At 43.7% G+C, this 72,089-nt stretch overlaps 1 protein-coding gene across 3 annotated transcripts; it reads right to left on the bottom strand.

Annotated features, from left to right (window-relative positions):
• Nucleotides 1-24,020: 24,020 nt before the first annotated feature.
• Nucleotides 24,021-66,868, bottom strand: LOC123746180 (uncharacterized). Of its 3 annotated transcripts, none has more exons than XR_011225128.1 (3): nucleotides 66,543-66,864; nucleotides 63,784-63,827; nucleotides 24,021-24,589 (listed from the first exon to the last, which is right to left on the bottom strand). XR_011225128.1 is itself a non-coding variant. In XM_069314755.1 (3 exons), exon 3 carries the CDS (start codon nucleotides 49,115-49,117, stop codon nucleotides 47,186-47,188), a length of 1,932 nt encoding a protein of 643 aa, XP_069170856.1. In that variant the 5' UTR covers nucleotides 49,118-51,403; nucleotides 63,784-63,827; nucleotides 66,543-66,868; the 3' UTR covers nucleotides 45,306-47,185. The 3 variants fall into 3 exon arrangements, 1 of the variants encoding a protein (XP_069170856.1); XR_011225127.1 differs by lacking the exon at nucleotides 24,021-24,589 and adding an exon at nucleotides 33,084-34,126 and having other exon boundaries at nucleotides 66,543-66,848; XM_069314755.1 differs by lacking the exon at nucleotides 24,021-24,589 and adding an exon at nucleotides 45,306-51,403 and having other exon boundaries at nucleotides 66,543-66,868.
• Between the last annotated feature and the right edge of the window lie 5,221 nt (nucleotides 66,869-72,089).

Below are 72,089 nucleotides of genomic sequence, written 5' to 3'. Positions count from 1 at the left end.
TGTGTGTGTGTGTGTGTGTGTGTGTGTGTGTGTGTGTGTGTGTGTGTGTGTGTGTGTGTGTGTGTGTGTGTGTGTGTGTGTGTGTGTGTGTGTGTGTGTGTGTGTGTGTGTGTGTGTGGTGTGATAAGCTAGGCTAAGATGTGCATAAAATGATGTGTGGGTAGTGTACAAGTAAACATATATGGGTGTAATATAATGTTAAGCTTTGGACGAATTGGGGGTAAGACGAGGTTGAGGGTTATTAGTCAATGTAAGGGTGTGATGATTAAACTACGCTTTACCAAGATTAATAGAGATTGGAAGCAGAATAAACAGGGTGGAATAATGATACAAATAGGCAAGGATATGATAAGACAGATAAAACACTTGGATATGAGATTTACGAAATGATGTGAAATAGTATTCGTGTAAGAGTAACTTAAAGTGACTAAGTGAATTGCGAGAGTCGTGCTAAGTAACGAGGAAGAGTGCATATGATAGTACATAAGTGAATTTACGTGTTTGAGTGAGTTTGTGAATTTTGTGCAAATTTGAGAAAGTGAGTAAGTTAAAGAAAATGAGTGAATGTATGAGTCTGTGTTTGTTTAAGAGAGTGAACTAAATTTTGTGAACGTAATTATACGTGTGTAATTTCTACAAGTATCTACATGCTTCGTATATAAGAAGGAGGAGGAGATTGCACGTGCAAATTTGTTATATAAATGTATGTGCATGTGTATTTACAAGTATGTGTTGGCTAAATTACACAGACACAGGTTATTTACTAGGATATGGATGGTACTAGGCAGTCCGGTTATGTTGGATGATGAATTGTTTGTCATAGATCTGTTTAAGATACCGTGCAAGAGGGAATGCATTTTATCAGAATAATTAATAAACAGAAACCCGAGTTTGCTATGAAGAAGCGAACTAGTTACTTAAAGAAACGTGTTTGTGAAAGAGTTAATTGGACCAAAGGTGGGCAACATAGTAAAACATCGAAAGCATTCCGATCTTAGCATCTTTGTATTGAGTTGATAGAATGAATTTACTCATTTATACACGATGCATGAGTTTATTACTACATAAAGTTGCACTTGTTCAGCTTCTATAATACTTAAAGTTGATTGTAACTAGATAACGACATGCCTTAGTAAGTTTTGTTACTACAAAAAAGCGTTGTATGGTTTAAAAGGAAAAAGATGCCATGGAGAATATTTATTGAACGATGAACTACGTTTGTTATAGTGAGAGTGTCAAACGAGTGTCAAACGAGTGTAAGTAATTATCAAAAGAAGGCACCAAACCGGGAAGGCTATGTAGCACCATCAAATGTGCGGAATAATCAGAGGGCGCTAAAAATCACCAAGAATGTCAATACTAGAACAAAAACGCATGAGGCGAACGATATCAAAAGTATCCGAGTCACCAAGAATTCTATTGAGGGACAGGCGACCGCGAGGGGCGGTCGGAAAGCAAGACACACGCTCGTCCTGGAAGTCAGGACATTGAAGAAGGACATGCATGACTGTAAGAGGGACAATGCAATTAAGACAATAAGGAGCAGGGCGGCGCTCCATCAAGTGACCATGAGTTAAGTGAGTATGGCCAATACACAACCTCGCCAGAGCTGTTTCCCATCGCCGGTTACGGTGGTAGGATGACGGCCACGAGGAAACACAACTTTTAAGAGTATGTAGTTTGTTACCAGTAACAGACGACCAAGAATCCTGCCAATGGGTAAGGATGGAGGAATGGATAACCGGGTAAAAGTCAGATAGGGCAAGAGCGGACAGCTTCCTTGGCGGCAGCATCTGCACGCTCATTTAAAGACACACCAATATGGCTGGGAACCCAACAAAACTCAACCGACTTAAATTTACTGTGAACAAGAAAATGCCAATGCTGGATCTCGACAACTACTGGATGAACCAGATTAAAGTACCCGAGAGCCATGAGGGCACTACGAGAGTCAACAACAACTACAAAGGAAGACCGACAACGAGAAAGCAGGAGACGAAGAGCATAGAGAATAGCATAAAGCTCCGCTGTAAAGATGCTAGTTTCCGGAGGTAAGTGACACATATAAGTGCGATCAGGAAAAACAACAGAGTAGCCAACAGCCAACACCGTCCGCAAACTTAGACCCATCGGTGAAGACAGAAATGGAGCGGGAGTGAGAAGAAAAGTGCTCAAGGAAAAGGCGTTTTAGAACCGTAGGAGGGGTAAAAGCTTTAGTGATGCGGGTCAAGGATGTACAGAACCGCGGAAGGGAGACTCTACACAGGGACAAAGAAGGAACAACACGAGGAGAAACATTAGAAACACGAACGGAAAGAGAATCTTGTAAGCGAGATAACCGGACAGAAAGAGGGAGGTGGTGAAGAGGAATAGGAACCGCAGGAGGGGTAAAAGTTAAATCACGACAGAGGCGAGAGGAAGGAAGTTGTAAGGACCGCGCAAGATAGCGAAGACAGTAGCGATCACGGCGGTCCTGGAGAGACAGGAAGCCAGTGTCAACATACAAGCTAAGGACGGGAGTCGAACGAAAGGCACCAGAACTGAGGCCCATCCCAGAAAGGTGCAAAGCATCAAGACGGCGAAGAGTAGAAGGAGAAGCAGACGAGTAAGCAGGGCAACCATTATCGAGTTTAGACAGGACGAGAGAGGAATGTAAAGCAAGGAGAGTGCGCCTATCCGCTCCCCAAGAAGTATGGGACAATACCCGAAGGAGGGTAAGGGCCTTAGAGCACTCAACATTGAGGTAAGAGATATGGGGAGACCAAGACAAACGAGTGTCAAGGAATAACCCAAAAAACTTCGCGGAATCTTTGTACTCAAGGGAATGACCATAAAGTGACAAAGAGGGACGAAGAACGACCCATTTACGAGTAAAAGTCATGGCACAAGTCTTAGAAGTAGAGACCTTGAAGCCATGATCGGTGGCCCAAGACGACACGGCATCAATCGCAAGTTGAAGCCGGCGCTAATGGAGAGGCGAATCATCACCCTGACAGCAAAGGGTAAGATCATCGACATAGAGAGCAGAGAAGACACCTGAAGGAAGAGAGGAAAGAAGACCATTGAGGGCAACCAGAAAAAGAGTAGTGCTCAGAACACTACCCTGGGGCACACCTTCGTACTGCTGAAAAGAGGCAGAGAGAGCGGTGCCAAGGTACACCCGAAAGGAATAACGAGAGAGGAAGCTGCAGAGAAAGAGAGGGAGATGACCACGAATGTCAAAAGAATGAAGCTGGGATAGAATATGATATTGCCAGGTGGTGTCGTAAGCCTTTTCCAGGTCAAAACGGACGGCAGCAAAAGCAGTATGAATATAGACCTCCAAGTTCACCAGGACATTGGTCGGCATCGAGCAAGTCCTCAGGGACTGACGACGACTCCCAGATCCGATTATACACATTCAGTAAATACTGAGACGTGCACGGAGGGAGATGGCGAAGCATCTCATAATTAATACCATCGGAGCCCGCCGCCGTAGAACTGCAGAGGGCCAGGGCAGAACGAAGTTCAGAGAGAGAGAAGGGATCGTTATAGGGAAGTCGAAGACGAGTGCAGAAATCTAAAGGACGAGACTCAAGGACAGGTTACGAAGAAGGAAAGATTGGGGAAGATGAAGACCAGAGCTAACAGAAGAAAATTGGGAACCCAGTTCGGTAGCGACCTGCAACGGGTCCGCCACAAGAATACCATGGAGGTGAAGGACCGGTGAAACATCGGGATTGAACTTACCCGCTATCTTGCGGATACGCTTCCAGACCTGTGGCAGGGAAGTTTCGGACGTAATGGTGGAGACATAAGATGCCCAACATTCACGTTTAGCCGTACGGATGGCCCTACAGGCCACCGCACTAGCTTTCCGAAAAAAAAAGAATCGGCCGTCTGCAGACGGCGGTGCCTCTTCCAAGCTTCGCGCTTACAGCGGACAGCCCGAGCATAGTCTGCATTCCACCAGGGAACGCACTTCCGTGGACCCCGAGAGGAAGAGCGAGGAATAGAGTGGAGGGCAGCGTCGAAGACAATGTCATGAAAAAGGAGGAGAGCGTGAGGGAGAGGCAGAAGGGAGAAGTCAGAGAGAGCAGCACTGAGAGTAAATAGGTTCCAGTCCGTTTTAGCAAACTGCCACCTAGCGAAGGAGAGGGAACGGCGAAAAGAGAAAAAGGAAATAAGGATGAGGAAATGGTCACTGCCATGGAGGTCATCAAGAACCTGCCACGTGAAATCTAAGTAAAGAGAATAAGAGCAAAGAGAAAGATCAAGACAGGAAAGGGTGCGAGTCCGAGAGTTCAAATGAGTGGACTCACCAGAATTCTGAAGAGACAGGAAAGAAGAGAGGATAAACGGCTCAAGAAGGCGACCTCGGGTACTCGTCAGAACATCACCCCAAAGAGAATGACGACAATTGAAATAACCCAGCAGGAGCACAGGCTCCAGCAAGGAGTCCAGTAGGTGTTTCAGATCAGGAAGAGAAAGCGGGACACTCGGGGGGAGATAAATGGAACAAACTGTGAACCATTTCCCCACAAAGATACGAGCAGAAGAACACTGGAGAGGCGAAGGAAAAAGTAAGGGGACAAAGGGAACATCAGAGCGAATCAAGAGAGCAGAAGAATTAGGAGCCCCAGCAACAGGGGGGGGAGGAAGAGAAAGGAATAGCCACGAAAGCGACCAGGACGAGCACCAAGCATCGGCTCCTGGAAACAGACACAAAGGGGCGAAAACCGCGAAATCAGAAGTTGGAGTTCGAGGAAATTGGCGTAATAACCTCGAACGTTCCATTGAAGAATAGACATCGATAAGAAGAGAAAGGACAACAACAGAGAACAAGGAAGAAACAAAGGCAAAAGAGCAACATAGCACGTTAAAGAATATCAGGGTCTGGATCAGGGTCAACAAAGTCAGGGTTAGGGGGCATGGGTAAACTGAGCAAAGACGGAGGGAAGGAAGCGGGAGAACAGACCAGAGGTGGGCGGGCGGGGTCCGGAGGAGGAGGAAGAGGAGGAGACAATGGAGAGGAGCAGTCAAGGACAGCAGCAGGAAGAGGGGGAGTAGAAAGAGGGGAGCGCACCTCAGCAAGGGCAGCAACCGAGAGGGAAGCGGGGTCCAAAGAAACCTCCATATCAGGAACAGGGGGCGCAACCACGGAAACGGAAGGGGAAGGAGCAATAGAGCCAGTAGTAGGGGCCGAGGAAGAAAGTGAAGCCTTCTTATTCGCGGGGAGGAGGAAGGAGAGGAGCCAGTCTTACGCTTCTGACTTAAAGAGACCGGTGTCCCAGCAACTACGTACTGGGCAACGGATTCCAGCGTTTCAACAGAAGCTGAACGAGAGCACACATGACGGCCGTTAGGAGAGCGATGGAAATCAGCCTGCACCGACAGGCGGCGGGGAGAGTCAATAGATGGAGAAGGATGGGAAGGAGGATCAAAGGGAGACGAGGAAGAAGACACAGGAGACATGACAGACCGGGTAGAAAGAAGGGGAACCCCAGACAGAGGACCAGGAGGGGGACCCTTCGGGACAGAACTCAAAGGAACAGAGGAGGGGGCAGTAGGCGTATCAGGGTCCAAGGCCCGGAAACGCTTGTAAGTCTGAGGAAGGTGGGAAGGACGAGGAGAGGAAGAGCGCAACATGCGAGCATAAGAGACGTTAGCATAAGGAGGGAGCCGGTGAACCTGGCGCCTCGCCTCAGGAAAAGATAAACGCTTCCGGTGCTTCAAGTTGAGGACGGCTGCCTCAAGCTTGTAATGGATATACGCACGAGAGAAGGTAGGGTGGGCCTCACCGCAGTTGAGGCAGCGAACCTGGGGAGAAGTGCACTCCGACTTAGAGTGACCTTCGCCCCCACACAAAGGACAGAGAGAGACAGTCCCAGAGCAGCGGAGGGCACCATGCCCAAACCTCCAGCACTTGTTACAAAGCCGAGGAGAAGGAATATACTCCTGGACAGAGCACCTAGCACCAGCAAGAATGACAGAGGATGGAAGGGTCCTACCATCAAAGGTGATTTTCACAGCCTGAATGGGTAAACGGCGACGACCACGAGGGGGACGAGTAAACGAGTCTACCTGGTGGACAGAATGGCCTTGGGCATCAAGGATATGCCAAATGTCATCATGGCATTTCTGCAGATTCCAAACACCGGTCGCAACATGGGGCGGGAGGAGAATAGTGCCAACACTGGCATTCAACTGAGCATTCTTTGAGACCCGAATAGGGATCTCGCCAAGGCAGGATAAGGCAGCCAAGCGGGAAGCTACATCCTGAGGAGCAGCAACGACACGTGTACCGAGACGAGTGTGGTTGAAGGTAACAAACGCATCCACGGAATCAACAAGATGCCAATGGAGGGAGAAATCGTCAGGAGGCGCAGAATCAAGAGGGAGGAGATCAAAGTATTTGGCCCATGAAGCGGGACCAAACAAGGCCTGATACGCATCAGTATGGGAAGGAATCGAGCGAGTGCGGCCGTGGTGCGGGTGGCGTTGAGAACCCCCAGAGATAGAGGGGTCAAAAGGCATAGTAGTCACAACGAGAGACTTAGCCGCACCAGGGGACAAAGTGGTCACCACTGGGGGCTTGAGGCTCGACCCAACCACAGAGGAGGGAGGGGAGCTAGGGAAAGAAGTCAGGAGAGTCAAAGGAGGAGCAAGGTCGGGGCTCAACCCAGCGGAGGCTACAGAGCCTGGTCTTCCAACACAGGCCGACTCGGGGGCTTGGTCACCCACCCCACGAGCCCGAGAGGGTATAACAAAAACATTCAATGACATACAGACGAAGAGTGATAAATTCATCCACGAATGTGCCCCCATACCCACCATGGAGCCACAATTAGAGGCAGGACACCCAACAGGAAGCTATCGCCGATCATGCCGGGGCCCCCCTAGGGGTGCATCGTGAGTATACGCCCCACAAACGCCACCTTAAGAACCGTCAGTCCGTCGAGATCGGGTTCAGCGACGAAAGAGGGATTGACAATAAAAGGTTCCCCTCGCTTGAGACGTTGGGTACTACAGTTCTACGGGTGCAAGAGTATGCCTCCTCAAGCACCCAGGCATCAAAATAGAAGAAGTCCAAAGGAATAACCAAAGCAAGCAAAAGGTCAGCAGGAAACGACAGGCAGATAGGAGAAGAGGGGGGGAGAAAAACGAAACATAAGGAAAAGGAAAAGTGATCCAGCACAATTAGAGAAGACAGCAGCAGGAGTGCAAGGCCACACAAGGACAGAGGACTGTCCCATGGAGCATCACACTCCGGTCGCCGTCCACTAAGCCCCCCTCACGGCGCCAACGGGCCGGATGGGGAGGGGGTACTGAGAGTTTATTTAAAGCACAAAGAACATCTAAGGAGTCAATATTTTATCGAAACTCGCGTTAAAGAACGCAAAATGATCTTGGAATGTATTTTTGCTGACTTGGAGAGAATCTTACAATGTATGAAGATGTAGAGAATAACATTCATATGTAAGCAATGCATTGAGAGACTTAGAATGCTGGAAGAGTATTCTTGGTCTTTAAAAATTATCTTTGATGTCTTTAAAAATAAAATTTGGTGTTGTGAATAGTAATTTGAAGTCTTTGTGGGTATTCTCAATAACTCTGAGATATAACTTGATGAGATGATTAGTATTTTGATGCCATTGTGTGTATTCTTTATGTCACTGAGAATACCTTTGATGGCATTAATTGAATTTTGATGCCTTTGTTTGTATTCTTTATGTCACTGAGAATACCTTTGATGGCACGAATGGTATTTTGACGCCTTTAAGAGTATTCTTTATGACAATGATAATACCTTTGATTGCATGAAACAGATTTTGATGCCTTTGTGCACATTCTTTATGTCCCTGAGAATTCCTTTTGATGGCATGAATCGTGTTTTGATGTCTTTGTGTGTATTCATTAGGACACTAATAATACCTTTGATAGTGTACTGACCTGGGAAATTTATATTTATTTAATTTATGTTAATGTATATAGTAATTTATATATCACGTTAATTTATATATTTCGATATCAAATTGTATGATGGTTAAAAGCAAACTGTATATATTAAAATTCCCACATATCTATTTGTTTTCATATTAAGGGGATTTATGGTTAATAAGTAGCTAATAAAAAGTGATATATATATATATATATATATATATATATATATATATATATATATATATATATATATATATATATATATATATATATATATATATATATATATATATATATATATATATATATATTGATTCCTACCCATGAATACATGAACAAAATTAGCAACATCCTAAGTGACGACTCCAAATTTCAACGAATCACGAGGAACCCCGTAGAAGACCTTAAGCGGAAAGTAAACAAAACAATTACAGCAATCAACGCAAAGAAAGGTAGTGTGCACTTCAATAAACTTCAAGGCGACTATGGCTTAGGATATGCCTACGGCAATGTTAAGACGCATAAACCAGGTAACCCACTACGCCCTATAATCAGCCAAATACCAACCCCAACTTATCACCTGGCAAAGAAACTCAATGAACTCCTAACTCCATACACTCCAAGTAAGTTTAGTCTACAATCATCAGCAGATTTCCTAGAATTGATCACATCTACCCAGCCCGATGGAATCATCGCTTCCCTGGACGTTGAATCCCTTTTTACCAACGTCCCAGTCGACACAACCATAGGAATGATACTGGACAGAGTATACAGAGACGAGAGCACCCCCAAATTAGACATACCTGAGCCACACTTGAAAAGTCTTCTCGAAGCATGTACAAAGGAAGCCCCTTTCATCAGTCCACAAGGAGACATGTATTTACAGATAGACGGAGTAGCAATGGGCTCCCCCTTAGGAGTTTTATTTGCTAATTTTTATATGGGAACCATCGAAGATAGGATTTTCAGTAGCAGACAAAAACCAACTGTATACTGCCGTTATGTAGATGACATATTCGTAATAGTAAAAGACTCAGATGAACTAATTGACCTAAAAAGACACCTAGAGAGAGAGTCAGTACTCCGATTTACATATGAAAATAGTGAAAATAACAGTCTGCCATTCTTGGATGTACTAATAACAAAAACAGGAACCTCATTAAGCACCAACGTATATACCAAGCCCACCAACATAGGATTATGCCTGAACGGTAGAAGTGAGTGCCCCCAAAGATACAAAGCCAGTGTTCTCAATGCTTATATTCGTCGAGCGCTTACCCACTGCTCTGAATGGAGCAACGTGAGTAGAGAGTTTGAAAGAGTAACTCAGATATTGGTGAACAACGGATATAGCAACGCGGAAATAAACGCTGCTATAAGAAGACACTTGGACCGTTGGTATAATTCAGAACCTAGAACAGAAACCACAACACCCCCAATAAAATTATATTACAAATCAACCATGCACAGTGAACATATAAAAGAGGAAAGAATAATGAAAGAAATAATCCGTAAAGGAGTAAAAAGCACTACTCCTAACCAAAACATAAACCTGATAATATTCTACAAAACCAAGAAGACTTCCGAACTCCTTATCAAAAACAGCCCGAAACCGACGGAGAACCCTCTACAGCAGTCAAGCGTTGTATACATGTACACTTGCCCCCACGAAGGATGTAACCTTCAATGTAAGTACATAGGTATGACGTCGACCAAGCTGACGAGGCGTTTGACATGCCATCTTCAATCTGGTGCCCCTAGGAATCACATGAGACAAGCCCATGACATTACTCTAACAAGAGAAATGTTGAACAAGAATACTTGCATAATAGACAAAACCCAAGATTCAAGAAGATTACAAATTCTTGAGGCAATTCACATAAGAATAGAGCGACCTACCATGAACACCCAAATCACGGAACTATTTACTCTACCCACCATGAGAGTAAGGACAAGACAAGAACATATCGATGCCAACACAGAAGACAATGTCCAACATAACAGGCCAATTACACTGGATTAATCTTTGTGTTTAGATAGGAGATGCCTCGTATGGGCCAATAAGCCTTCTGCAGCCCTATGTTTATCCCTTATGTATCCCCCCATGTTTTTCACCTTCATTGTATTATCACCTGACCTAATGCGGGTATAAAATCAACTAGTATTGTAAGATTGTTCACTTGAGAATGAACCATGGAGGTTCGAAACGTCGTGCAAATTATACAAATAAGTGTAATACACTCTATAGTAAATCACTTCTTTTCTTCACCTTAAAAGTACGAAAATGAGTTTTGGAGAACTCCTATTCCAATTAAGCCCTGATGCTAAGAAAATAGTTAGAGGGATAGAAGCCCTAAACCAGAAAATAATAAATACAGAATATGCGGTCATATTCAATGAAACATGTTTGAAAGAAAACCTGCTGCCAGTATACACCAATATATATATATATATATATATATATATATATATATATATATATATATATATATATATATATATATATATATATATATATATATATATGTCGTACCTAGTAGCCAGAACGCACTTCTCAGCCTACTATGCAGGGCCCGATTTGCCTAATATGCCAAGTTTTCATGAGTTAATGTTTTTTCGACTACCTAACCTACCTAACCTAACTTTTTCGGCTGCCTAACCTAACCTAACCTATAAAGATAGGTTAGGTTAGGTTAGGTAGGGTTGGTTAGGTCCGGTCATATATCTACGTTAATTTTAACTCCAATAAAAAGCAATTGACCTCATACATAATGAAATGGGTAGCTTTATCATTTCATAAGAAAAAAAATAGAGAAAATTTATTTATTCTGGAAAATTTGGCTTATTAGGCAAATCGGGCCTTGCATAATAGGCTGAAAAGTGCGTTCTGGCTACTAGGTACGACATATATATATATATATATATATATATATATATATATATATATATATATATATATATATATATATATATATATGTCGTACCTAGTAGCAAGAACGCACTTCTCAGCCTACTATGCAAGGCCCGATTTGCCTAATAAGCCAAGTTTTCATGAATTAATTATTTTTCGACTACCTAACCTACCTAACGTAACCTAACCTAACTTTTTCGGCTACTTAACCTAACCTAACCTATAAAGATAGGTTAGGTTAGGTTAGGTAGGGTTGGTTAACTTAGGTAGGGTTGGTAAGGTTCGGTCATATATCTACGTTAATTTTAACTCCAATAAAAAAAGTTGACCTCATACATAATGAATATATATATATATATATATATATATATATATATATATATATATATATATATATATATATATATATATATATATATATATATATATATATATATATATATATATATATATTTATATATATATATATATATATATATATATATATATATATATATATATATATATATATATACATATAAGCCAAGTTTTCCTGAAATAATATATTTTCTCTAATTTTTTCTTATGAAATGATAAAGCTACCCATTTCATAATGTATGAGGTCAATTTTTTTTTATTGGAGTTAAAATTAACGTAGATATATGACCGAACCTAACCAACCCTACCTAACCTAACCTAACCTATCTTTATAGGTTAGGTTAGGTTAGGTAGCCGAAAAAGTTAGGTTAGGTTAGGTAGGTTAGGTCATCGAAAAACAAATAATTCTTGAAAACGTGGCTTATTAGGCAAATCGGGCCTTGCATAGTAGGCTGAGAAGTGCGTTCTGGCTACTAGGTACTATATATATATATATATATATATATATATATATATATATATATATATATATATATATATATATATATATATATATATATATATATATATATATATATATATATATGTCGTACCTAGTAGCCAGAATGCACTTCTCAGCCTACTATGCAAGGCCCAATTTGCCTAATAAACCAAGTTTTCCTGAATTAATATACTTTCTCTAATTTTTTTCCTATGAAATGATAAAGCTACTCATTTCATTATGTATGAGGTCAATTTTTTTTTATTGGAGTTAAAATTATCGTAGATATATGACCGAACCTAACCAACCCTACCTAACCTAACCTAACCTATCTTTATTGGTTAGGTAAGGTTAGGTAGCCGAAAAAGTTAGATTAGGTTAGGTTAGGTAGTCGAAAACACATTAATTCATGGAAACTTGGCTTATTGGGCAAATCGGGCCTTGAATATTAGGCTGAGAAGTGCGTTCTGGCTACTAGGTACGACATATATATATATATATATATATATATATATATATATATATATATATATATATATATATATATATATATATTATATATATATATATATATATATATATATATATATATATATATATATATATATATATATATATATATATATATATATATATATATATATATATATATATAAGGCACAACTCTCCTAAACACGAGAGTGAAGTATACAACTTTAGAACACTTTCCCACCAGGAGACTCGAACCCTAGCCAGCACAGAAGCCTTCCAGCAACTGGCATAACAGGTACGCCTTAACCCGCTCCACCACCTGCTCAGACCCCTAAAAGAGATGGTAATTTCGGAGTATTAAGTTAGATTAGGTTAGGTTAGGTAGTCGAAAACACATTAATTCATGGAAACTTGGCTTATTGGGCAAATCGGGCCTTGAATATTAGGCTGAGAAGTGCGTTCTGGCTACTAGGTACGACATATATATATATATATATATATATATATATATATATATATATATATATATATATATATATATATATATATATATATATATATATATATATATATATATATATATATATATATATATATATATATATAAGGCACAACTCTCCTAAACACGAGAGTGAAGTATACAACTTTAGAACACTTTCCCACCAGGAGACTCGAACCCTAGCCAGCACAGAAGCCTTCCAGCAACTGGCATAACAGGTACGCCTTAACCCGCTCCACCACCTGCTCAGACCCCTAAAAGAGATGGTAATTTCGGAGTATTTAAATACACCAAAGATCACCACCTCCCAAGAGCACTAGAGCAAGTGAGGGGTCATTTAGACGTTAATTTCATCAAGTCCCTGTTAATATGGGAAGACACAGTGTCTATGCTTAAGGCACAACTCTCCTAAACACGAGAGAGAAGTATACAACTTTAGAACACTTTCCCACCAGGAGACTCGAACCCTAGCCAGCACAGAAGCCTTCCAGCAACTGGTATAACAGGTACGCCTTAACCCGCTCCACCACCTGCTCAGACCCCTAAAAGAGATGGTAATTTCGGAGTATTTAAATACACCAAAGATCACCACCTCCCAAGAGCACTAGAGCAAGTGAGGGGTCATTTAGACGTTAATTTCATCAAGTCCCTGTTAATATGGGAAGACACAGTGTCTATGCTTAAGGCACAACTCTCCTAAACACGAGAGTGAAGTATACAACTTTAGAACACTTTCCCACCAGGAGACTCGAACCCTAGCCAGCACAGAAGCCTTCCAGCAACTGGCATAACAGGTACGCCTTAACCCGCTCCACCACCTGCTCAGACCCCTAAAAGAGATGGTAATTTCGGAGTATTTAAATACACCAAAGATCACCACCTCCCAAGAGCACTAGAGCAAGTGAGGGGTCATTTAGACGTTAATTTCATCAAGTCCCTGTTAATATGGGAAGACACAGTGTCTATGCTTAAGGCACAACTCTCCTAAACACGAGAGTGAAGTATACAACTTTAGAACACTTTCCCACCAGGAGACTCTAAATGACCCCTCACTTGCTCTAGTGCTCTTGGGAGGTGGTGATCTTTGGTGTATTTAAATACTCTGAAATTACCATCTCTTTTAGGGGTCTGAGCAGGTGGTGGAGCGGGTTAAGGCGTACCTGTTATGCCAGTTGCTGGAAGGCTTCTGTGCTGGCTAGGGTTCGAGTCTCCTGGTGGGAAAGTGTTCTAAAGTTGTATACTTCACTCTCGTGTTTAGGAGAGTTGTGCCTTAAGCATAGACACTGTGTCTTCCCATATTAACAGGGACTTGATGAAATTAACGTCTAAATGACCCCTCACTTGCTCTAGTGCTCTTGGGAGGTGGTGATCTTTGGTGTATTTAAATACTCCGAAATTACCATCTCTTTTAGGGGTCTGAGCAGGTGGTGGAGCGGGTTAGGGTGTACTTGTTATGCCAGTTGCTGGAAGGCTTCTGTGCTGGCTAGGGTTCGAGTCTCCTGGTGGGAAAGTGTTCTAAAGTTGTATACTTCACTCTCGTGTTTAGGAGAGTTGTGCCTCAAGCATAGACACTGTGTCTTCCCATATTAACAGGGACTTGATGAAATTAAAGTCTAAATGACCCCTCACTTTCTCTAGTGCTCTTGGGAGGTGGTGATCTTTGGTGTATTTAAATACTCCGAAATTACCATCTCTTTTAGGGGTCTGAGCAGGTGGTGGAGCGGGTTAAGGCGTACCTCTTATGCCAGTTGCTGGAAGGCTTCTGTGCTGGCTAGGGTTCGAGTCTCCTGGTGGGAAAGTGTTCTAAAGTTGTATACTTCACTCTCGTGTTTAGGAGAGTTGTGCCTTAAGCATAGACACTGTGTCCTCCCATATTAACAGGGACTTGATGAAATTAACGTCTAAATGACCCCTCACTTGCTCTAGTGCTCTTGGGAGGTGGTGATCTTTGGTGTATTTAAATACTCCGAAATTACCATCTCTTTTAGGGGTCTGAGCAGGTGGTGGAGCGGGTTAAGGCGTACCTGTTATGCCAGTTGCTGGAAGGCTTCTGTGCTGGCTAGGGTTCGAGTCTCCTGGTGGGAAAGTGTTCTAAAGTTGTATACTTCACTCTCGTGTTTAGGAGAGTTGTGCCTTAAGCATAGACCCTGTGTCTTCCCATATTAACAGGGACTTGATGAAATTAACGTCTAAATGACCCCTCACTTGCTCTAGTGCTCTTGGGAGGTGGTGATCTTTGGTGTATTTAAATACTCCGAAATTACCATCTCTTTTAGGGGTCTGAGCAGGTGGTGGAGCGGGTTAAGGCGTACCTGTTATGCCAGTTGCTGGAAGGCTTCTGTGCTGGCTAGGGTTCGAGTCTCCTGGTGGGAAAGTGTTCTAAAGTTGTATACTTCTCTCTCGTGTTTAGGAGAGTTGTGCCTTAAGCATAGACACTGTGTCTTCCCATATTAACAGGGACTTGATGAAATTAATGTCTAAATGACCCCTCACTTGCTCTAGTGCTCTTGGGAGGTGGTGATCTTTGGTGTATTTAAATACTCCGAAATTACCATCTCTTTTAGGGGTCTGAGCAGGTGGTGGAGCGGGTTAAGGCGTACCTGTTATACCAGTTGCTGGAAGGCTTCTGTGCTGGCTAGGGTTCGAGTCTCCTGGTGGGAAAGTGTTCTAAAGTTGTATACTTCACTCTCGTGTTTAGGAGAGTTGTGCCTTAAGCATAGACACTGTGTCTTCCCATATTAACAGGGACTTGATGAAATAACGTCTAAATGACCCCTCACTTGCTCTAGTGCTCTTGGGAGGTGGTGATCTTTGGTGTATTTAAATACTCCGAAATTACCATCTCTTTTAGGGGTCTGAGCAGGTGGTGGAGCGGGTTAAGGCGCACCTGTTATGCCAGTTGCTGGAAGGCTTCTGTGCTGGCTAGGGTTCGAGTCTCCTGGTGGGAAAGTGTTCTAAAGTTGTATACTTCACTCTCGTGTTTAGGAGAGTTGTGCCTTAAGCATAGACACTGTATCTTCCCATATTAAAAGGGACTTGATGAAATTAACGTCTAAATGACCCCTCACTTGCTCTAGTGCTCTTGGGAGGTGGTGATCTTTGGTGTATTTAAATACTCCGAAATTACCATCTCTTTTAGGGGTCTGAGCAGGTGGTGGAGCGGGTTAAGGCGTACCTGTTATGCCAGTTGCTGGAAGGCTTCTGTGCTGGCTAGGGTTCGAGTCTCCTGGTGGGAAAGTGTTCTAAAGTTATATATATATATATATATATATATGACAATGTCAGACCACGGAGGAAAAATGAAACAGGAAATTTCCTTAAGTACTTTCGTATATTAAATACATCTTCAGAAGGTGAAGATTATATATTAAATACACCTTCTGAAGATGTATTTAATATACGAAAGTACTTAAGGAAATTTCCTGTTTCATTTTTCCTCCGTGGTCTGACATTGTCACATTCTTAATCACGTGTTTATTTTCGTGATATACACACACACATATATATATATATATATATATATATATAGATATATATATATATATATATATATATATATATATATATATATATATATATATATATATATATATATATATATATATATATATATATATATATATGTCGTACCTAGTAGCCAGAATGCACTTCTTAGCCTACTATGCAAGGCCCGATTTGCCTAATAAGCCAACTTTTCCTGAATTAATATATTTTCTCTATTTTTTTCTTATGAAATGATAAAGCTACCCATTTCATTATGTATGAGGTCAATTTTTTTTTTATTGGAGTTAAAATTAACGTAGATATATGATCGAACCTAACTAACCCTACCTAACCTAACCTATCTTCATAGGTTAGGTTAGGTTAGGTAGCCGAAAAAGTTAGGTTAGGTTAGGTTAGGTAGGTTAGGTAGTCGAAAAACAATTAATTCATGAAAATTTGGCTTATTAGGCAAATCGGGCCTTGCATAGTAGGCTGAGAAGTACGTTCTGGCTACTAGGTACGACATATATATATATATATATATATATATATATATATATATATATATATATATATATATATATATATATATATATATATATATATATATATATATATATATATATATATATATATATATATATATATATATATATATATATGACAATGTCAGACCACGGAGGAAAAATGAAACAGGAAATTTCCTTAAGTACTTTCGTATATTAAATACATCTTCAGAAGGTCATTTTACAGATCGAGTGATGGGTATAAATAGGCAGGAAGGAGTGGTGAAGTAAGGTGAGGTACAATACTTGGACAACGCAGACGGCCCATTGGCCCATCAGATGCACCCAATTGGCACATCCGATGTAGCCCAATGGCCCATCTGATACAGCAGACATACAAGCATAATATATAGGTAATTATAACATAAAGAAGTAAATATATACAATAAATTAGTGAGACAAATGTTTTTCAATGATTCTACTTAAATCGCCCTTTAGCTGATCTATTAGAAATGGATCTAAGTTATATAGACCACTGCTAATATTCAAATTACTTTCTTTGGTGATCTGTATCAAAGCAGATTCAATTATGTTTCTGTTATAGGTGCTTTTACAATTTGTTATTGAAGAAGCACTCTCCCAATCAATTTGGTGAGCTTTTTCTGACAAATGCACAAACAAAGCATTAGACAATTGGCCATGTCTTACAGAGTATTTATGTTGCGATATTATACATTTTAAATCTTTAGATGTTTGCCCGACATAGAACTTATTACATTCCTTACAAGGTATTTTATAAATGACGCAATTATCACTACGAGGGCTGTTCCTTACTAATAGCTTACCAACAGTGTTTTCGTAGCTAAACATTACATCTATATTAAAAAGTTTCAAGGCCTTGACAATATTCTCAAACCCAGAGAAATATGGTAAACATAACACATTCTTTGGGCGAATCCTTTCACTGCATACATTATTATAATATGTACGACGAGCTTTGTTACGACAAACTTCCAAAAAATTCAGTGGGTAACAAAGCTTAAGACCAATCGAATCAATATTCTTAAATTCTTCATCTAAGAATTCTGGACTCACAACTCGAAGAGCTCTTAGATACATTGAAGAAAAAATTGACTTTTTTACATTGTATCATTGTGTACATTGCAAAAAAGTCAATTTTTTCTTCAATGTATCTAAGAGCTCTTCGAGTTGTGAGTCCAGAATTCTTAGATGAAGAATTTAAGAATATTGATTCGATTGGTCTTAAGCTTTGTTACCCACTGAATTTTTGGAAGTTTGTCGTAACAAAGCTTGTCGTACATATTATAATAATGTATGCAGTGAAAGGATTCGCCCAAAGAATGTGTTATGTTTACCATATTTCTCTGGGTTTGAGAATATTGTCAAGGCCTTGAAACTTTTTAATATTTCATAGCATTTTTACCAAAATGGTAAAATGCTATGCCCAAGATTACTATCCGAGTGCCGGCGGTGGGGTGGTTCAAATAGCCTCGGCTATCACCTCATTTTGTCCGGTCGTGATGGTCAAGTGGATTAAGGCGTCTTGTACATACCAGTTGCGTTGCTTCTGGGAGTATGGGTTCGAGTCACTTCTGGGGTGTGAGTTTTCAGTTGCATATTGTCCTGGGGACCATTCAGGCTTGTTCGCATTTGTGTTCCTCACGTGTGCCCCAAAGAATGAGGTGATTTGGTAAAATGCTATGCCCAAGATTACTATCCGAGTGCCGGCGGTGGGGTGGTTCAAATAGCCTCGGCTATCACCTCATTTTGTCCGGTCGTGATGGTCAAGTGGATTAAGGCGTCTTGTACATACCAGTTGCGTTGCTTCTGGGAGTATGGGTTCGAGTCACTTCTGGGGTGTGAGTTTTCAGTTATATATATATATATATATATATATATATATATATATATATATATATATATATATATATATATATATATATATATATATATATATATAATGTGTATATATATGTATATATGTATATATATGTATATATATATATATATATATATTAGTATATTTTGGTAGCAGTCTTTCCTGTAGACATATATTATTAAATATGACCGAAAAAGTAAGATTAATGTTTCTAACACGAATTTTCTCAATCTTTCGTACATTTCTTTTCACTGTTGGAGGTAATTCAAAAATCAATTCTCCAAAATTCATTTTTATTTCTAGTCTGATGCGACACTTGAGCGCGTTTCGTAAAACTTATTACATTTTCAAAGACTTTACACATACACAACTGAATAGAACTTACATATCTCCGATTTGTTTATATCTATTTTTGAGTGAGCTGGATGGGGTGAGGTGGTATTTAATAGGGTATTAATTTTATCAACACAAGACAGAACACGAAACAATGGGTATTGAAATGGAAGTGATTTGTAGAAAGCCTATTGGTCCATATTTCTTGATGCTTCTATATTGGAGCGGAGTCTTGAGGTGGGTAGAATATAGTTGTGCATTAATTGACTGTTGATTGCTGGTGTTGACTTCATAATGTGCAGTGCCTCGCAAACGTCAAGCCGTCTGCTATCGCTGTATCTATCGATGATTTCTGTGTTGTTTACTAGGATTTCTCTGGTGATGGTTTGGTTGTGGGAAGAGATTATATGTTCCTTAATGGAGCCCTGTTGCTTATGCATCGTTAAACGCCTAGAAAGAGATGTTGTTGTCTTGCCTATATACTGTTTTTTTTTGGAGCTTACAGTCCCCAAGTGGGCATTTGAAGGCATAGACGACGTTGGTCTCTTTTAAAGCTTTCTGCTTTGTGTCTGGAGAGTTTCTCATGAGTAGGCTGGCTGTTTTTCTGGTTTTATAGTAAATCGTCAGTTGTATCCTCTGATTTTTGTCTGTAGGGATAACGTTTCTATTAACAATATCTTTCAGGACCCTTTCCTCCGCGTTATGAGCTGTGGAAAAGAAGTTCCTGTGATATAGTCTAATAGGGGGTATAGGTGTTGTGTTAGTTGTCTCTTCCGAGGTTGCATGGCGTTTCACTTTCCTTCTTATGATGTCTTCGACGAAACCATTGGAGAAGCCGTTGTTGACTAGGACCTGCCTTACCCTACAGAGTTCTTCGTCGACTTGCTTCCATTCTGAGCTGTGGCTGAGAGCACGGTCGACATATGCGTTAACAACACTCCTCTTGTACCTGTCTGGGCAGTCGCTGTTGGCATTTAGGCACATTCCTATGTTCGTTTCCTTAGTGTAGACTGCAGTTTGGAAACCTCCGCTCTTTCCATGACTGTTACATCTAGAAAGGGCAGCTTCCCATCCTTTTCCATCTCGTAAGTGAAACGCAGCACGGAACTCTGCTCAAATGCCTCCTTCAGCTCCTGCAGATGTCTGACATCAGGTACCTGTGTAAAAATGTCGTCAACATACCTGCAGTATATGGCCGGTTTCAAGTTCATGTCGACTAAGACTTTTTGCTCGATGGTACCCATGTAGAAGTTTGCAAACAGGACACCTAGGGGAGAACCCATGGCGACCCCATCTACTTGCTTATACATGTGCCCATCCGGGCTCAAGAAGGGTGCCTCTTTAGTACAAGCTTGGAGTAGTTTCCTCAGAATATTTTCTGGTATGTCTGCTACCAAAATATACTAATAATAAAGCGCACGACCCAGCAGCAAGGAATCAAGCTTTCACGATAAAATATCGCCAGGATCTGATTCGTGATCAGATATACAAGGCAGAAAATGAAATCAAAGACAACAAAACGCAACTACTTCATGCTACAAACGAGTGGAGAAATAGCAACATCGACGAAAGTATCCGTACCCGCATTGAACAACACCTCGACATCCTCACAGACCGACATCACCTCAGCACTTGTTATCTTGGGCATAGCATTTTACCAAATCACCTCATTCTTTGGGGCACACGTGAGGAACACAAATGCGAACAAGCCTGAATGGTCCCCAGGACATATGCAACTGAAAACTCACACCCCAGAAGTGACTCGAACCCATACTCCCAGAAGCAACGCAACTGGTATGTACAAGACGCCTTAATCCACTTGACCATCACGACCGGACAAAATGAGGTGATAGCCGAGGCTATATGAACCACCCCACCGCCGGCACTCGGATAGTTATCTTGGGCATTTATTTGTTTATTTGTCCGGTCGTGATGGTCAAGTGGATTAAGGCGTCTTGTACATACCAGTTGCGTTGCTTCTGGGAGTATGGGTTCGAGTCACTTCTGGGGTGTGAGTTTTCAGTTGCATATGTCCTGGGGACCATTCAGGCTTGTTCGCATTTGTGTTCCTCACGTGTGCCCCAAAGAATGAGGTGATTTGGTAAAATGCTATGCCCAAGATAACTATCCGAGTGCCGGCGGTGGGGTGGTTCATATAGCCTCGGCTATCACCTCATTTTGTCCGGTCGTGATGGTCAAGTGGATTAAGGCGTCTTGTACATACCAGTTGCGTTGCTTCTGGGAGTATGGGTTCGAGTCACTTCTGGGGTGTGAGTTTTCAGTTGCATATGTCCTGGGGACCATTCAGGCTTGTTCGCATTTGTGTTCCTCACGTGTGCCCCAAAGAATGAGGTGATTTGGTAAAATGCTATGCCCAAGATAACTATCCGAGTGCCGGCGGTGGGGTGGTTCATATAGCCTCGGCTATCACCTCATTTTGTCCGGTCGTGATGGTCAAGTGGATTAAGGCGTCTTGTACATACCAGTTGCGTTGCTTCTGGGAGTATGGGTTCGAGTCACTTCTGGGGTGTGAGTTTTCAGTTGCATATGTCCTGGGGACCATTCAGGCTTGTTCGCATTTGTGTTCCTCACGTGTGCCCCAAAGAATGAGGTGATTTGGTAAAATGCTATGCCCAAGATAACTATCCGAGTGCCGGCGGTGGGGTGGTTCATATAGCCTCGGCTATCACCTCATTTTGTCCGGTCGTGATGGTCAAGTGGATTAAGGCGTCTTGTACATACCAGTTGCGTTGCTTCTGGGAGTATGGGTTCGAGTCACTTCTGGGGTGGTAGTTTTCAGTTATATATATATATATATATATATATATATATATATATATATATATATATATATATATATATATATATATACATATGACAGTGTCAGACCACGGACGGAGGAAGAATTGAAACAGGAATTTCCTTAAGTCTACTTTCGTATATTAATACATCTTCAGAAGGAATCATTCCTTCTGTAGATGTTTTAATATTCAAAAGTATTTAAGGAAATACCTGTTTCAATTCTTCCTCCTTGGTCTAACACTGTCAAATTTTTCATCAAGTGTTAAATTTCGTGATTTACACACACACACACACATATAAATCTATATATATATTTCTCCGGAGGCAAGGAACACACCACGTCCCCCCACTCAACATACACTTACCTCTTCTGTGGGGAAGATGTCTTTGTGGAGTCCAGTGGTTTTCACAGAGCTTCATGCGGGAGGGCTAAGAAATTATTCGGTGCGGTTCCTGTTTTTCAAGTGTGGCACCACTTCATCGAAGATACACTCCTCCTTCGATTTATGAATGTTGTGGGACTTCTCTGTGTGAGGGCTCGTCTTTACAACACCACCAAGCATGTCCTCGAGGTAAGTGAAATAAATCCCCTTTATTTTTATTTATTTTTCCTAACGTGTAGGTGGTGAGGTTATAGCGGGGGCTTTAGTGCTAATACAATATATTTTTTGCAAAGGACACTTTCCATCAATCACAAACACCCCTTAATCAACAGCTAAACACAACACAATAGTGTGGGGTAATATATGATAATGCACAGCCAGGACCCAGTGGTGTTAGACCCCTCGATAAAAATCAATGTTGGGCAATTGATGTCTGATGAGGTTAATGACAGCCCCCAACCAGGTCCCAGTGGAGTTAAAGACCACGGTAAATCTCAAGGTGGGGAAGTGATGAGTGATGAAAATTTAACGGATGAGGATGAGTCCTTCGATCACCCCAACTTAATTAATAGGGACGGGGCCCTGGGGAACCTCTTTACTAGATTGGAATATTGAATCCCTAGGTGCTATGCTTTGGACCCTATAGGTCTGCTAAATAATTTTAGGTCATACTACACTAAACAAATAGAGAATTACATGAATTCTCTCGTAGTACATGGTAATTTTACTTGGTCCGCCAAAATCTTGCTGCAATTAAAACTAACCCTTTTAGAGCAGGGGCTCACAGAGGATGACTTTAGGGAACATTTCATAATGACACCTGCTAGGTTGGTAGCACTTGAGGAGGTAGGGGGGCTTATAGATAGTTGGGTTGATTGCCTCCTTGTAAGATTAGAGGAGCTCCTTTCAGACACTGAAGGTAGTGGATTTATCTTATATAATGTCGATATCCTCAAAATCGTCATCAGTATCGGTAGCGTGTGATCTATATTAGGCGATTATGTACCATATCCCCCCTTTTCAGGGGGAGAAAGGAAGCCTTCAACCCAAATCCCACCAACAACAAAACTTTCATAATTCAGTTTCTAGCTGCCTTCATGGCTTCACAACAAGGGTGGAGGTGGCGGCGGATAGGAAGACTTGTAGAGTTTCATAATAGGATGAAAAAAATGATCCGACATCACCATTTATCCCTCCCACTCTCATGGTAGGATATTACCAAATTAGAGAATGGGAATCGAGTGTCAATATATTTGTAATCAATAAACAACATACAGATGGTGTGCATCACGACTCACTTTGTCGGCGTGGAAGCAAGCAGTACTCAGTCATTTTGCCATTATTGCTGTTGGGGGAGACGCATGTGGCACCAATAAAGAATTTTAATAAATTCTTGCATAACTTTACACGTAGCTATTACCGAAAGACCATTTTCTGTAGAGACTGCCTTTAGGAATATCGTGATTCTGGTGACCTCTCAAATCACTCATCTTCCTGCAACCTCACCCAGAAAATGATTTACCCCCACCCAGGGCAGTCATTAAGTTTTAAGAACACAGGGAAGGGTTATGCCCCTTCACATCTGGCATTCTTTGATTTTGAATGTCTCCTGAGTACCGATGATTGTGTTGGTTCTGTCACAGCCATACATAGACCCATAGCATACAGCTATATAATTGTCAATAGGAACCACACTGTCATTGATAAATTTATATATTTTGGGGGTGACAGTGTCACTCATTTCATGGAGCAAGTACCTGTCAAATGGGAAATTATTAGATCCACTCTCCCCAATTATGAGATAGACATGTCTTTGGAGGATGTGGTTGTTACGGCCCTATTGGGTCGCAACTGGGTTCTTTCTCTGATGTTAATAGAGTTTGGGTATCCGGCCCCAAGTTAGTAGTGGCTTTCAAGGGGTGTGTTCCGTAACGCAAGTAAATTAAAGGGGAAGGGAGACAAAGGCAAAAACTTAAATATATAATTGTCACCATCACCATAAATAATATATAAATTATCACACGGGGGAGGTATAAACACTATTATGTACAATATGGTCTTCCTCTGAAGACGCGGAGTGTTCCACGGTGCTCAACGATGCTTAGCCCTTGGTCCTCTTGTGGCCTCACGATGAATCCTCCGATTCTCTCGAGTCTACCCTGGCCACAGGCCAGCCAAATCACAGCTCCACTGGGGGCACCGTCGTGGAGGCCGTCAACCACAAATCCAGCCTGTAGCTGGCAGGTTCCAATCAGTTCCGCTGGTTAGGCCACTCCACGACCGATACTAGGGTTGCGAGCCCTAGGCAGGAGACTCGTGTGATCCCACAGATCACTCTCCTCACCACAACACCCCAGTGGTTATTCTTCTCCACGAGTCAGCCCCGGGTACGACAATTCCTCAACTGCCACATCACAGGCAGGCTAACACAACAGTGTTCATCCGGGGGGTGACTCAACTTCTGCAGCTAATACTTGGAGACTCTACGGCTGCCTTGGGTAGACTGATCCAACTTCCATTACAGCAGTCCCAGGTCGACTCTGTAATCAGACACGTCATTAGTACTAGTTACACTCTAGGGCACCTCACTTACAGGCTTAGACACAAACGCCCACCTATCCACTTCATAGGTGGCTTTGCTGTCTAAGCGTCACCTCACCAGAGGTCAGCAGCGGCTGTGTTATGAGCTGATCAGGACAGGAAACCAGCCCCCGTGGCTGGTATATCCTGTCCCCACTAGATGGCGTCGTCCATTTGGAGGGGGTTTCGGGAGCTGACCCACAGATGGCGCGGTCGTCACTGCTCCGTGCTCGGACGCTGGGCTCGGGTCCGTAACAGTGGTACACTTTAGGATACAAGTACGCTGTCAGTTTTGTGAGGGGATATTTACCCCAACCAATCACAGAGTTCAACACCACGATCATTTAAAGGGAAAACTAAATTACCTTGGAGCTCTATGTAACTATTGTAATTTGAGACATGGAAACATGTTAGAGTGTTTAGTACTAATTGCTCACAATATGTCATATAACATGGGATTAATTAAAAAAAATTGAGATGGGACCATATGTTGAAAGCAACATCTTAATGAAGCTGAGGACCAAATTTTTTAAAAGGTAGAAATAGGAAAGCTTAAATTTCTTGATTCACTGGCTTTTACCACGGGGAGTCTTTCGTCCCTAGTAAAGGCACAATTTGATTCTGGCAGTCCCTTAACATTCACTCGTAAAATGATAGATAATTTAACCATAGAGAGTCACCATCTGCTCTTGGGAGGGAAATTTTTTTTCCCATATGAATATGCCACCAAACTCAGCTGCTTCAATGAAACATCACTTCCACCTACTGAAAAGTTTTACAATTCACTGAAAAAATCAGGTATCACTTCGAGTGAATATAGACATTCTTAATTAGTATGGGAGTCAACAGTATGTGCAACATTAAAAGATCATCTCCTTGTTTATCTTAGGTGTGACTTTGGTTTACTCGCTGATATTTTTAGTTATCATTGGGGGATACTAGGAGATATCTATTCATTGGAATTAACACATTATTGTAGTCTACCAGGTTACTCTTACTACTGCTTCTTGAAAAGCAGCAAAAATCACTAGAGTTGTGTGCGGATGTCACTTTACATAATCAACTCTCATCTAATATACGAGGGGGCTTTACAACCGTTGTTTGGAGCTATGTTAGGGCCAACTATCGCGAAGTCAACTCATTAATAAACCCTCAGGAGAATAGATCTTCCTATTTACTCTATCTTCATTTCAACTCCCTTTATGGGCGTTGTATGTCTAAGAAATTGCCTTATTGGGGCTTAAGAGACTATCGTCTGATGAGATGAACTCTTTTATTATTGAGGGGGAAGTTAATGCAGGAAGAACCTTTCTCCTCTAACAAAGGTTACTGGCTCTTGATTAACACCAAACACATAAGACCTGACATAGCTAGACTAACTGACGACCTGCCCCCTATGTCTGTATCATAGGGAAATAAGTATGGCGGATATCTCACCTTATAGTGGAGAACTATTAGAACAAAATAACATCATAAAACTCCCTCAAAAAATTGTTAAACTGATTTTGAGATCAGGAGCCGTATGTGTATGAGAGAGCCGGTCAACCGAGCAGACAGCACGCTGGACTTGTGATCCTGTGGTCCTGGGTTCGATCCCAGGCACTGGCGAGAAACAATGGGCAGAGTTTCTTTCACCCTATGCCCCTGTTACCTAGCAGTAAATAGGTACCTGGGTGTTAGTCAGCTGTTACGGGCTGCTTCCTGGGGGTGGAGGCCTGGTCGAGGACCGGGACGCGGGGACTCTAAAAGCCCCGAAATCATCTCAAGATAACCTCAAGATCATCTCCCCCCAAAAAACAATATTTTATTTCTCTAGTTCTGTTACAGCTATTTATTAATTTAGGTCTTGAAGTTGAGACTGTACAATCAATTTATGAGTTTCGTCAGGGGGATTAAATAGCTAACTTCGTCGAGACCAATGTTAAAAATAGAAACGCTTCCACGACAAGGGATAGGAAGTCACTCTTCAAGCTACTTACCAACAGTGTTTTTGGAAAAACACTATTAAATCCAGCTCGTTATGCCATTGACACCAAACTAGTGACTTCTTCCAGGGGCTTTTTACGTGAGTTGAAGAATCCATGCTTTAAATCTATGATTCACCTATCAGACAATAAATTATTGTCGATCAGTTTCAGACCATTCATCAAAATAACCCACCCCAACTATATAGGATTCCAGATCCTTGAACTTGCAAAATACTCCCTGTGTCATTTTTGGTACAAAGTGCTTAAAATGCATTACAAAAATAATGTTAAACTGGTCTACAGCGATACAGATAGTTTTATTTTTAAAATGGAAGGGGTGGATGACATCTTCCGAGAAATGGGAAAAGAGCCCCTAAAGTCATGGATGGATACCAGCAACTTCCCTACAACTCACCCTTTGTATGACCCTAATAGTACGGGTGTTTTAGGACTTTCAAAGTCTGAAGTTTCAGACCGACACATCTTCGAAGTCATTACTTTAAAACCTAAGATGTACAGGGGGTTATTGCATGACAACTACAATTCCATTACTGCCATTAAGGGTATTGCTCGTGCTGTGCAAAGGTTAATAACACATAGACATTTTAAAGAGATCCAAGATAGTAATGGGGAGGTGGACTCTTTTCAATATTCACAAATTAGAAATGTGAGTGGGCAGATGATTACCACTTTGAATACTAAATGTAGTTTAAGTGCCTTCGATGATAACTGCTTTTACTTAAATAAATACTCTAGCTTAGCTTATGGTCACCCAGATATACTGGTAGAATCACACTCCTGTACAACACCCCAAGAAATGCACAGCAGTGATGGACTTGAGGAGGATCTCGATCCAACCATCATCGCCACACCAGAAGATGACCCATCAAGTCAGGGAGTGGATGAGGAGGAGGAGATGGGGGGAGAAGAAGAAGAAGAAGAAGAACCCACTACAGATTTATGGTCAAGGAGACGGGCACTTGTCAGTCACTACTATGAGGACGGTTACAGAATTATAGTAAATTTACATGTCCTATATTTAAGGCTCTATGTACATTGTTAATATATTTATAAAACATATTATTATTTCTTTTACCATCCTTTATTTGATTTAAGTGAAATTTGACTAAGGTCACTAGAATATCTGATAATTATGGAAACAGTGGTTACCAGGTCAATGACCTCAAACACCTGCTCACCCATCCATCAACAACATTTGGCACACTTGACAATCCCTACTGTGAGTATGGAGATGAGGTGCTGTGTTTCTCTACAGCGACACCTGCAGCCGAACACACCTCAATCTCCCGGTTCTTTTACCTCCTTTATCCTATTTAAGTGGAGTTTGACTAAGGTCACTTGAGTACCTGATAATTATGAAAACAGTAGTTAAAACACCCCAAAACCATGAAACCACTATGTTATTGAGTATCTGGTAATTATGAAAAACAGTGGGTTAAAAACACCCAAAATCATTGAACAACAATGATTAATGACCTCAAACACCTGTGCACCAATAGAATAACCACATATAGCTTCCCCCCTTACAATACTCTCTAGTGGTACCTCTATGCGACCTGCCTCAATCTCTTGGTCTCTACCGGCAACCACGCCTCCGATTCCAAGTCAATGACCTCAAACACACCATTGACCCCACTTTCTCCCCTAATTAACAATTCATTTTTGCTGGTAGCTACAGGCTAAGAAATGTCTACTTACTCATTGCTTTTTCCCATTTCTGTTTCTGTTCTGTATAAATGTACGAGGTTCTGGGTCCTGTCTGTTATGTGTCTTCTACTTTATGTCTGTTTCATGCCCTATGTTTTGTATAGTGTTTCTTGTCCGTTTTTATACATATTGTGTTTATTTTTATAAATAAAAAAAAATAGAGAATTCCGGGTTCGAATCCCAAGCAGGACAAAAATGGTTTTGTGCATTGCCTATCACCTAATGTCCACATTCACCTAGCAGTAAGTAGGTACTCATGATCAGCTTGGTAGGTCAGAGTAATGTGTGGCTTCATCCTGGGCAACCCGTCCTTTTACAAATTACGTCACTTTTCACTCTTATGTGCTACAGCCAAAAAGGCCGTAATTTGAAAATCTATATAAATAAAAATGGAAATGTTTGTTTGTGCATAACCGCTAATCTCCGAAAGTTCTTCACCAATTGCTTTGAAATTTTCACACAACATTCCATTCACATCCGAGCAGGTTTTTATATACATACTATATAGACGTCACATCTGTGACGGTAAAAGAAAAAACATGCTTTTTATGAAAAACTGTGTTTTTCATGTGAGGAAAATCTTCGAAACCTCTTTACCGATGGCTTTGAAATTTTTACACATTGTTGCATTCGAATAGGTGCGTCTTTTTATATACCTACTATATAAATGCCTCCTCTGTGACAGGTAAAAACATGCGCTTCTGAAAAACAGTGCCATCTGTTGCACATACGACCAACACATGCTATACTAAATATGTTACGATTCCATTTCAATGTTTCTGATTTCATTGATAAATTGAATTTTCATAAATTTCGATTTATTTTAATTTTAATTTAATTATTTTGTGTGACATTGCCTTGGAATTGAGTTGTGTTGTTTACCATAATGTTCATTTTGTAAGTTTAAGTATTGATGCCACACCTGTGATAGGTAAAAACTTTCTTTTTTAAGAAACAACACCATCAGTTGCATGTAAGAGCAACTCTTACATCATATACACCAGCTTGATCCTTACATCAAATACGTTGCTATACTAAATAGGTAACGATTCCATTTCAATGTTTCTTATTGCATTGACAAAGCGAATTTTCATAAATTTCGATTTATTTTCATTTTGATTTAATTATTTTGTGTGACATTGCGTTGGAATTAAGCTGTGTTGTTTACCATACTGTTCATTTCGTGAGTATTGTTTATTTTGAAAAAATTTCATTTTTTATTTCGTTTTTTAACTTTTTTTTTAACTTAACCGTTTTTTTTAATTTTTGATATTTCAGTGAAGGGAACATCAGATCATTTGGGAATGCATCGGACGAGTAGGGAATGGTGGGGAGGACGAGGGGACAAGAGGACAAGAGTGGGGGATGGTGCGATAGACGAGGAAACAGAGGAGGGGTAATGGTTGGGCGGACGAGGGGACAGGAGAGCTGGGGATGAGGAGACAGGGGAATGGAGAATGGTGGGGAGGACGAAGGAATGTGGGGAGGGGTGAATGGTAGGGAGGACGAAGGGACGGGGGAGTGGGAGATGGTTAGGATCACTAGGGAACGCTGGAGTGGGGGATGGTGGGAAAGTACAAAGGGACAGGAAAGGAGGGAACGGTGGGGAGGACAAAGGGACGAGAAAGGGGGGAATGGTGGGGAGGACGAGGGGACAGGGGAGTGGGGAATGGTTGGGAGCACAAAGGGACGGGGAGGGGGGAATGGTGGGGAGGACTGGGAGACAGGGGACGGTTGCTGTGGCTGGGTACAGCTAGTGAAAAATAAATGGGAAATAAACTGTGGATTTTTTTTCCAGAACATCAACTTAGAGGTCCTCTGGTAGGTCAGGAGGGCTTGAAGTTCTCCTAAGGTTTCAAAACTTCATGAAAACTTAGTTGCAAGTGTCCTCTCCTAACCTAACAGCCTAAGCCAGAGAATTCTACAGAGAAAACGGGTCAGTACGTCACTTATGTGAGCCTAGTTTGTTTTAAATTACGTCTTTCTGTCATCTTTCACTGAGTAAGTAAGTAAAGTAAGTAAATTACTTACTTACTCACTTACTCACTGAGTAAGTAAACAGAAAGTAAACTTTCTGTTTACTTTCACTGAGTGCACATTAGAGCAAAAAGTGATTTAATTTGTAGGAGGACAATTTGTTGAGCGGGGTCAGTTATTAGAGCTTTCGGGGACGGGACTAACGTGTATGAATACACTCTGGGTACCATGTCCCCAGACACAATGAATTACTATTATTTAATTATTTACAGCTTCAATTGTCGAAATAGTAGTCAGGCAATGACCACAGCAGAGGTCAGACTATTGTCTTGGTGTTGTGGACCTTTGGATAAGTGGCAGGGCTCATTTCTGTACAAGCGCGGGTGATTAGCCCGCTATATTGCTGTCGGCAGCAGCAGTATTGTGATAATGTGTGTGAATGGGGTGTGCCGGAGGTCATTGTCAGCATGTCTGAGTTTGCTTGGCAGATGGACTCCGCAACGCTGTGTGAGGTCGTTATCAAAGACTTCAATATCAAGACAGAGGACCTCTGTGGGATTCTGAAGTTACGGAACGGAAGAGTTATTTTGAAGTTTGAGAAATCCTCGACGTTCCGATGCTTCATGGAGGCGCATGAACGTCAGGAAAGGCAGGTACGAGGCAGTGTAGGGAATGCTCCCGGTATGGTAGCGTCCTATATATTTGCACTGTGATTGTCCATGGGAATTGTTCCCGGAAGTCGGTGAAAGTTGTGCTACATCGTTATTCAGGGTTTTATGGTGACGGAGACGCTGATATGGATGGATGGAAAGCAGATTTAATGTCTGGTTTGGAGGTTGTGCGAAGAGGGGGTAAAGGGCGGAGATGGTGGTGATGCGCATGGTGGCAGCTTAAGAGTCAGCTTTTTGGTTGTTTGAATTATGGTGGCGTAGTTTCGGTGTTCCACATTGAATGTATAGTGTCACTGTGACGTCCGGAATCAAGCTCTCTTGAGTGTGTTCTTCCGGTCCCTTCTCTCTCTCTCTTGATGTTCTATGGGTTTAGGAACACAATGTTAGTGACTTCGAACGTTTACGATAGTTATAACAATCCTTTCAACTGGCTTTTCAGATTTAGCGTCGGATTGGATTGTTGATTGTTGATTAGTGAGGATTGTTGTGTAAAAGTCGATCTAGTTCTGGGATGATTTTTGTTGTTGGTGTTGAACTTTCTCTAAAACAGATACGGCCAACTGAAAATGAGGTCTCCATGTTTGGATACAATAGTTGAAATGACCATCAGAGATTTAAACAGTTAACGAACTACCTACTTTTTCTTTACGTCAAAGGTTCTCGTTTATGTCAATGATTCCTAGGGTTTGGTTGGCTTTTTTTTTACTACTGCTCCAACTTGCTGTGAAATTTTTAGTGATTAGTGGATTCTGACTCCTAGGTCCTTGATTTAGTCAATCTGCGGCAAGGAGGTACTATTGTTTATCGAGTAGATTTTGGGGGTGCATCTTTATGCCCCAAATGCAAGGTCTTACACTTGAATATTAATTTTCATATTAAAAAGCATTTTCCAATCTTTTGATCATTTGTGGAGTTCACGTATATCTTTGCCAGGTCGTTATAAGGCCTCAATTTCATTTTCAATTCCCACTTTTCCATAAGTCCAACCCATAATCCTCTTGAAATAGTAGTTTTCGTAACTATGCGGACCACCGTATATACTGTATTAACACATTGGACAATTAGATAAAAGAATTTGGTACATTTCACTTTATAGAGTCCAGAAAAATAAAGCTAAAATCCAAACCTAGAACATTCCTAGGCCTTGTATATCACACATATATCTACTCAATTAGACCTCTTACAGTATTTGGCCTAGAATGGTTAGGTTAGACTTCGTTTTGTTAGCAACATAAATTCAAAACTTTTTCTTGCTTGTTCAAATTTAGTAGTAACAAATTTTACTTTCTAATTGTCCAGTACGTCAAAATATGTACCATGATCCTTGTCGTTACTGTAAGTACTATCTAGACAGGAGAATGGGCTACATAAAACTTAAGCATCATTTACAATTATGATAATGTGGCTTGTAATATTCTCGTCTATGTGACTCATGTATATGACAAAAGGGTTCACCCAAATAACCTTACAGCACCCTATTCACTACATATCTCCAGTCAGATTTATTTCCATTTAACTCGAAGGAAGGGATAGATAGATGAAAATATGGATTGATAGATAGGTGGATGGATAGATAGGTGAATAGATTGATGGATAGATAGATGGGTATATAGATGAATAGTTAGATAGATGGGTGGATAGATAGATGCATGACAGATGGGTAGATAGGTAGATAGTCAGATGGACTGGTAGATGGATAGGTAGATTGGAGACGGATACCCTTCATATCCCCTTAATATATAGACAAAAATATGTTCATACAATGAGTCACAATAACGTGGCTGAAGAAATTATGACCAAACCACACATCAGAAAACAAAGAAACGACGACGTGTTAGTCCATCTGGACGTTTATCAAGTCCTTTGATCAGCTTGATCAGCAATGGTCCTGGACGGACCGAAACGTGGTTGTTTCATCGTTTTCTGTTGTGTGGATATGGTCATAATAGGCTTAGTATTACTTACATAGGCCTAGCAGCTCCTCAAGATCACACTGGCTTGGGGAGTATTAGTCAAAAACATTTCAGTGCTTAAATATGACTTGTTTTTTCAAACAAATATATATATCAATATTTGTTCTACCAGAATATCAATAAATAAAAACCTAGAAGAAAACAAACAGAAACTTTAATTATATTTGTAAATTCAGCCACTGTCAGTCAGCAACTGGCTTTATTTAACAAAAGGGTCTTGGGTGGGACACGATCAGAAAAGGACGAAGGTTTTGATAAATATATATGCAGATCTTCAATATATAGGTTCACACGATTAACAATATAACGTCTTATAAATCTATTTATAGTTACTAATCTTCCAGTTTAAATTAAATGGAAATCTATAAATCTTACAAGCAAGATGTTATGATCTAAGTTAAGGTATAACCTAAAGTGACAATATATCTCTATGAAAACGTCAAGCCTAACATTGATAAAAGTAAAATACAAGTAATAATACCACTAGGAAAATGTCAAGCGTTCTCTTACTACATATAAAATGTAAGTGATAGTACTACTAGGAAAATGTCAAGCTTAATCTTTATACAAAATTAAAGGTTTGGATACACAAACTAAAACTCCACTAATTACTAAAAGGTTTTCTTATGTGGTGCGCTGTTCTGCCTTTATTGTGGGCTTTTTTCATTTATTGTGGGATGTTGTCCATTTATTTTGCGATTTCTGCAAGTTTTGTGAGTTGTTTTGCCTATCTTGATACGTTCATGTCAGTTGTGCCATCTTGAGTTTGATAGTTGCTCGTAAAACTGTGGAGTCAAGGTGTCAACTCATCCAATTGAGCTGGAGCATCTTAGAGTGTGTTCCCCAACAGGTTCCAAGTACTCTTGATGGATGGAAATATTCTGGACGCGTGTAATGCTGGTTTTATTAGGGAATGTTACACAGCGCCTCCACTGGCTGAAATCATTTCATAGATAATATGAAAACGCTCTTACAACTTGCTCCAAACGCGTGCCCTTCTGCCCCTCCTGTAGCGTACCCTTTGTTCCTCCTGACCTTAGTACATGCACGACCTGCCACAGCCAGCAACAAGACAACACTTGCTTCCCCTGCCAGTCCACCAACAGTCCAGGTCAGAATAACACTGGTCAATGTATGCAAAGCAGAACCATCCGAACGAGTTGGGATCCGGACAGCCTGTCCTATGGGAAGTGGAAGGAAATGGAAGAAAATTGGTTATGGAAACACTGATAATTAGGTTACATTAAATTGATACTTAAAACGAGGGAAGAAGTGAAATGAGTATAATTTTTTTTTTCAAGCATTGCCATCTTAAATATAGAACATCTCTGCTGGATGATTTGGCAAGGAAATCAAGTTTTTACAAGGACGTGTGATCGTTGAATTCTTTCACGTTTAGGTTAGACACACATATGAATATATTTGGGTGGATATAAATAGGATATGCCTGGAAATAGTCGTCACTTGGACTATTTACTGTGATGGACCTCTATACCCCTCCTGATGTTCATAGGCCATAAGACCAAAGCTAAACTTGCTTGTTCATCAGGAAGCTATTGTGGTGGCCTTGCGGGATTATGTGGGTAAAGTTAATATTTCAGTAATTTATCTTACCTTCAGTGGACTGTATAAAGGGCTTGTTATGTGTTACACTCACCTCCACAGGGTTTTAATTTATTAGTGTCATATATAATTAATTTAGAATTAGTCCATTCAATACTGAATTGTTTAATTGAACCTAAACTTAAGTATTTTGTCAGCTTAGTTTACCAAAGATAACTCTCAAGTTGTTTAACTTTCGAAGGACCAACATTTTGCAATTGAAACTACATCCTGTATGTATGATTGTCACTGAATGAGCTAAATATTATGTGTGAATTAATAATTACTTAAATATGGTCTAGTTTATCTAAATTAATTATTAAAACGAGACTATCTGAGCCACAGGTGTGTGACGCCCCCGGGGTGGTGAAGCGAGTCACCCACAATGTCTACTGTCGGCTGGTGTGGCACTCTGGGACGTGCCAATAACCTCGGACACTACCTGCCGCCAGTTGTAACATTATGCTCACAATATTAATGTGTGATTACTTGTGTGTTGAAACACTAAAAACATAGTGTTTAATATAGAGGTGAAACACACTGGTGTGTTGTATTCATGTATTATAACCAGCCCAACCTCACCCTTACTCCCAGGATGTACTAACTGCCCAGATGATATAGAACCAAAAGAGCTAGAGGACTTAATGTTTGAACGAGGGTCAGAGAGGAACTGTTTCCGTCCTGGACGTGTAGAACGACTGTAAACCAACAAGCTGAGCTGAGATTTTATGGTGTAAAATCATACACAGTTTAGCTTCAGTTTACTCTTTGAGCAACGATGAACAATGAGCAATGGCATCGAGCCATCCTCAATTACCCACCTCCAGCATTATGATTGGCTGTTTGGCAGCCGTGCGGAGCGGTTCTGTTTACATTCGCTCCTCAGTCTTGCCTGGACGTTTGGCGTGCACACAGCTGGTGGCGTTTTTTGTGGCCTCTGGCCTGGCGGGATGGCGTTGCAAATGCCGCCTATAAAGCGTGTGGAAACGGTTGAGCTGGCCTTCTTTGGGCAGGTGAACTACTCATTGTTGGAGGTTGCTCTCCTGGATGTGCTGGGTCTCAACCCTGCAAATGTGTGTGGTGTGCAGCTGGCTGGGGAAAATCGGGCATTGGTTAAGCTGACTGACGCTGTGGTGTACCGGGATGTGGTCGACAAGTATGATGGGCGTACTGTACCTTTGCCTGGCGCGGCGGGTACGGTTTCTGTAACGGACTTGTGTGTTCCAGTGACATTTGTGGTGGTGCGGGGGCTGCCGTTTGAGTTCCCAGAGAGCCTGCTCCTCCAGTTCTTAGGAGGATATGGGAGTGTTCTCGCCTGTCGGGCGAATGTGCTGAAGTCTGGCCGTCTTCGTGGCGTCCTGATGGGTATCCGCACGGTTACCATAAAGCTGAGGAAGGCGATCCCGTCGTCGATGGTGCTGCTGGGGTTCAAGGTGCAGTGCTTTTATGCGGGACAGGAGCGCACATGTTTTCGGTGCGGTATGGCTGGACACCAGGCTGCTGGTTGCCGTAATGGCACCGTCCAGTTGGTCAGTGTCTTCCGAGAAGAGGATTTTCCGCCTCTACATGGCCTTGTGGACCTGGGGGATGATCCTACCGGGTTGAACCCTCCCCCTGCCCCTTCCAGTGATGATGGCGTTGTGGGTGCGGTGCGCCCCACTGGTGCTGACGTGCCGGGTCCGATGTCTGTGGACCCCCCTGGTGTGGGTGGAAGTGCGGTAGTCACGCATGTGGAGGTGCATCCGCCTCCGGTTGCCATAGCCGTAGATGTTGCCGCTTCGGTGGGGCGTGGCCCTGTTTTGTCGCCGGTGGAGGATGTCGCGCCATTCCCCCCCCCCCCCCCCCCTGTGGGGAGTGCGTCTCCGTCGCCTGGGAACCCGGTGGCGGCCGCTACTGCTTCCATACACGGGGTGTCGGCCGGACCGGTCTGACGGTTTTGTGGTTAGATAGGGTTTATCTCTTTTCCCAATGGATCCTAAATTAACATGTGCTTCGCTGAATGTGAATGGTTTGCGTTCTGTGGCTGTGCAATTGGGCCTGGTGTCGATGCTGCGTGAGTGGAGGTTGGATGTGGCTTTTGTGCAGGAGCACAATGTGCAGGACGTGGGGTTGTTACATGTGTTGGCTGAGGGGTTTACGGTGGTGTTAAACCCTTCGCGTGGCTTGCGTGGAGGTACGCTGATCCTGCTTTCTAAGCGGGCCCTGATTTTCGTGCTTCACACAGAGATGGACGAGGGTGGTCGGGTGCTGTTAGTTTGGGTCTCCTTTTTGGGGTCTGAGGTCTCTCTCCTGAATGTGTACGCGCCATCTGGGGCGGCGCAGAGGCAGAACCGGGAGGTTTTCTTTTCCCGTGATGTGCTGCATTTTTTTGCGGCACGATACGAGGGGGATGATTTTGGGGGGGGGGGGGATTTTAATTGTAGTACGTCGCTGCGGGATAGCAATAGTCCTCTTCCAGCGAATATCTCGCCGGCTTTGACTGCTACCTTGAAGAGTTGCGGGTTTCGGGATGCGGCCGTGTTGCAAGGGGGTCCTTTGGAGTACACTTTTCTCTCGCGTGGGGCTTGCTCTCGCCGTGATCGTTTTTACGTGCCTACTGGGGGTGGTTCGGTTTTTTCGTTGCAGACGGTTCCCTTGGGGTTCTCGGACCATTGCTTGGTGGTGTTGCAGGTGGGGATTCGCAGCCAGGTGCGGGTTGGCCGTGGCTGATGGAAATTGAATTGTGGGTTGCTGAAATGCCCTGTTGTGTGTGCCCAGTTCCGGGCCCGGTGGGCTGTTTTGGCCGCTCGGAAGGGGGCGTTTCCCTCGGTCCTGGAGTGGTGGGAGTGGGCTAAGGTGGAATGTCGGTCGTTTTTTCGGGTGTTGGCGAAGCGGGAGGCGTCGGGAAGGGTTGGTCTGTTGAGGGTCTTGCAGGCACGGTTATTTCGCCTGTATGGGTTGCTGAATCAGGGTTTAGATAGGTTTCGGGAGATCTCAGTGTGTAAAGATCTCATTTGTGGGCTGAGGGAGGAGATGGCTGAAGGGGTACGTGTGCAGGCTGGGGTGGAGGAACGGTTATGTGGTGAGAAGCTCTCGCAGTTTTTACTGCGGAGGGAACGGGTGGGGCGTGCCTCTGTTTTGTTGGCAGGTCTTCATCGGCCGGACGGTTCGGTTTTGTCGGACACGGGGGCACTTTTGCATTATGTGTGTGGTGAATTGGAGTCTTTGTATGGGGTGGTTGCGGGGGAAGAGGGGTTGATGGAGTCCTTTCTCCAACACTGTGCACCGGGGTTGTCGGGTATGGATTGTGTAGGTCTTGTGCGGGAGGTAGGCCCTTCGGAGCTTTGGGAGGTTGTGCGGTCCTTTCGTCGTGGTAAGGTTCCAGGGTCGGATGGGTTTCTGATGGAGTTCTATGTCAAGTTTTGGGATGTGCTTGGTGCCGATTTTTTGGAGGTGGTTCGGTTTTGTCTTCGGAGTTTGTCTCTGTCCGTTTCGCAAAATGATGGTCTTGTGCAGCTTCTTCCGAAGCCCGGGGACTTACGTTTTTTTGCAAATTGGCGGCCTATTACGTTGCTAAATGTGGATTACAAGATTATTTCCAAGTTGTTGGCTGGACGTTTGCGCTCGGTTGTGGGGTCGGTGATCTCTTGGGGTCAGTTTTGTGGCGTTCCGGGTAGGTCGTTGGTGCAATGCAATTCCCTTTTCCGGGATTTGCTCCTCTATGTGGAGGAGTCTTGTGTTCCCGCGGCCATGATAAGCCCGGATTGGTCCAAGGCTTTTGATCGCGAGCCAATTGGGTTTGTTTTGCGGGTCCTGGAGAGGTTTGGCTTCCCGCCCCAGTTTGTGGGCTGGATACGGATGTTGTATGCTGGTTGTAGTAGTAGGGTGTGTGTCAATGGGTTCCTTAGTGCTCCCTTCGCTATTCGGCGTTCGGTTCGACAGGGGTGTCCTCTGTCGATGCTTCTCTATATTCTGTTTAAGGAGCCCTTTGTTCGCGCAGTGCGTGCTTGTCGTTCAGTTGTCTCACCGTGTTTGCCGAATGGCTTGTCCCTCAAGATTTGTGGTTATGCGGACGACACGGTCTTGTTTGTTGCCTCTGAGGGTTCTGTGCCTGCTGTTCAGGATTTGGTGCTTCAGTTTGAGTCGGCTACAGGGGCTTTGGTCAATCGTGGAAAGTCTTGTCATCTGGGGTTGGGGGGCTGGGCCTCTCGTTTGGTGTGGTCTCGTTCGTGGTTTCCGGTGGTTCAGTCCATTCGGGTTCTGGGGATTACGTGGTTCAGGTCGTACGTGCAGTCTTTGGAGTTTAATTGGAAGGCAGTTTCGTGGGGGGTGGGCGTAGCTGTGGGAATGTTGTCGCAACGGGCCCTGACTATTTACCAGCGGGCGATTGTCGTGTCTTGTAAGGTTTTGTCACGGGTCTGGTTTGTTGCGCAGTGTTTTCCGTTGGATCGGCGGAAGGCTCGCGCTCTGGAGGGTTTGGTGTATCGTTATGTGTGGTGTGGCCGGTATCATCCAGTTCGTCGATCTACGTTATGTCTTAAGGTGTCAGAAGGTGGAATTGGTATTCCTGATGTCTATGTGAAGGCGTTGGCTTTGTTTTGGGGGTCGGTTCGGAGGAGTTTGGTGTTAGGGGGTGGGTTAAACTCCTTGGGGTTGTTTTACTACTCTATGAGGTTTAATTTTTTGCTTAATCTGGATCGTTGCCAGGAGGTTGCCTGTATACGCTTCCAGTGTATTCGTGGGCGGTTTTGATCCTTCGAGCGCTTTGTCGATTTCATGAGTTTGTCTCTTTTGGTTGTCGGGAGGTGTATGGGGCGCTTGCCTCTTGGGTGCCTCCCAGGGTCGAAAGTTTGTACCCTTGTTTCGACTGGGGGAATGTGTGGGAGGCGTTGAGTGGGCCGTGTATTGCACCACGGACGCGTGAGTTGGTTTTTCGATATTTGCATGAGTCTTTGGCTACGAATGCGAGGCTCTTTATGTTGGGTTTGGTCGCCTCTGATAGTTGTGTTCATTGTGGGGGACGTGAGACTCAGTTGCACGTCTTTTATTTTTGTGCGCGGGTTCAGGGTTTGGTTGGGTGGTTGCGGGATGTCATTGCAGCCTTTTGTGGTCCAGGGGTGCAGGTCGACCTATTGCGGTTTTTGTTTTTTTCGTTCCCTCGGGGATCCAGGCGGGTGCGTAACACACTCGGGATGTTGCTAGCGGACTATATTTTTTGTTTATGGGTTGGTAGGATGGAGGGGTATGGGGTGGGGAGGATTTTGGGCTTTTTGAAAGGCCGTCTGTCTTATACTATGTGGTGGTTGCATCGCTCCTTTCCTAGGGTTTTTGATGCTTGGTTCACGGTCGAGTATGTCCGGGGTGCTGCGTTGGTGTAAGTGGTGTGTTCCTGTGGGTGTGGTTGTGTGTGTGTGTGTGCGTGTTCCTTTGGTTCGGTTCCCTCTGGTGGGTGGAGGTTTGGGGGGTCTGTGTTTGTTTGTCTTTGGGGTTTGTGTGTGCTGGGGTTTGCTTGGATACCTTGTGTGGCAGGGTTTTGTTTGTGTGTGGGTGGGTATGGGTGTGTTGTGGTGTTGCGTGACATGTCTGTCTCTCTCCATGTGTCCGGTGCGTGGGTGTTTTTTCTGCTTGGTGGCTGGCCGTCCTCTGTCTGTGGGGTTCGGGCTTGTGTGTTGGGTGGCTGTGTTTGTCTCGTATGTGTTCCATTGTTGTGTGTTTTTTGTATGCTTGTGTTCATTGTCATTTTGTCTTGCTGCCTTGTGTTATGTGCTTTATGGTTCCTGTTGGCACGCCCCGTATGGGTGGCATGTGTTGTTTGTTTATGTGTTTATGTTTTTTTTTACAATTTGTTCTGTTATCTGTGTCATTTTACTGTGTTATATGTTCCAATGTCGGTTTGTACTATACCGATTCCTTTATTTTTTACTATGTTATTTTACTATGTAATGCTAATGTGTTCTGTTTCCTTTATTTTATGTACTATGCTGTGTATTGCTATGTTGTATTCCATTGTTATTTTCCTGCATTTCCTTACTATGTTGTATTTACAGTGTTATATTACCATGTTTGTTATTGTGTTCTAGATTCTGTGGTGTGTTGTCTGCTGTTGTGTGGTGTGGCGCATGGTGCGTGTGTTGTCTGCTGTTGTGTGGTGTGGCGCATGGTGCGTGTGTTGTCTGCCGTTGTGTGGTGTGGCGCATGGTGCGTGTGTTGTCTGCTGTTGTGTGGTGTGGCGCATGGTGCGTGTGTTGTCTGCTGTTGTGTGGTGTGGCGCATGGTGCGTGTGTTGTCTGCTGTTGTGTGGTGTGGCGCATGGTGCGTGTGTTGTCTGCTGTTGTGTGGTGTGGCGCATGGTGCGTGTGTTGTCTGCTGTTGTGTGGTGTGGCGCATGGTGCGTGTGTTTTACGTTTGTGTTATTTTTGTATGTGTTTCTTTGTATGTGTATTCCTGTTTATAATTTACCCTTGGTTTATTGTGCTCCTTGTGCGCTTTTGTCATTACTGACGCTTTTGGCGCGCCCCGTCTGGGTAGTGCTGCTTTTGTTTGTGTGTGTGTGTGTTCTTATGTGTTTTATGTTATTCTTTGTTTTCACTTTTGTGTTGATCTGTGTTACTTGTTATCTGTGTTGTTGTTATTCTGTGTTCTTTGTTATTCTGTGCTTTCCTGTTTATATGGTTTCTATACGTTGTACTTGCTCTGTTTAAAAAAAAAAAAGTAAACCAACAAGCTGAGCTATAGTTACGGTGTAAAATCATCCACAGTTTGAGCTTCAGTTTACTCTTTAAGCAACGATGAACAATGAGCAATGGCATCGAGCCATCCTCATATACCGACCTCCAGCAGGAGAAAGAGAGAGAGATTTTCGTGTTATTTAATAATTCGGAGCACAAAGTCCATCCTTTGGTGCATGTCGATCAACAATGTTGATTCAGTTGGGATCTTAATAACTGGATAATTTATTCTAATCATATATTCTGTAAAATATAATCAGAGGTCAATTCAACCTCTGAATTGTTTACTGTGGCGTGAGCCAGGGTGGTGTGACTCCCAACTACTGCTGCCCCATAAGCAAGGCTTATGGGGCAGCAGTAGTTGATTTACCTACATGGTTATTACGCATTAGTATACTTACGCATTAGTATGCTAATTTCTCTTAATTAAACGATCAACACCCCGGCGGGGTCCACCTGGAGCTGCCGTGAGGTGCAGACGTGTTGCGTGGCCTCTGGTAGTTGGGGTGTTTGCCGTTTTGGTCGCCAGGTGGTGTGGGCGTCTCTGCTCCCCCCGCCCCCCCCCACAGTTTGTGTTGCTGCCTGGCTGCGTGATTGACATGGGAGGCCATCTTCTCCCAGTTGTGCGTGTGAACTCCATGGGCTTGGAGTTCACTAGAGGGCTGGTTATTCGGACATAGAGCTGGTTATATGTGACATGCTTCATATCCCGGTGGAGGCCATCTTCTCCCTGTTGTGCGTGTGAACTCCATGGGCTTGGAGTTCACTAGAGGGCTGGTTATTCGGACATAGAGCTGGTTATGTGTGACATGCTTCATATCCCGGTGGAGGCTATCTATGGTGTTGAGCTTGCTATAGCCCACCGGGTTGTTTTCAAGTACGTGAGGGAGGAGGAGTACCGGGACTTCCTCCGTCGGTAGGAAGGACGTATGTTGTCGTTGCCGGGTGATTCTGGCTCTGGGGCAATCTCGGATCATAGTGGAGCCCTGACCTATGTCAGCGTCCATGGGGCGCCCCTGGAGTTTCCTGAAGACCTCCTATGGCGTTACTTCAGGAGGTTTGGTACTGTTGTCAGCGTGCGGGTGAACACGCTTTCCTCGGAGCGGTATGCTGGAAGGCGAACGAACATTCGCGCGTTGGGAATGCGCCTGCGGTCGGATATACCTTCTTCTGTCCGGCTTATGGGATACTACGTCCGGATGTATTATGCCCGGCAGCCTCGTACCTGTTTCTGGTGTGGCCTGTTGGGCCATCAGGCTGCAGGATGCTCTGAGGCCCCAGCTGCTCCTGTCAACTTGTTCCGAGAAGAGGATTTCCCGCCGCTCCCACTGGAGGCAGTCTCCGGAGATGTTGAGGACGTGCGCGTCCCGTTTGCTGCTGCAGCTCCCCCGGCGACGCCTGACGTTCCTCCAGTTGTTGCCGACCCTCCTCCGGGTATTGCAGTATCGTCGGTTGGTCTGCCTGATCCTGTCACTGTCCAAGCTGCTCCTGTGGGCCTTCCTGGTGCTCCCTGTGTGGCGTCGCCGTCTTCTCCCTCATCTTTGGATGCTGCGCCCTGTGTCCGTGCCTTGGGTCCCGGATGTGCTGGGTGCTGGGGTAGCTGCGGAGCCTTCTGCTGTGTGTGGTCCGGTTCCCCCTGTGATAGAGACTGCTGCCGTTCTGTGTTGGGCGTCGGTTCGTCCGGCTCATGGTGCCCGTGTTTCTGGGTCCGCTTCCGGCCCTGACGATATGCAGCCGGAGCCCAAACGTTCCCGGCATTCGTCTTCTGCCTGGGCCGATGTTGGTGACTTCAGTGACTAGGTCTTCGGGTGTTGACGGTGTGGATACGGATACGTCGATGTCTCCGCAGTTCGTGGTGGTGGAGGTCCATGTGCCTGCTGGTGCAGGTGCCTGTGTCTCGGACGTGCCTTCGGCTCTTTCTCCGCCAGGGGACTCTCCGCAGTGGGGAGTGGTGGCTTCCGCTGCTAGGGATGGTGTGGACTCTGGTGCTGGGCGTGGCCTGGTAGTGACATTACGGAAGGATGCGCGTCGTCCGGGTTCCCTGCTGTCGTCTGGTGGTGTGCCCGGAGCCACAGGTGCCCCTGTGGTGGTGCCCTGGGGCCTGTTCGTTCCTGTGAGGGTGCGCGTTGGGGCCCTCACAAGGACTCTCACGGGAACACTCATGGTGACGACGCTCACGGGTGTAGGGAAAACTGATTCGTTGAATTTACTTACTTATATTATTAGGTAATTTATATTAATTTATTTTGTGGTAATTTATTTATTTTCATAATGAACTGTATGAATTTAATGTGTGCTGCATGATATTAAATTTCCACAAATCGTTTCCTACACAAGCTGTGGGTTTATTTATATAGTCTATCAATCGAAATTAACCACTTGGTAAACATTCACTACAATGTTACTAGGTGTTAATACTACATAGGTTGGTAAATACTAGAGGAGCCTTGTCTGATAAGAAGGCTTCAGCATTTTGTTATTGGTATAGAGCAAGTACTCACCTAGTTCACCTAGTTGTGTTTGCGGGGGTTGAGCTCTGGCTCTTTGGTCCCGCCTCTCAACCGTCAATCAACAGGTGTACAGATTCATGAGCCTATCGGGCTCTGTCATATCTACACTTGAAACTGTGTATGGAGTCAGCCTCCACCACATCACTTCCTAATGCATTCCATTTGTCAACCACTCTGACACTAAAAAAGTTCTTTCTAATATCTCTGTGGCTCATTTGGGCACTCAGTTTCCACCTGTGTCCCCTTGTGCGTGTTCCCCTTGTGTTAAATAGACTGTCTTTATCTACCCTATCAATCCCCTTCAGAATCTTGAATGTGGTGATCATGTCCCCCCTAACTCTTCTGTCTTCCAGCGAAGTGAGGTTTAATTCCCGTAGTCTCTCCTCGTAGCTCATACCTCTCAGCTCGGGTACTAGTCTGGTGGCAAACCTTTGAACCTTTTCCAGTTTAGTCTTATCCTTGACTAGATATGGACTCCATGCTGGGGCTGCATACTCCAGGATTGGCCTGACATATGTGGTATACAAAGTTCTGAATGATTCTTTACACAAGTTTCTGAATGCCGTTCGTATGTTGGCCAGCCTGGCATATGCCGCTGATGTTATCCGCTTGATATGTGCTGCATGAGACAGGTCTGGCGTGATATCAACCCCCAAGTCTTTTTCCTTCTCTGACTCCTGAAGAATTTCCTCTCCCAGATGATACCTTGTATCTGGCCTCCTGCTCCCTACACCTATCTTCATTACATTACATTTGGTTGGGTTAAACTCTAACAACCATTTGTTCGACCATTCCTTCAGCTTGTCTAGGTCTTCTTGAAGCCTCAAACAGTCCTCTTCTGTTTTAATCCTTCTCATAATTTTAGCATCGTCCGCAAACATTGAGAGAAATGAATCGATACCCTCCGGGAGATCATTTACATATATCAGAAACAAGATAGGACCGAGTACAGAGCCCTGTGGGACTCCACTAGTGACTTCACGCCAATCGGAGGTCTCACCCCTCACCGTAACTCTCTGCTTCCTATTGCTTAGATACTCCCTTATCCACTGGAGCACCTTACCAGCTACACCTGCCTGTCTCTCCAGCTTATGTACCAGCCTCTTATGCGGTACTGTGTCAAAGGCTTTCCGACAATCCAAGAAAATGCAGTCCGCCCAGCTATTATAGACTCGTGGGTTGGTTGGTGTTGTCGTCGTTGATCCTTCTCTACGGACAACCCAACCCACAACTCGGTAGAGTGCTTACACTTCACTAGGAGATCACACTAGGCGCTTCTGGCTCTTGGAGAGGGGCTCAACGTCACACGTTTAGGGGATGCGGCTCCAACACTTAGCCTCGTCGTCACGTGCACACACCCACTCGAGCCGCTGTGACTCCCCACTCTCTCCTTATGAGATATGATCTCCTCAATCCCCCTATGACTTACTAGTATTACCTCCTACCCTGTCCACAGCAGTGGTTCTTGGTTCTTTCTCTCTCTCTCTCTCCTTCTTTACTACCTCCTGGGAAGCCTCACTAGGACAAGGGCAAACACCAGCAAATTGTGACACATTTACTGAACAAAGCACATACACGATACATACACACATATAATAATAATGAATCCTATACTCTATAATATCACAATCAGGTTGCACTCCAACACCATCAGAACTCTATTATCAGCTTATCAAAGGGGTATCCTATCTCCTGGTTCGCCACCTGATACCATTAACCTCCTCAAGTTGGTCAAGCCTACATACACTGTTGCACTATCAGCAAGATAATGTATATATAGAAAATCAGCATTTGAATGCAATAACATATACCAGTATAAATGTTCATTGATACTTCAGTATAAAAAACTCCTTGACATAAGAATGCCAACAGTCACTCACCTCTCACTGCGTCTTGCACGCTAATGACAACCAAACACTATCAACTCCCTACTAGTAATCCACCAGAACTTCCCCTTCCACCTCTGGAAGTTCACTACCCTAATATCCTTAGGTTCTTCCAGGCTTCACTACCAGGATCCTCTGCAGCTCCTCCAGGCTGCTATCATGAAGTTTCCTTGTGCAACTACGGTGCTTCACCCTTCTGTTAGGTTCTTCCACAGCTCTCTTGGCTGCTACACCACCTCTACAGAAGCGCGTGACACTCCTCTTCACTGCTGCTTCTCCTCACAGCTCGAGGTCCTCTGCTCCACTACCTTGGAGTCTCATCAGCTACATCATCTGCTGGCTTCGAAGTTCTCAGCAACTTCTTCCCCAAAGACAAACCTGCAACCCATCGACGTTCCAATAAAATGTTCCCCTTTAACACATAAACAAAAATAACCACACAATATGCTTGCCTCAAACCTCTATCTGTTCTCTACATACAGTGAGAGTGGACTCCCCCGTTTTGGGCGGGTCCATACTCCACCTCGCCTGGCGGCGGACCTCACTCACTGGGAGGGTCTTCCTCCATCCGGAGCCAGGCTCCCTCAGTCGTCCGCCAGCGCTCGGAAGGGGAGGACGTCGCTCCGTGTTCCTCCCTCTCCACTCTCCTATTTCAGGTCTTCTGCCTTATTAAAACATGTCTAACTTATAAATAAACATTGCTACTGTCGCTGGGCACACGACCAAACTACAAGCGATCACTATGAACTGGCGTATATCGTGCTTACCACAGATTAACTGATCGAGGGCGCTTTTCCTCTGACGGCGTCTGGTCAGGGCGCTCCACACAGCCCACAATAATGCTTCTGGGCGATTTAATATCTGCTCGTCGACCAGGACTTGAGACCACAACGTTCCCAGCTCGATTCCACAGCTGGTACGTCCGCACACTTCTCTTCTCTTCGAGATATATCACTAGGGGTTCCCTTCTGACGGGAGCTCAAACGGAGCGCGGCTTCCCCCTGCGATGTCTGGCACTCAAGTGAGGTCAAGGTCCTCCGGAAGCGAGCCTCACGCCTCCAGCAAAATGTCCACATCTCCTAGCCAGTCATTTATCTATTTCCTTACTTACTGCCTATAATCTTAAATTGTTTTACATATCCAACCAGCCATTTTTCATATGGGTTATCACCTCAATATTTGCTAGACCTTCTAGTTAGGTCAGGCTTGCTGAATAACTCTCAAGAAGGGAGACTCGTTTCTCCTGCAGGCTGAGATCATAACACTCCCCTCCCCTTATTTTTGAGAGTTATTCCAGTGGCAAAGCTCGGGATAATACATCCGCCACCACACTGTCTCTTTCTTCAACCGATTGGTTCGACCGGTTAGTCTGTTTATATACTCCCTTAAGAGTCTACAATTAATTCGTTGCACCTTGCAACATCTGGCTCACAACTCTCCAGAAACATGATCTTCTCATAAACGATTTGACTTCTCTGACACCTCTTAGCTAGGCTGTCCTCTTTGGACGCCTGCACTCCATTGGTCCACTCTACTTACTGTCTCCGCCCTCCGTTTCCTCGTCTTCTTCTCTTCCCATCCAGAGTCAGACATCTACTGTCTGTACCTCCTCTGTCGTTTTCATACTTCCATCTACTGCCATTATACTTTCGCCTCCTGTCATCATACTTCACTCCCTCGTCTTCACCGACGATTCTCCCTTTCGTCTCCTCATTTATCCAAGACATCGTCCTGTTTGACTTACATCGAGTCCTCGGCTTTCTTCTATTCATCCATGCTTGTATCATCTTCCTCTTTTCACATTTTTCACTTCTATACCACTCCATTTCTTCTCCTTCAACTCTTCTTCGTTCCCTAAAAGTTTCTTCGAGCACTGCACTACATCCAACAGCACTCGACCATACATGTCGCTTTGCCTCTCCCAAAGTGCTCGTAAGCATCTCTCCACACATACTGTCTCTTCTCCTCTCATTTTCTCGACTATTACTCTTCTTCATTATCTCTACTCTACGGTTTCTGTGAAACATGTCAACTCCTGACATCTCAAACAACTTAACTCCACTATCCCTATGCCTCTGTGCTCGTGGACCACTTGACGCTCTATTTCCGTCCTCAGTCTGTCCACATCTTTCCTCATTCCTACTCAGCACAGTTGCATTCGCCTTCCGACTCTCAATTTCAGCAGTCTGGGCTCTACTCAGGTCTGCTCTCTTCACATGAGTCTTCTTCGGCTGGGCCGTCTTCACTTTCGACCTCACCGAGACTTCATTCTCCTGGGCTGGACCTTCATCAAACAGCCACGCTATATCTACGTCGATATCTTCCACCGGCTGAATCGACACTGTCTCACCTTCTCCAGTGTCTTCCTTGTCGGCCACCTCTGCCTTCGTCACTACCGAGACAGGGTTTTCAATGGCTTGGCGGTCTCCTGACTCATCTCCTCGGATGTCAGTCAGGTTCACACTCTCAGGTGTCCCACACGTGCCGTGGCCTTCTGGGCACTCCTCTGGCACAGTTTCCGCTACGACTCTCGGCAACACCTTTGTCCCGCACAAGTCATTCCCCAGGATCACTTGGACTCCTGGAACAGGTATGTCGGGGCATACTCCCAACATCACCTCTGCCGACACATATTCCGACCTTAGCTGGACAGTACAAACGGGCATGTCACTCTCAGACAATAACCCATATACTTTCATCTTCCCACTGCCAGCTAACCGTCGACCATCCCCAATCAGGCTTCTCGCAATCAAGCTCTGATTAGCTCCGGTATCTCTTAAGATACCAACTTCTACCTCAGGTTGGCCTCCTACACTGATCCAACCTTTGCTCATGAACGGCCTATACCTCTCGTTCACTAAGTTCGCTCTCTGTGGTTTGTCTTGGAACACATTGATATATTTGCTTCGGGGGTCACACATGGCCAGGGTCACAACTCTCTTGCCCTGCCGACAATCTCGCATCATGTGACCTGATCTGTTGCACTTGTAGCATCTCATTTGGGAGAAATCTCTCCTATACGTACCAGAGTAGCTCTGACTCTGCCCACTCGTATTGGAGTTCCTCGGGCCAGACGTACTACTCGCACTCTGTGGAGCTTTACTGGACCCTTGATTTCCTGGATAACGATCAGTTTCTCGTTTAGCTCCTCCATCCTCACTTTCAGACGAAGTGCGCGACCTACTCTTCTGAGTTTTAGGGTACTTACTTTTATCTGCCCATTTATCAAAATTTTTCTCACCCCAGACTCTTCTGGGTCTTTCATAATTTCTTCCTCCCCAGACTCCACTGGATCTGCTATTGCTGCGTCTCGCCTCACTTCTCACTCTGTTCTCCCTCAAGCTCTTGTATGCTTCAGTAATCATATCCGCCCTATCTGCGGCATCTTTCACCTCCATTATCCCTGCTTCTTGGATCTTGAACTTTGTTTCGGGATGCATCATCTCCAAGAACTTCTCCATGACCATCAGTTGCTTCAGGTCAGCGTAAGATCCAACTCCAGCAGCCTCAATCCACTTCTAGAATCGTCTTTCCAGATCTCTTGCTGTCTCAGCAAACGTACACGCTCCAACTTTGATCATTTCTCTGAAGCGCTTCCTATAAGCTTCTGGGGTTAACTGAAACGAGCGCAATATGCTGCTCTTTACCGTGGCATAATCCTGGCACTCTTCCAGTGACAATTGGGTGTATGCCTCCCTGGCTGCACCGGTCAATCTTAACTGGACCAACTGGGCCCATTCCTCCTGTGGCCACTCCTTGATACTGGCTACTTTCTCAAAATGCTCGAAGAAGCTCTCAGCCTCTTCGGGAACAAACAAGGGAATGTCCTTCTCCCTAACCCTAACATCTGGTGGGTGTGATACCTGGGTGGTGCTCTCTGGCAACCCATGTTCAATCCTTTGCTCAGCCAAGGTTCTATTCGCTTCTATCTGCATTTGTTTTGTTCTCTCTTTTTCTTTTTCGACCTGGGCTTTTTCTTTTTCGACCTGGGCTTTTTCTTTTTCTTTCTCTTGTTCCAACTCCAGTTCTCTTATTCTGGTTTTCTCTTTTTCTTTCTCCACCTCTAGTCTCGCTCTCTCTACTTCCAGCCTGGTTTTCTCTTTTTCCTTCTCGGCTTCATTTTTCATCTGGAGTTCTAATTTCATCTTTTCCAGCTGGAACTGTCTCTCCTTGTCCTCACGCTGCATCTGGAGCTCTAACTGGAATCTCTCCAAGCTCCTACTCCGGCTACTCCTGCTACTGCGGCTACTCTTGCTGCTCCTACTCGATCCCTGGGATCTCACGTCATCCTGCCCATCATCCTCCTTTCTACTTTCAGCTCCTTCCTGGGCTCCTTGTTCTGCCGCTTCACTTCTGGCTCTCAACTGCCTCAGGATCTCATCCTTCATCCCAGCTACTTTAGATGCTTTCAACCTGATGCCACATTTTTCTGCTATTTGTTTCAACTGATCCCTCGTGCAACCTTCTAAATCCTCAGGCTTGCCTGACTCCACAAACGCTTGCACCTTATCCATCTTTGTCCTGTGAGTCTTCCCAAGAGAGAGAGTATACACCTGCGGTCACACAGTTTATCTCAGCAAGGGTGTACAAATCCACTCTTGGACAGGGTGTGGGTGTGTCAGTTCACTCTCCCGGACACAGGCCCCCAATTTATTATAGACTCGTGGGTTGGTTGGTGTTGTCGTCGTTGATCCTTCTCTACGGACAACCCAACCCATAACTCGGTAGAGTGCTTACACTTCACTAGGAGATCACACTAGGCGCTTCTGGCTCTTGGAGAGGGGCTCAACGTCACACGTTTAGGGGATGCGGCTCCAACACTTAGCCTCGTCGTCACGTGCACACACCCACTCGAGCCGCTGTGACTCCCCACTCTCTCCTTATGAGATATGATCTCCTCAATCCCCCTATGACTTACTAGTATTACCTCCTACCCTGTCCACAGCAGTGGTTCTTGGTTCTTTCTCTCTCTCTCTCTCCTTCTTTACTACCTCCTGGGAAGCCTCACTAGGACAAGGGCAAACACCAGCAAATTGTGACACATTTACTGAACAAAGCACATACACGATACATACACACATATAATAATAATGAATCCTATACTCTATAATATCACAATCAGGTTGCACTCCAACACCATCAGAACTCTATTATCAGCTTATCAAAGGGGTATCCTATCTCCTGGTTCGCCACCTGATACCATTAACCTCCTCAAGTTGGTCAAGCCTACATACACTGTTGCACTATCAGCAAGATAATGTATATATAGAAAATCAGCATTTGAATGCAATAACATATACCAGTATAAATGTTCATTGATACTTCAGTATAAAAAACTCCTTGACATAAGAATGCCAACAGTCACTCACCTCTCACTGCGTCTTGCACGCTAATGACAACCAAACACTATCAACTCCCTACTAGTAATCCACCAGAACTTCCCCTTCCACCTCTGGAAGTTCACTACCCTAATATCCTTAGGTTCTTCCAGGCTTCACTACCAGGATCCTCTGCAGCTCCTCCAGGCTGCTATCATGAAGTTTCCTTGTGCAACTACGGTGCTTCACCCTTCTGTTAGGTTCTTCCACAGCTCTCTTGGCTGCTACACCACCTCTACAGAAGCGCGTGACACTCCTCTTCACTGCTGCTTCTCCTCACAGCTCGAGGTCCTCTGCTCCACTACCTTGGAGTCTCATCAGCTACATCATCTGCTGGCTTCGAAGTTCTCAGCAACTTCTTCCCCAAAGACAAACCTGCAACCCATCGACGTTCCAATAAAATGTTCCCCTTTAACACATAAACAAAAATAACCACACAATATGCTTGCCTCAAACCTCTATCTGTTCTCTACATACAGTGAGAGTGGACTCCCCCGTTTTGGGCGGGTCCATACTCCACCTCGCCTGGCGGCGGACCTCACTCACTGGGAGGGTCTTCCTCCATCCGGAGCCAGGCTCCCTCAGTCGTCCGCCAGCGCTCGGAGGGGGAGGACGTCGCTCCGTGTTCCTCCCTCTCCACTCTCCTATTTCAGGTCTTCTGCCTTATTAAAACATGTCTAACTTATAAATAAACATTGCTACTGTCGCTGGGCACACGACCAAACTACAAGCGATCACTATGAACTGGCGTATATCGTGCTTACCACAGATTAACTGATCGAGGGCGCTTTTCCTCTGACGGCGTCTGGTCAGGGCGCTCCACACAGCCCACAATAATGCTTCTGGGCGATTTAATATCTGCTCGTCGACCAGGACTTGAGACCACAACGTTCCCAGCTCGATTCCACAGCTGGTACGTCCGCACACTTCTCTTCTCTTCGAGATATATCACTAGGGGTTCCCTTCTGACGGGAGCTCAAACGGAGCGCGGCTTCCCCCTGCGATGTCTGGCACTCAAGTGAGGTCAAGGTCCTCCGGAAGCGAGCCTCACGCCTCCAGCAAAATGTCCACATCTCCTAGCCAGTCATTTATCTATTTCCTTACTTACTGCCTATAATCTTAAATTGTTTTACATATCCAACCAGCCATTTTTCATATGGGTTATCACCTCAATATTTGCTAGACCTTCTAGTTAGGTCAGGCTTGCTGAATAACTCTCAAGAAGGGAGACTCGTTTCTCCTGCAGGCTGAGATCATAACACCAGCCCTCTCTTTCTTGCTTAATCTGTGTCACCTGATCGTAGAATTCTATCAAGCCTGTAAGGCAAGATTTACCCTCCCTGAATTCATGTTGGCGATTTGTCACGAAGTCCCTTCTCTCCAGATGTGTTACCAGGTTTTTTCTCACGATCTTCTCCATCACCTTGCATGGTATACAAGTCAAGGACACTGGCCTGTAGTTCAGTGCCTCTTGTCTGTCGCCCTTTTTGTATATTGGGACCACATTCGCCGTCTTCCATATTTCTGGTAGGTCTCCCGTCTCTAGTGACTTACTATACACTATGGAGAGTGGCAGGCAAAGTGCCTCTGCACACTCTTTCAGTACCCATCATGAGATCCCATCTGGACCAACAGCCTTTCTAACATCCAGATCCAGCAGGTGTCTCTTGACCTCCTCTCTCGTAATTTCGAACTCCTCCAAGGCCGCCTGGTTTACCTCCCTTTCTCCTAGCACAGTGACCTCACCCTGTTCTATTGTGAAGACCTCCTGGAACCTCTTGTTGAGTTCCTCACACACCTCTCTGTCATTCTCTGTATACCTGTCCTCGCCTGTTCTAAGTTTCAATACCTGTTCTTTCACTGTTGTTTTCCTTCTGATGTGACTGTGGAGTAGCTTTGGTTCGGTCTTGGCTTTGTTTGCTATATCATTTTCAAAATTTTTCTCTGCTTCTCTTCTCACCCTGACGTACTCATTCCTGGTTCTCTGGTATCTCTCTCTGCTTTCTGGTGTTCTGTTATTCCGGAAGTTCCTCCACGCCTTTTTGTTCAGTTTCTTCGCTTCCATACATGCCCTATTATACCATGGATTCTTCTGTTGCTTCTCGGATTTTTCCCTTTGGGCCGGGATGAACCTGTTTACTGCCTCCTGACACTTTTGGGTAACATAGTCCATCATACCCTGTACAGACTTGTCTCTGAGGTCTGTGTCCCAAGGTATTTCACTTAGGAAACTTCTCATCTGTTCATAATTCCCCTTTCGGTATGCCAGCCTTTTGATTCCTAGTTCTTTTTTGGGGGAGATAAGTCCTAGCTCTACCAGGTACTCAAAGTTCAATACACTGTGGTCACTCATTCCCAAGGGCGCTTCCATCTTAACTTCCCTTATATCCCATTCATTTAGGGTAAATATCAAATCAAGCATTGCTGGTTCATCTTCTCCTCTCATTCTTGTTGGTTCTTTGGTGTGCTGGCTTAGAAAGTTTCTTGTTGCCACGTCCAGCAGCTTAGCTCTCCATGTTTCTGGTCCTCCATGCGGGTCTCTGTTCTTCCAATCTATCTTCCCATGGTTGAAGTCTCCCATAATTAGTAGTCCAGATCCATTCCTGCTAGCAACAGAAGCTGCTCTTTCTATTATGTTAATGGTGGCCATGTTGTTTCTATCATATTCCTGTCTAGGTCTTCTGTCATTTGGTGGTGGATTATATATGACTGCGACTATAATTTTTTTCCCTCCATTTGTTACAGTACCTGCTATGTAGTCACTGAAACCTTCGCAGCCCTGAATATCCATCTCCTCAAAATCCCAGCCTTGTCTTACCAGCAGAGCTGGTAAGACAAGTGGGTAGCCAGCCAGTCACGTGGTTCCCATCTTTGTGTGATTCCACATTAATGACTTCACTTCTCAATTCACCTCCCAAAGAGATTGCACAGTAATATTTGCTGCACATAAATTATTCTGTTTGCATGTATATTATAATATTCTTAAAGGGTTGAATTATTGCTCACCCTTGGGTATGTTGTTTATATACGACATAACCATAACAGTAAATATACACAATAATTAGAGTTCTATAAATCATTTAGTATACTGTACGGATACAATGTCTTCCCTGGTAAAGATGGTGTCAATTTATGCTGTCTAACTCTTCGACAATAACTTGCTGTTCCTCATGTACTTGAGAGGTCAAGAGGTCATTTTAACGTTCCAGGCTTAATATGGCAACCTCCCACATCGGCTGTTCTCTAAATGTGTTTTATCAAGAAGTGGAAAGAGTGTTTATATTTAATCTGTTTTAGTACAGAAAATTACGTTGATTCAAAGGAAATGTTTTTAATGATGTTAACAGTCCAGAGACTGATGTTTAAGAATAATTCCCAATATTATTAGTTGTTGAATTTAATGGTGACATATGGCAATGATATCCCCTTTTTCTTCCGAGGAAAATTCCCCTGCTATCTCGGTTTCTTTGGATGAATAACTTAGCACAAAACCCGCAGAATATTATCTACGTATTGTACCAAATGTTAGTAAATAGTGTCGGTTTTTCCGACAATGAGAACTCTCCCGGGGACTCTCACAGGAACTCTTACAGGGACGCTCACGAGAACTCTCACGGAGATGCTAACGGAACCTCTCACGAGGACACTCATGGGGGGAAGGGGGGGGGGACACTCACGGAGGACATTCAAGGGAACTCTGACAGAGGCCATGCATGGAGACACTCGCAGAGGGACACTCACAGAGGGACACTCACAAGAACACTCATGGAGCATTGAGGGGGAATACTCATGAGGATTGTCATTGAAACACTCACTAGAACTCTTATGGGTATAAAGTACAAACCAGACTCTCATGAGGACACTTACGGGGACAGAGTACTAACTAGGCATTCAACGGAGACACTCACGGGGAGAAAGTGTGAAATAGGCACACATGGGGGGGGGGGGCAAAGTATTCACTTGACTGTCAGAGGTTGTACCTCTGGCTAACTTACACATGATTGACAGAAGAGGCAGATTGCCATTTTGCTTTCAGATAATTTCAGAGAGCGCACAGGAGTGCACGAAATTCTAACTTTCTTAATATAGCAGCTAGAAGGTCGAAATTTGGTGTCTTTGAAAAGCAGACACCCTCAGCTGTCCAGAAAACTCACGGTGGCCGCCATGGCATTTCTGAGTAAATAGTTACAGCATTAACATGATTTTTAGCATCTGGCTTCCCAGATTCAGAGAGAGAAGCCAGACGGTTATGAGCTAGGAGTCTCTCTCATTGGTCGAGGCACCATCGTCCTCCAAGATGCTGCCACCTGTAGGGAAATCTGGCTCCATAATACTAATAATAATGATGATTAAGATTCGAAAGACCATTTCCTTTATGGGAGAAAACAATTAATTATAGAAATTGAATAAACCAGAGAACCAGTGCCTATGGATCTCCAATCTATATAAATAAAAATAGAAATGTTCATTTGTGCATAACCGCTAATCTCCGAAAGTTCTTCACCGATTGCTTTGAAAATTTTCACACAATGTTCCATTCGCATCTGAGCAGGTTTTTATATACATACTATATAGATGTCACGTCTATGACAGCAAAAAAAAAAAAACATGCTTTTTCTGAAAAAAAACATTGTTTTTCAGGTTTTTTCATGTGAGGGAAATCTTCGAAAAATCTTTACCGATTGCTTTTTTCTTTTACAGAACGTTGCAGTTGAATAGGCGCATGGTTTTATATACATACTATATACATGCCTCACCTGTGACAGGATAAAACATGCTTTTTTTTTAAATAGCGCCATCTGTTAGATGTAGGAGCAACACACGCTGTTATATCCGAAAGTTCTTCATCGATTGCTTTGAAATTTTGACACAACGTTCCATTCATATACACGTATATTTTTATATACCTACTATATAGATGTCACACCTGTGGCAGGTAAAAACATGCTTGTTTTGAAAAACAGTGCCATCTGTTGCACGTAATAGCAACACAAGCATATACTAAATATGTAACGGTTCTATTTCAAACTTTCCGATTGCATTGATAAATTACATTTTCAAAGATTTTGATATATTTTCATTTTGATTTAATTAGTGTATGTGACATTCCATTGGAATTGAGCTGTGTTGTTTACCATACCATTCATTTTGTAAGAATAAGTATAGATTCCACACCTGTGACAGGTAAAAACATTTTTTTTAAGAAACAGTGCCATCTGTTACACTTAAAGGCAATACAAGCCATCTATTTAAATAAAAATGGAAATGTTCGTTTGTTCAAAATTGCTAATCTCAGAAAATTCTTCACCGATTGCTTTGAAATTTTCACACAACGTTTCATTTGCATCCGAGCGGATTTTTATGTACATATTATATAAATGTCACCTCTGTGACGAAAAAACATGCTTTCTTTGAAAAACTGTGTTTTTCGTTATTTTTCATGTGAGGGATAACTTGAAATTCTCTTTACCGATTGCTTTGAAATTTTGACACAACATTGAATTCAAATAGGCTTGTGTTTTTATATACCTACTATATAAATGCCTCACCTGTGACAAGTAAAAACATGGATTTTTTTTTAAATAGTGCCGTCTGTTGGACGAAAGAGCAACACATGCTTAAATATCCGAGAGTTCTCTGCCTATTGCTTTGAAATGTTGACACAACACTCCATTCTAATACGCACATGTTTTTATATACCTACTATATAGATGCCACACCTGTGACAGGTAAAAACATGTTTTTTTTTATAACAGCACCATCTGTTGCACATAACAACAACACACGCTATACTAGATATGTTACGATTACATTTCAATGTTTTCTATTGCATTGAAAAAATTGAATTTTAATAGATTTCGATTTATTTTTATTTTCTTTTAAAACTATTTTATGTTATATTGCGTTTGAATTGAGCTGTGTTGTTTACCATACCATTCATTTCGTAAGTATATGTATAGATGCCTCATATGTGACAGGTAAAACCTTCGTTATTTAAAAAACAGCATCATCTGTTGCATGTAAGAGCAATACACACAATACTAAATATGTTATGATTCCATTTCAAAGATTCCAATTACATTGACAAATGGAATTTTCATTGATTTTGATATATTTTAATTTTGATATAATAATTTTGTGTGACATTGCGTTGGAATTGAACTGTGTTGTTTACCATTCCATTCATGTCGTAAGTATAGCTTTTTTTTATTATGTCATTGTTTTTCATTTCGTTTTTAACGTTTTATTTATATTTCAGTGATGGGAAAATCAGATAATTTGATGTTCCTAATTTTCTGATGGGAACCATCAGATCCTTTGGGGGATGCATCAGCGAAGGGAGTGGGGAAGGGTGAGGAGGGCGAGATGATGAGAGTGGCGGATTTTGGGGAGGAATATGGGACAGAGGAGGGGTTAATGGATGGGAGGACGAGGAGACGGAGGAGTTTGGGATGGTGGGGACGAGGGGAATGGAGAATAGTGAAGAGGACAAGGGGACAGGGGTGTGGGGGATGGTAGAGAGGACGAGAGGATGGGGGAGAGGGAAATGGTAGAAGAACAAGGGGACGGGGGAGTGGGAGATGGTGAGGAGGACGAGGGGATGGGTGGAGTGAGGAAGGGTTAGGAGGACGAGGGGATGGTGGAGTGGGGGATGGTGGGGAGAACAATGGACGGGGGAAGGGGGGGATGTTTGGGGAGGACAAGAGGACGAAGGAGTGGGGAAAGGTTGGGAGGACGAGGGGACAGGGAAGTGAGGAATGGTTGGGAGGACGAGGAGACGGGGGAGGGGTGAATGTTGAGGATGACTGGGAGACAGGGGAAGGTTGCTGTGTCTCAGCAACGCATGTGCCACCAGCAACTCATGGTCGGGAACAGCTAGTGATAAATAAGTAGGATGCTCTGAGATGCTAGATAATGCAATGTGATTAATCATAAAAATGTTAGAGTAATGGACTGTAGAATAATAATTAAAATAATAGAGCCAAATCCCTCCATACACTTTGGGGGGGTTTTCTGAAATGCTACTAGGTAATGTACTACAAACTACAACAATATAAATATAAGTTATTAATTACAGCATATATGTGAAATATGTATTAGTTTATGTCACGTAAAAATAATAATGCATATCAAAGATTAAATCAAGTATATGATTAATAAGCAAATAAATGAAAATTCATTGCCTCTCAATATAGAAAGGACACTATCTACAAATTAAGACTGGTAAAATTCTCAGCTGTGTCAAAGGAACGAAGAATGCGTCCAATCTCTACAACACGTTGGGACCAGCCCAGAGATAGTAATCCTTGGGATATGTGATCATATGGACAGTCACACGCCTCCTCATTTGAATTACACCCCGCTGAAATAAATAACTTCCATAATTTCCACTCCTAACTAGTATTCACGCATTAAAACGCAATAACTGAAGTAATTGGAGGGGTGGAAGCAGCACTTATATGGGCGTTTTATATCGCCTACAGCATTACGGCATGGCTCCGGCATTAGTAGAATATTCCTGAGCTCAACAGTAAAACTATGAGGTAAAATGCCTGCCGAAATTGGTGTCCATATATTGAGTAAGCTGCGCCCTAAATCTGAAGCCCTGAGAAGAACGGATACTTGCAGAATTGGAAAATTTGGTCGCGCCGCTTCGGAACACCTTGCTGCCAATAGATAAAAAAAGGCGAGAGTCGCTTTCCTCCTCCTTCCCTCTCGGGTACACGCATTCGCAAAAGTAGGGGCCCCGAGCATAAATTATATTATTCATTTAATTCTAAGTAGGAAAGGAAGTGGTTATGACGAATATTTATGTCATAAATATGTGATTTACGGTATTATATTTTCGGGTAGGGCAAGCCGGTTAATAATTCAGACCGCGCAAAATAAACGAGAAAGATTTAAATGAAGAATAATTTGTATTATAATATTACTCACTGGAACAGCTATCTAGCTGGATAAGTGATTTCCAGTAAACAGTAATATACTAAATGAAGTAAACTTATTAATAACGATTATCCTTAATAAAGGAAAGTAAGTGGACTCGATTTTATTCACAGATATGTGGAAAATTATTGCCTCTGGCAAGCATTGTAGCACGACGCCATAAATATTAGGAAAGATTTCGCAGAATTGCGTCCTAATAGGATATGAATTTGTACTAGTAAACTACTGATTAGTAGTGTTAGTAAATTATAATTATTAGCACAAAGATGATTTATCAGGGTGCTAAATGAGAAATAAGTGTTGGATATTTCCAACATCATTGATTGGTCATCTCAAAAGACAAGGGGAACGCCGCAGCCACCATCCCGCCTCAAGGACCTCATTCTGATGAGCAAACCTGGACTGAGTAGACGTGGTATCCTGATTTCGGCCAAAATTCAGTGTATTTTTCTTGGCTATCGTATAGTTCAGCAAGCTCAAAGTATATCTATTCCGTCTAAGCATTACCGTCCCAAAATCCGGTACTCGCTCGGCGCAAATAGATATTATTTACGAAGATACTAGGAAGCACGGAAGGAAGATACTCCATGCCCCACATGTTCGTCTGCAGGTGCATTAGAACTGTAGCAAAGTGATTCGTGATCATCGGCTTATATCAGAGCGATCCGTCACCATATCTCTTAGTAGACTGTGTACAGGGAATCTAGGGATACGGTTCCAAGTGTTTAAGTTAAAATTCTGAGTGAATTAATGTAAAATTGTGGACTGTGTGGACTATTAATTTCGTCCATCGTGCTGTCCACCCCGGGTGCTTATCACATGGTGTCCATCTCGTTCCATCAGTGTTCCACCAGTGTGCCTTCAGCAAAGCACGCTACTGAAATTCTCACCCCGTGTGCTCTCTAAACGCACCCCTGTCTCCACCAGTTATCTTGGGTGGCAAGCAATTCTCGCCCTTGTGGTCCAGAGGTTCGCTGCCTCATCCGCCAGCGCCACCTCGACCCCACCTCACCGCACCTTCACCCGTGTAACCCCTGTGCACAAGGATCTACCACGGGCTGCCTGTGTGGTGTTCGATCTTCAATCAACAGCGGAATCATAATGAGTATGAATGTATTGTGGAAGGATACCGGTATTTTCAAAGTGAGTACTCAAGTATCAACTTTATGTATCATTCGTCTGGAGTGCATTATTTCTTTGGGCTGAGTAAATTCAGCCAGACGGTCTGTTGTTCTTCGTAGTCCCGTCGCTGGAAGAAGTTCCACAGCCGAGGAAAGCACGATAGGAGAGGGCAGCTACAGCTAATCTGTGTGATAACTGTAAACTGACCTGAGTGTGATTGTTATCTTACACTTGTTACACATTTAGTATTATGTGTTTTATATTATTTGTATGGATTGTTAGTATGGTTTAATAGATACCGTCACTGTCTTACCATTTCCGTGTTATCTTTCTTTTCTTTCGTTCCAGACGACAATCAGTGATAAAAAGTAGGAGAGTGAGTTTTACTCATTTGTTTCTGTGTGTATTACTGTCATATAATATTTGGTGACAGTGTTGTGTTGTATTGTTCAATGCTGTGGTTAAGCACTGTATTTGTTACTGATTTTATGTTGGTCTACGTGACCGGGTTTTGTGTTAGTTTGTGATCATTAAGTGAAGTCAGAGTCATTGTAATTAGTGAAATTAATTACCATCATTAGTAGTGCGAGGTAATTAGCAACTTGTTGACTAATTGGTGTTCGTTAAGTGATCTCAGTGATCAGCTGATTGTTAAAGTAGTTCTTTGTGAGTTAATTGACTGTCAGTTTGACAGTAATTAGTGCGGATACTCAGTGATTGCTAATTACCTGGTGTTTGTTGACTGGCTTCGTTAAGCCTGGTTAGGTTGCTTGACTAACTGTGTTGACAGAGTGTAATTAACGTAAATTACCTTACTTTGGTTTGACTATCCTGGAGACAAAGATTAACGTAATTAATTTTGCTAATTAACGTAATTGTGTTGTGACTTTTTATTGAAATTGCTTCGATCAATCGTCTTGTGTTTGTCATAATGTTGCAACGTAATTGATTGCTTTGACTGCATTCCTGAGAGACGAGCCTTAACGTAATTAACGTTTGCCTTTCCATTGGAGACTTTCGGCGCCGTGGAGAGTGGGGACCTGCTGCATGGGTAACATCTTCTCCAGATCAACCTAGCAACACTTTGCGCCCTGAAGAGGCCACTCCAGACCGACAACCAGAGCGCAACTCCAGAGTTTCCTGAGACTGATGGATGTCTACACCTGTACGGAGGACTGTCTCTGTGACAGGTCTGTCTGTTGTGTCTTAACTGTTGTTGTTATTAAATTGTTTTGCCACAGTCGTTACGAACTGCTACTTGCGTCTGAGTGGTCGCCCACTGTTTTCAGTTTAGTTAATGTTTAAACCGCGAGCAGTCTCTACCGGAAGTTCGATTATACCGGCTTGTATAATGTTGATAGCGCCACTACGGACTTTAATGTAACGTTAAGCTATTGTTGCCTTGTACTGTTTAGTATATTAAGTTTTTATGAATAAACGTTATTGTTTGAACTACAAGTGCCTTTCCGTTCACACCTTCTAAGACCCTTGTCACCATTGATTATCTCTGCCATACGCTCTGAAGTACTCACCTAATTATGCTTGCGGGGGTTCAGCTCTGGCTCTTTGGTCCCGCCTCTCAACCGTCAATCAACTGAAGCACAGATTCCTGAACCTACTGGGCTCTGTCATATCTACATTTGAAACTGTGTATGGAGTCAGCCTCCACCACATGACTTCCTAGTGCATTCCATTTACTAACTACTCTGACACTGAAAAAGTTCTTTCTAATGTCTCTGTGGCTCATTTGGGTACTCAGCTTCCACCTGTGTCCCCTTGTGCGTGTGCCACCCGTATTAAATAATCCATCCTTGTCCACCCTGTTAATTCCCCTGAGAATTTTGTATGTGGTGATCATGTCTCCCCTAGCCCAGTGGCTTACCTCTGAACTTTTTACAGCTTCGTCTTGTGCTTGACTAGATACGGGCTCCATGCTGGGGCTGCATACTCCAGAATTGGCCTTACATATGTGGTATACAAGGTTCTGAAGGATTCTTTACACAGGTTTCTGAAAGCAGTTCTGATGTTAGCCAGCCTCGCATAGGCCGCTGATGTTATTATTTTGATGTGGGCTTCGGGAGGCAGGTTTGGCGTGATATCAACTCCCAGATCTTTTTCTCTGTCCGTTTCGTGAAGGACTTCATCTCCCATTCGGTATCCAGTGACTGGCTTCCTAGATCCTCCTCCTCCTAGTTTCATTACCATCCCAAGTGATCCGTGATCTGTTTCCTTACCGTTTCAAGTGATCCTTATATGTTGGTCTGGATACTTGAACTCGAGCCAGTTTCATAGCCACAACATACACCAACAAATTTGGTATGAGAATCGATTTGCTTCTCTGAAAACTGCCGTCAGCAGTTACGGAAGCAAACGAGCCAGTGGAGCATTAGAACGTCAAGGATTTGGACTCTGGCGGCAGCTCTACGCCACCTACGTCAGTTTTAAAGTAATAAGCTGAACTTGTTGTTGTCAATGCAGTCCTTTCTGACTGAGGCCACTTGTATTAGTGCCATCCCGCGTAGACTGTAATCTCACAATGACACTGGAACCAAATACTAACTAGAAACTCACGAGGACAAATTACCAACCAGGCACTCATTGTGGCCAAAGTACCAACCAGGCACTCACAGGAACAAAGTACCAACCAGGAACTCACATGAACAAAGTACCAACCAGGCACTCACAGGAACAAAGTACCAACCAGGCACTCACAGGAACAAAGTACCAACCAGGCACTCACAGGAACAAAGTACCAACCAGGCACTCACAGGAACAAAGTACCAACCAGGCACTCACAGGAACAAAGTACCAACCAGGCACTCACAGGAACAAAGTACCAACCAGGGACTCACGGGGCCAAAGTACCAACCAGGCACTCACGGGGCCAAAGTACCAACCAGGCACTCACAGGAACAAAGTACAAACCAGGCACTCAATGGAACAAAGTACCAACCAAACACTCATGGGGGCAAAGAACTCACCAGGCACTCACTGGAACAAAGTACAAACCAGGCACTCACGGGGACAAAGTACCAACCAAACACTCATGGGGGCAAAGAACTCACCAGGCACTCAATGGAACAAAGTACCAAACCAGGCATTCATGCATACATAATACTAATCTGGCACTCATAGTGACAAAGTTCAAACCTGGCGCTCATTGGGGTAATTTCTCAACAAGGCACTATCGGGAGGAAAGTATCGAGGTACTCACGGGAGGAAAGTATCAAGGTACTCACGGGAGGAAATTATTAAGGTACTCACGGGAGGAAAGTATCGAGGTACTCACGGGAGGAAAGTATCAAGGTACTCACGGGAGTAAACTATAAACCTGGCACTCACAGGGGTAAATTACCAACCAGACACTTAAGGGGTCACACAAGGGGACAAAATACCCAACCAAGACACTCATGGGAACACTAACAAGGACAACGTACCACACAAACACTCAAGGAACACTAACAAGGACAACGTACCACACAAACACTCAAGGAACACTAACAAGGACAACGTACCACAGAAACACTCAAGGAACACAAACAAGGACAACGTACCACACAAACACTCAAGGAACACTAACAAGGACAACGTACCACACAAACATTCAAGGATCACTAACAAGGACAACGTACCACACAAACACTCAAGGAACACTAACAAGGACAACATTCAAACAGTGTACTTACCAAGGGTAAAGTGAGGGCTGAGAAGTTGTTCCCACAACAACAATCTGATAAAACAACAAAATAATTTAATATTAATTAATGTCTAAGCTAACTGAAAGAAATTTCAGATGACTTGATAACTTTAATTTTTTTTTAAATGTTTGCAAGGTCCTTCTGGTCTTACTTACCCAGTCTCTCTCCCAAAGTCTTGTCCAACCTCTGGTCCAGTCTCTCTCTTAAAGTCTTGTCCAACTTGAACCACCAGTCTTGTCCAAAGGAACAACCGTGGACATCTTCAAGAGGAAACTAGATTGTTTCCTTCAAGGAGTTCCGGGCTGTGGTGGGTATGTGGGCCTGCGGGCCGCTCCAAACAACAGCCTGGTGGACCAAACTCTCACACGTCAAGTCTGACCTCGGGCCGGGCTTGTGGAGTAGAAGAACTCCCAGAACCCCATCAACCAGGTATCAACCAGGTATTAACCTCTAGTCCAGTCTCTCTCCCAATGTCTTCTCCAACCTTTAGTCCAGTCTCTCTCCCAATGCCATGTCAAATCTCTAGTCCAATCTCTCGTCCAATGTCTTGCCCAACCTCTAGTCCAGTCTCTCGTCCAATGTCTTGTTCATCCTCTAGGCCAAGTCTCTTGCTGAATCTCTTGACCAATCACTTACCCAATCTTTAGCACAATCTTTTGTATAACCTTTTGCTTAGTCTTTTGCACAATCTTTTTCTTCACTCTCTTGTCCGTTCTCAAACCCAATCTCTTGAATAATCTCTTGCCAAATCTCAGGCTCAAACTCTTGCTAATTCTGTTCCAATTTTTTTTCTCATTCTATTGTTCAGTCTGTTGGCTCAGTCTCTTGCCAATTTTTATACTCAATGTCGTCCTCATTCTCTTGCCAATCAACTTCTTAATCTCTTCCTCAGTCTCTTCCCAATCAATTTCTTAATCACTCAGCCAATTTCTTCCTCTTTTGCGTAATCTCTTTTGCATTCTCTTGTTCAATCGGTTAATCAATCTCTTGAACAATAACTTCTTGCTCTTCTCTTCTCTTGCTCTTTTGCATAATCACTTGATCAATCTCTTGCACAATCACTGGTTCAATCTCTTGCATATTCTTTTGCTTTCTCAGTGGTATAGGGCTGTACCACTGAACCTCCCACACCACGAAGAGACGTTCTGTACTACTGAATCATCACACCACAATGGTTAACTGCTGTACCACTAAACCACCAATTCACAACGTTGGCTGCTGTTACTATTGAACCACCACACCAGAAAGTTTACTGTTGCACCATTCAACTCATTGTCTGTACTCACAAAAAGAGTATGAGATGCACTGCGACACAGGATGGGTATGCGGTCCATTACCACTGATAGGAGGTATATGGGGGTCCATTACCACTGACAGTAGATATAGGAGGGTCCATTATCACTCACAGGAGGTATATGGAGATCCATTACCAGTCACAGGAGTCATATCGAGGTCCATTACCATTCACAGGAGGTATATGGGGGGTCCACTACCACTCACAGGAGATATATGGGGGGTTCATTACCATTAACAGGAGGCATATAGGGTCCATTTCCTCTCACAGGAGGTATATGGGGATCCATTACCACTCACAGGAGTCATATGGAGGTCCATTGCCATTCACAGGAGATATATGGGGGTTCATTACCACTCACAGGAGGCATATGGGGGTTCATTACCACTCACAGGAGGTGTATGGAGGTCCATTACCACTTACAGGAGGTATATAGGGTCCATTTCCTCTCACAGGAGGTATATAGGGTCCATTTCCTCTCACAGGAGGTATATGGGGATCCATTGTCGCTCACAGGAGGTGTATGGGGGTTCATTACCACTCACAGGAGGTGTATGGGGTCCATTACCACTTACAGGAGGTATATAGGGTCCATTTCCTCCCACAGGAGGTATATGGGGATCCATTACCACTTACAGTAGGAATTAGGGGGTCCATTACCACTCAACGAGGTATATGGGGGGGGGGGTCCATTCCCATTCACAGGAGGTGGTTGGGGGTCCATTACCGTTCACAAGAGGTGTATGGGGGTCCATTGCCACACACAGGTGTATGGGGGATTTAAAACCACTTAAAGGATTGGGGGATCTATTACTACTTAAAGGAAATGGGTATGGAACACTCTAAAGAATTGGGTATGGGGTCAACTGCCACTCTCAGGAATAGTACGGAGTTCATTGTTGCTCGCAGGATGGGCATGGGGTTAACTACCGCTCGCAGCATGGGATGAGGTTCACTACCGCTCGCAGGATGGGTATGGGGCTCAATACCGCTCACAGGATGGGTACGGGGTTCATTGTCGCTCACAGGATGGGGATACTGTTTAATACTATTTACAGAATTGGTATGAGGCTCAATACAACTCAAAGGATGGGTAAGGGGTCTGCTTCCACTCACATGTTGGGTATGTGGTCCAATACCCCTCATAGGATAGGCATGGGGTACACTATCATTAACAGGATGATGATGAGATGCAATGTCACACATAGGATGTGTATTGAGTCCACTACTACTCACGAGATGGATATAGACCAACTATTACTAACAAAAATGGGTATTGGGTCTCCTATAACTCAAAGGATGAGTATAAAGTCCAATGCCACTCACAGGATGGGTATGGGACACATAATAAATGACCTATTGGACGCATGAGTATACAAACAATATTAAACAAGATTGTGATTGCATACTGACTTTGTCCCTCTGGAACCAAGGCATTAAAAACTTCACTCACCGCAAACAATAGAGCTGAGAGCAGCAACAGCTTCATCGTTGCTTCTGCAGGAGAGGTGAAGGTGTTGACTGCTTGAGGGAAGGTGGTACTGACCAAGACCTGTGGCAGGTGAATGGTTCAGTAGGTGTTGCTGGCGGGACACGTGTGGCTGGTGTGGGGTTCCCCGGGCGCTTAAGGATGTATTGAGAGATGTTCCTTAAGGAGAGCGCTGGCACCTCTAACAGTTCTCTGGGGTCCTCGCTGTGTAAAAAATGGAGCTGTGTTGTCAAGCCGGAGCCGCAGCTAACCAGTCCAGCACGACGCATAATATGACTCGTTTTCTTAACACATTGCGTACCTGGCAACCTCTGGGTTCCTGGAACACTGCTGAGTCTCTCCTGAACGTGTTCCTCTTCCACAACACTGATTACCTCACACTGCTTACCTTTGTTTATATAGCAGTCTTACCCTAACAGTGCTTATAGCAGTGTTACCCTAACAGTGCTTATAGCAGTGTTACCCTAACAGTGCTTATAGCAGTGTTACCCTAACAGTGCTTATAGCAGTGTTACCCTAACAGTGCTTATAGCAGTGTTACCCTAACAGTGCTTATAGCAGTGTTACCCTAACAGTGCTTATTGCAGTGTTACCCTAACAGTGCTTATTGCAGTGTTATCCTAACAGTGCTTATAGCAGTGTTACCCTAACAGCGCTTATAGCAGTGTTACACTAACTGTGCTTATATCAGTACTCACCTACTTGTACTCATTTGTTTGTGCTTGCGCAGGGGGGGGGGTGAGCTCTGGCTCTTTGGTCCCACCTCTCAACTGTCACTCAACTGGTATACAGGTTCCTGAGCCGACTGGGCTATCTTATATCTACACTTGAAACTATGTATGGAGTCTGACTCCACCACATCACTCCTTAACGCATTCCATTTGTCAACCACTCTGACACTGAAAAAGTTCTTTCTAATATCTCTGTGGCCCATTTGGGCGCTCAATTCCACCTGTGTCCCCTAGTGCGTGTGCCCCTTGTGTTAAATAACCTGTCTTTATTTACCCTAACAATTCCTCTGTGAATCTTGTATGTGGTGATCATGTCCCCCCTAACTCTTCTGTTTTCCAGCAACGTGAGGTTTAATTATCGTAGTTTCTCCTTGCAGCTCATACCTCTTAGCTCGGATACTAGTCTGGTGACAAACCTTTGAACCTTTTCCAGTTTAGTCTTATGCTTGACTAGATATGCTTGACTAGATATGGAATCCATGCTGGAGCTGGATACTCCAGGATTGGTCTGACATATGTGATATACAAAGTTCTGAATGATTCCTTACACAAGTTTCTATATGCCGTTCTTATGTTGGCCAACCTGGCATATGCCGCTGATGTTATCCTTTTGATACGGGCTTCAGGGGACAGATCCGGCGTAATATCAGCCCCAGGTCTCTCTCTCTCTCTCTCTCTCTCTCTCTCTCTCTCTCTCTCTCTCTCTCTCTCTCTCTCTCTCTCTCTCTCTCTCTCTCTCTCTCTCTCTCTCTCTCTCTCTCTCTCTCTGACTCTTGAAGAGTTTCATCTCCCAAATGATACCTTGTATTTGGTCCCCCCTGCTCCCTACACCTATCGTCATTACATTACATTTGCTTGGGTTAAATTCTAACAACCATTTGTTCGACCATTCCTTCAGTTTGTCTAGGTCTTCTTGAAGCCTCAAGGTGTCCTCCTCTGTTTTAATCTTTCTCATAATTTTGGCATCGTCGGCAAACATTGCGAGAAATGTAATGATCTCCCTCCAGGACATCTTTACGTTTAACAGAAACAGGATAGGACCGAGTACAGAACCCTGTGGGACTCCACTGGTGACTTCACCCCAGAATGAGGTCTCACCCCCTCACTGTAACTTTCTGCTTCCTATTGCTTAGGTACTCCCTTATCCACTGGAGCGCATTACCAGTTCCTCCTGCTTGTCTCTCCAGCTTATGTACCAGCCTCTTATGGGGTACTGTGTCAAAGGGTTTCCGACAATCCAAGAAAATGCAGTCCGCCCAGCCTTCTCTTTCTTGCTTAATCTTTGTCACTTTTTCATAGAATTTTATTAAGCCAGTAAGGCAAGATTTAAAATCCCTGAAGCCATGTTGATGGATTGTCACGAAGTTCCTTTTCCCCAGATGTGTTACTAGGTTGTTTTTTCTCACGATCTTCTCCATCACCTTGCATGGTATACAAGTCAAGGACACTGGCCTGTAGTTCAGTGCCTCTTGTCTGTCGCCCTTTTTGTATATTGGGACTACATTAGCAGTCTTCCATATTTTTAGTAGGTCTCCCATCTCCAGTGACCTACTATACACTATGGAGAGTGGTAAGCAAAGTGCCTCAGCACACTCTTTCAATACCCATGCTGAGATCTTGTCTAAACCAACAGCCTTTCTCACATCCAGATCCAACAGGTTTCTCTTGATCTCATCTCTCGTAATTTCCAACCCCTTCCATGCCCACCTGGTTTACTGCCCCCTTTCCTAACGCAGTGACCTAAACTTGTTCTAGTGTTAAAACCTCCTGGAACCTTTTGTTGCGTTCTTCACACACTTCTTTGTCATTCTCTGTATACCTGTCCTCGCTTGTTCTAAGTTTCATTACCTGTTCTTTCACTGTTGTTTTCCCTCCTGATGTGACTATGGAGTAGCTTTGGTTCGGTCTTGGCCTTGTTTGCTATACCATTTTCATAATTTACCTTTGCTTTTCTTCTCACACTAACATACTCATTCCTGGTTCTCTGGTATCTCTCTGTTTTCTGGTGTTCTTTTGTTCCGGAAGTTCCTCCACGTCCTTTTGTTCAGTTCCTTTGCTTCCATACATGCCCTATTATACCATGAATTCTTCTTTTGCTTTTCAGGTTTTTCCTTTTGGGCCGGGATAAACCTGTTTACTGCCTAATGACACTTTTGAGTGACATAGTTCACCATGTCTTGTACAGACTTAGCTCTGAGGTTTGTGTCCCATGGTAAATCCCTTAGGAAACTTCTCATCTGCTAATAATTCCCCATTCGGTATGCCAACATTTTGTTTCCTAGTTCTTTTTTTGGGGGGAGATAAATCCTACCTCTCCCAGGTACTAAAAGATCAATACACTGTGATCACTCATTCCCAAAGGTGCTTCCAACTTAACTTCCCTTATATCCCATTCATTTAGGGCAAATATCAGATCAAGCATGGCTGGATCATCTTCCTCTCTCATTCTTGTAGGTTCTTTGATGTGTTGGCTTATAAATTTTCTTGTTGCCACGTCCAGCAGCTTGGCTCTCCATTTATCTGGTCCTCCATGTGTATCTGTTCTCCCAATTTATCTTCCCCGTGGTTGAAGTCTCCCATGATGAGTAGTCCAGATCCATTCCTGCTAGCGACAGAAGATGCTCTCTCTATTATTTTAATGTTAGCCATGTTGTTTCTCTCATATTCCTGTCTGGGTATTCTGTCATTTGGTGGTGGATTATATATGATTACGACTCTAATTTTTTGTCCTGTAGTTGCTATGGTACCTCTTATGTAGTCACCGAAACCTTCACAGCCCTGAATAACCATCTCCTCAAAACTCCAGCCTTTTCTTACAAACAGAGCTGCATTCCAACTTCCTCTTCCTTCTCTCTCTTTCCTCACAACACTGTAGTTCCGTGGAAACACTACATTTGTTATGGTTTTCGTCAGATTTGTTTCTGTGAGGGCTATATTATCTGGATTTTCTTCAAGTAACCTTTCTCCAAGTTCATTTATTTTATTTGTTATCCCATCTATGTTAGTGTACATTGCCTTGAGACTCACTTTTTTCTATCCCTTCTTTTGTCCTATTCTTGGTGAGCGTTCTGCTGATGGGGAAATTGTTCCATGGGTGTGAGGATATGTGAGGTGCACAACAGGGTCTCAATGAATACTGGAGTGAGGGGTGGGGGCAAGTGAAGGGGGGACAGGGAGGGTATGGGATGAAGGTGGAGGGAGGACAGGGAGAGAACAGGGGGAGGGAGGGCAGGGAAGGGACAGGGGAAGCGGGAGACATGGATGAGTAGAGGAGGGGAAGCTGGGGTTGGAATGGGGTGTTGGGGGAGGGAGAGTTGGCTGAGCATTTGAGGTAGGGCAGGGAGGGATTGGGGTATGGGGAGATTTCTATGCAGAGGAGGGTGGTGGAGTTGCCCTCCCCTCTGGAGATAGGGGCGGCAAGGCGCAGGGCCACACCAATACTTAGGGCCCGATGGTCCAGGCGGGTGCCCAAGGCAGAATTAGGGACTGCCAACAGGACGTCCCCGCCATGGGTTGGGGGGGGGAGGGTTGCTTGCACAACTAGGAAACGCGGTCTGTCCTTGGCAGAAGCTGCCTCCGGCAATGCTTTGGAGATGTTCTCCACTATTTATCTATCCCATTTGGCCTGTTCGCCGTCGTTTCGAAAAGTTGGTCGAGTGTGTGAAATAGCAAGTGTCCCACTGACCAGCCCCTTCCACAAATTTGGGATCACGAATCCCAGTAGAGTTCTTTAGATATTCTGGTGGTATTTCATTCACTAATTCACTTGTAGCACTGATCGAAGGTAAGAATGCCGGCAATGTTATCTGTGTCGCCTTGCGAATACCTATACCCCCGAGTCTAAATGGAAGCGTTGCTTTGTCCTACTGGTCATCTTGCAGGGAGAGGTTTAACACTTTCATAGTTATTGAATTTTGGAGTGAGTCGTATTCCGTTAATTTTGCGCTGTCGAAGGAAGGAGCACACCTCAGGAAATAGATGTCTGGGCAAAGCCAGGCACCTTGTGAGAAGGTACAAAGCGTCGTGAGCATCCAAAGCCCCTATTCTTTCCTCCATCCTCCTCAGGTCGTACAGCTTTTCTTCGAGGACTACCTCAGTGGCGTTCGAGCCCAGAGGTGCCCCTAGCAGCACACTGTTGGTGGGAGCGATCACTGTGGCTCCTGACAATAAGATTCGTACTGCATCTATGATTGGTTGGCTGGATGAAATGATTTCACACTTTGATGGGTTTTGGGTAAGGCCTAGCTCCTCTCCCTTCGATTTCACTAGTTGAACATCTCCTAGCAGGGTTTCCTGTGTCTCTGCCAGGGTGCCATCGTCCAGAAACCAGATGTTGAATTCGCTGGACAACCTGCTTGTGATCTCTTTAGCTGCCATGCAGAAAAGGAAAGGAGCAAGTGGGTCTCCCTGCTGGACACCTTCTGCGGAAACAACTTCATGTTCCCCAAACAACAGTGTCGATTCCCTACTGTACCCTGCTGAAACGAAGGGAAGTAGACAAGGAAAGCGTGTTCGAACTGCTTCCAGTACCACATCCCTTTTTACCTGGTTGAAGGCATTTTTAAAGTCTAATTTAATTAATGCCAGTGGAGCTGGTCGACCGAGCGGACAGCACACTGGACTTGTGATCCTGTGGTCCCGGGTTCGACCCCGGGCGCCGTCGAGAAACAATGGGCAGAGTTTCTTTCACCTTATGCCCCTGTTACATAGCAGTAAAATAGGTACCTGGGTGTTAGTCAGCTATCACGGGCTGCTTCCTGGGGGTGGAGGCCTGGTCGAG

This window comes from Procambarus clarkii, chromosome 80, assembly GCF_040958095.1.
Source record: "Procambarus clarkii isolate CNS0578487 chromosome 80, FALCON_Pclarkii_2.0, whole genome shotgun sequence".
NCBI classification, from domain to species: Eukaryota; Metazoa; Arthropoda; class Malacostraca; order Decapoda; family Cambaridae; genus Procambarus; species Procambarus clarkii.
The sequence above is the reverse complement of the archived record's forward strand: the minus strand, read 5'-3'. Positions and strand labels throughout refer to the sequence as shown.

Excerpts from the sequence above, each read along its gene's own strand:
- LOC123746180 (XM_069314755.1), bottom strand. The coding sequence starts at position 49,117 with ATGGTCATGGAGAAGTTCTTGGAGATGATGCATCCCGAAACAAAGTTC.